General features: G+C 44.7%; 2 protein-coding genes across 2 annotated transcripts in view; both read right to left on the bottom strand.

The window, feature by feature from the left end:
- Positions 1 to 38,429: 38,429 nt before the first annotated feature.
- cfap107 (cilia and flagella associated protein 107) lies at positions 38,430 to 54,481 on the bottom strand. Its single transcript, XM_072245166.1, has 4 exons — positions 54,276 to 54,481; positions 51,031 to 51,141; positions 47,538 to 47,712; positions 38,430 to 38,844 (listed from the first exon to the last, which is right to left on the bottom strand). Exons 1-4 carry the CDS (start codon positions 54,414 to 54,416, stop codon positions 38,708 to 38,710), a joined length of 564 nt encoding a protein of 187 aa, XP_072101267.1. The 5' UTR covers positions 54,417 to 54,481; the 3' UTR covers positions 38,430 to 38,707.
- A 2,165-nt stretch (positions 54,482 to 56,646) lies between these two features.
- The window catches only part of aadacl4 (arylacetamide deacetylase-like 4), a 20,894-nt gene continuing 5,451 nt past the window's right edge, over positions 56,647 to 72,089 (bottom strand). The window contains exon 4 of the mRNA XM_072245363.1: positions 56,647 to 57,612. Coding sequence (XP_072101464.1) covers positions 56,829 to 57,612 — 784 coding nt within the window. The 3' untranslated portion in view covers positions 56,647 to 56,828. The remainder of the gene's footprint in view (positions 57,613 to 72,089) is intronic.

Genomic DNA, 72,089 nt, shown 5'->3' on the forward strand with positions numbered 1-72,089 from the left:
ATCATCAAAAATATACTATCCCTGCTGTGAAGCATGGTGGTGGCTGCATTGTGCTGTGGGGATGCTTCACTGCAGCAAGCCCTGGAAAGCTTGTGAAAGTAGAGGGTAAAATGAATGCAGCAAAATACAACAGGGAATTCCTGGAGGAAAACCTGATGCATTCCGCAAGAAAACTGTGACTTGGGAGAAAATTTGTTTTCCAGCAAGACAATGATCCCAAGCATAAAGCCAAAGCTACACAGGAATGGCTTTAAAGCAACGAAGTTAATCTCCTGGAGTGGCCGAGTCAAAGTCTGGACCTCAATGCAATTGAGGATTTGTGGCTGGACATGAAAAGGGCTGTTCACTCATGATCCCCATGCAATCTGACAGAGCTTGAGCAGTTTTGTAAGGAAGAATGTGGAAAAATTGCAGTGACCAGATATGCAAAGCTGAGAGAGACCTATCCACACAGACTCAAGGCTGTAATCACTGTCAAAGGTGCTTCTACTAAATACTGACTCGAAGGGGGTGAATACTTATACAATCAAGTATTTTGTGTCTTATATTTGTAATTAATTTAGATCACTTTGTAGAGATCTGTTTTCACTTTGATACGAAAATGTCTTTTCCTGTTGATCAGTGACAAAAAAGCCAAATTAAATGTGATTCAATGTTGTAAAAAATAAAACATGAAAACTTCTGGGGAGGGGTGGGTGTGACTGCTTTTTATAGGCACTATAGTTCTGATTTTCATTAGTCAAGAGCAGCTGACATATTAGATTAGATTAGATTCAACTTTATTGTCATTGTGCCGAGTACAGATACAAAGCCAATGAAATGCATTTAGCATCTGACCAGAAATGCAAAGAATAGTGTTATTTACAAAATAACTGCAAATAAGAAGTAAGTGCTACTGCACACAAATATAAAAGTACTGAGACAGTACAATACAGACACAATACTGCTTAGCGCTGTGATGAGAGGTTCAGCAGTGTCACAGCCTCAGGGAAGAAGCTCTTCCTGTGCCTGCTGGTGCGGGAGCGGAGGCTCCTGTAGCGCCTACTGGATGGGAGGAGAGTAAAAAGTCCATGGTTAGGATGAGATGCATCCTTGATAATGCTTTTCACCCTGCCAGGAAGCGTTTATGGTAGATGTTCTCAATGGTGGGCAATTGGGTGCCGATTGCTGGGCAATTTTTACCACACGCTGGAGTGCTTCGCGGTCCGATACGGGACAATTGCCGTACCACACAGTGGTAAAAGTCCGTCAGTATCCTGGGACAGAGGTGAGCTTTCTTCATGCTCCACAGGAAATAAAGGCGCTGTTGCACCTTTTTGATCAGGATGGAGGAGTTCAGGGACCAGGTGAAATCCTCGGAAATGTGGACACCAAGGAATTTGAAGCTTGATACACGCTCCACTACAGTTCCATTGATGTACATGGGGACGTGAGTGTGGCTCCTGGCATGCCTGAAGTCCACAATGATCTCCTTGGTCTTCTGGGTGTTGAGGGCCAGCTTGTTGTCGGCACACCACGCGGCCAGACAATCAACCGCTAAGTCCAGACACCAGGAGCTAAAGGCGGCCATGGGATCAAACTGCTGGAGAATGAATCTTGAGATTGTTTACTGTATTCATACTTTGATAATAAATGTACTTTCAAACTTTGAATCTCAGAAAGAATTATTCCAACTCTGTTGAAATACTGACCACACCTTCCCACTTGAATGCAACTTATCTACTTTACCTGATCCTTCTACAGCAATGCAGTCAATGCATCCATGGATTTTACCCACCAGCCTAAAGCCTTCAGAGCAAGTGTCAGATGAGGATTCCAAACCCTCAGAGGAAAACTCTTATTTTTTCCATTGGCACAGCATTAAAATTAACCATCTAGAAATTATCAGTACAATTAAAACAGAGCAGTAAGCACAATGCAATTTTAAGCAAAAATGTATTCCTACATATGTGTTAATCAATAAGCAAACCCTTTAACTTTCTAACTTTTAATTCCCTTGTGCATTCTTAAGTGGAGGTCTCAGCATTCTTTAGTGGCAGGGTGAACAGCCAGAAGTCATGGTCCATGTAGGTACCAATGACATGGGTAAGACAAGTGACGAGATTCTGCATTGGGAGTTCAGGGAGTCAGGTGCTAAGTTAAAGGGCAGGACCTCCAGGGTTGTGAATTCAGGATTGCTATCCATGCCACGTGCTTGTGAGGAGGCCACAACTAGGGAGATTATACAGTTTAATATGTGGCTAAGGAGTTGGTATTGGAGGGAGGGCATAGATTTTTGGATCATTGGGTTGTCTTCCAGGGAGGGTGGAACCCGTACAGAAGGGATGGCTTGCACTTGAACTGGAGGGGGAATAATATCCTGGTGGGAAGGTTTGTTAATGCTGCACAGTGGTGTTTAAAATGGAGTTGCAGGGGGATGGGAATCAGAGTGCCGGAACAAGTCGTGGAGAGGTTATGGAGGCAGTTGTTGGTGGGACCTCAGACAAAATTAGGAATCGAAAGGTTGAGCCTGGTGCGACTAGTGTCCTGAGGTGTCTCTGTTTCAATGCAAGAAACATCGTAGGAAAGGCGAATAATAGCGCTGAAGATGAGGTTAGCTGGTTTTCAAACAGAGGCATTGTGTAGTGAGGAGAGGCTGTTGATAGGGCAAAATTGCAGTCAACAGGATGAGATGCAATGTAAAGGCAGACAAAATGGAAAGGGGTGAGTACGGGACTGGAAGTGTTATACTTGAATGTGCGCAGTAGACGGAATAAGGTAGATGAACTAGCAGCACAGTTGCAGATTGGCAGGTATGATATTGTCGGCATCACTGAGTCATGGCTGAAAGAAGATTACAGCTGGGAGCTTAATGTATCAAAAGGACAGGCAGGAAGGCAGAGGGGGCGGCATTGCTCTGTTGGTAAAAAAAAATGAAAATCAGTTCATTAGAAATAGGTGCCACAGGGTCAGAAGTTGTTGAATCGTTGTGGATAGAGCTAAGGAGCTCCAAGGGTAAAAAGACCCTGGTGGGAGACGTATACAGACCCCCAAACAGTAGTAAGAATGTGATCGACAAATGACATTGAGAGATAGAAAACGCATGCCAAAAGGGCAATGTTATAATAGTGATGGGGGATTTCAATATGCAGGCTGATTGGGAAAATCAGGTTGGTGCTGGATTACAGGAGGGGGAATTTCTATAGTGCCTACAAGATGGCTTTTTTGGAGCAGCTTGTGGTTGATTAGAAAGCTTAAGGTAAAAGAACCCTTGGGGACAACTGATCATAATATGATCAAATTCACCTTGAAATTTGAGAAGAAGCTAAAGTCAGGTGTATCAGTATTACAGTGGAGTAAAGGGAATTAGAGAGGCATGAGAGAGGAGTTGGCCAGAACTGATTGGAAAAAAAAAAACACTGGCAGGGATGATGGCAGAGTAGCAATGGCTGGAATTTCTGGAAGCAATTCGGAAGGCACAGGATATATACATCACAATGAGGAAGAAGTATTCTAAAGGCAAGATAACACAACTGTGGCCAACAAGACAAGTCGAAGCCAACATAAAAGCCAAAGAGAGGGCATATAATAGAGCAAAATATGATGGGAAGTTAGAGGATTGGGAAGCTATTATAAACCAACAGAAGGCAACTTTAAAAAGTCATCAAGAGGGTAAGCTAGCCTATAACATTAAAGAAGATACCAAAAGTTTCTTCAGATACATAAAGTGTAAAAGGGAGTCAAGAGTGGATATGAGACCACTGGAAAATGATGCTGGAGGTGGGGGGGGACAATGAAATGGCAGGCAAACTGAATAAGTATTTTGCATCAGTCTTCACAGTGGAAGACATTAGCAGTATGATAGAAGTTCCAGGTGTCAGGGGGCATGAAGTGTGTGAGGTTACCATAACTAGAGAGAAGGTTCTTGGAAAACTGAAAGGTCGAATGGGAAATAAGTCACTTGGACCAGATGGTGTACACCTCAGAGTTCTGAAAGGGGTGGCTGAAGAAATTGTGGAGGCATTAGCAATGATCATTCAGGAATCACTAGATTCTGGAATGGTTCTGGAAAACTGAAACATTGAAAATGTCACTCCACTCTTCATGAAGGGAGAGAGGCAGAAGAAAGGAAACTATAGGCCAGTTAGTCTGACCTCAGTGGTTCGGAAGATGTTGGAGTCGATTGTTAAGGATGAGGTGTCAGGGCACTTGGAGACACTTGCAGTCAGCATGGTTTCCTCAAGGGAAAATCTTGCCTGACAAATCTGTTGGAATTCTTTGAAGAAATAACAAGTAGGATAGACAAAGGAGAATTGGTTGATGTTGTGCACTTAGATTTTCAGAAGGCCTTTGGCAAGGTGCCACACATGAGGTTGCTTAACAAACTATGAGTCCATGGTATTACAGGAAAGATTCTAGTGGGAATGAATAAAGCAACGGCTGATTGGCAAGAGGCAAGGAGAGGGAATAAAGGGAGCCTTCTTTGGCTGGCTGCTGGTGACTAAAGGTGTTCCACAGGGCTCTGTGTTGGAAATGATTATTTTTACATTACATGTCAATAATTTGGATGATGGAATTGAGGGCTTTCTTGCAAAGTTTGCAGACAATATGAAGATAGGTAGAGGAGCAGGTAGTCATGAAAAAGTAGAGAGGCTACAGAAGGACTTAGACAGATTAGGAGAATGGGCAAAGAAATGGCAGATGAAATGGCGGATGTTAACCACTGTAGTCACTTCGAAGCTGGAGTTTTGGAAGCAGCACTCTACCATGTGCTTTGCACAGGTAGAAGCTCAGTTTGCACTGCAAGAAATCACCGCACACAATACCAAAATTTTCCTATGTCATAGCATCACTAAATAGTTCCACTGCAGCCAGAGTTGTCAGTCGACTAGAAGATCCCGTCTGCAGGTGATAAATATGACACATTGAGAACTCACCTTCTGCAGACTTTTGGATGGTCTGAGTCTGAGTGTGCCAAGCAGTTGCTCTCCATGCCTGGCCTGGGAGACACTAGGTCTTCAGAACTAATGGACCACATGCTATCTCTCCTGGGCAATTGCCATCCTTGTTTTCTTTTTAAAGAGCTCTATGCAACAAATGTCTGATCAAGTTCACACAGCCCTCATTAATACACCCGTGAAGGACTTTTTCCTGTGCACCAAAGGACTGTTGGAAGATCTTAAGAACTGCCAGCTTGTGGACACAACGGATGTTGGGTCATTACACGGAACCCCCAGTAAGTTCCCCGTAATGACTCTGCCTAGTGCATGCACCACATGTGAATTCTCTCACCTTCTGGGTGAATTCCCAAACCTCACCAAGCCCACACTTTCCACTGCAGCAACAAAGCATGGGGTCAAGTACCAGATTTCGACAACTGGCTCACCGGTCCATGCCTGTTCACGTAGAGCGCAGTCAGAAAAGCTGGCTAGCACGAAGGCTGAGTCTGCCATCTTGAAAATACTTGCCATTTTACACAGGTCAAATAGCCCTTGGGCATCACCTCTCCACATGGTCCCTAAGCCAATCATGCAGCGATAACCACCAACTTAACAAGGCCAATACCCTCGATTATTACCAGGTCCCACATATTCAAGACTTTGACACTTAACCAGAAAGATCATTTTTTCTCACGTGTACGTAGTCAGGGGCTACCATCGGGTGCCTGTGTGTACTAAGGACATTCCCAAAACTACTGTTATAACCCCATTTGGTCTATTTGAGATCCTGCAAATGCCATTTGGGTTGAACAATGCAGCACAGATTTACCAGCGACTAATGAACTCCATGTTAAAAAAATTAGATTTTCTTTTTGCTTAACTGGAAGACATACTTGCCACCAGTGTATCCTAAACCAAACACTTATCCCATCTCTGCACACTTTTCTGTACCAGGTTCGGATATGGCCCAGGTGCGGAGTGAGAGACACTGAAGCAGGTCAGTAGTTCGCAGACCTTAATGCAAACAACATTAAAAGGAAAAGAAAACAATAAACACTCGGCCAAACAGAGCCATTGATTAAAACACTCATAGGGAAAACGAAGCCTACACGGCGGCTGAAAAGAACAACCAAGAATAAAACGAATACCGCTAGTTTTCAGAGTCAGTCGACTCGACAGTCCAATTTCTCGGCAAGGTGGAATGCAGATAATGAAGCGTTGCTGTATCCAAGTCTCGACAAACACTGCAACGGAATGAATGGAATTAAATACTAACACAATGAAATAATAATTAGCTGACACGTGCATATTCGCAAGCGCGATTGCTGTTATCTACTGTGCTGCTGAATCCGTGGTTGTGACACTTTTCAAGCACATAAGCCAACATGGGCTGATTATTAACCCCACTAAATGCCAATAGGAAGGGTAAACCTAAATGTATTTCTGTAGATCGCCTTAAATCGGCCCATCAGGACCTGGTTGGTTCCAGTAGCATACCCCCTGCATCATGACATGACCATGAGCATATCAGCACACCCCTGGATGAGCCAGAACCATTTGCCATGACTCCAACTGAGGCAATTAGGACCCGAGCCGGGCAGCTCATAAAGCTCCAGGCAGACTCACAACGCTGGTTTTGGTAAATTCTGGGAGGATCTGTGTTGAGCAATATAATGGGTAACAGATGACACATATTGTTTATAATAGAAACTCTTCTACATAATTTACAAAAACCATTGTTGAGTTGTTGTGTTCTCTTTAAGAGACGGCGCCTGACATAATGACATCAGTGTAAGGCGGTGGCTTTTGTTTTGTTCGTAATGGAAGGGCTGCGGCTTTTGTAAAGCACATAAAATGACTCTCGCATGTTTTATTCACAAAATCCTGCACATGCGGTTCATGGGCCGTGTGACCCAACGACATCAGCGCCAGTGGGAAAGGAGGGAGAAGTAGAAAGCAAACTGAGCAACTGAGAGAGAATTGTCTGCACAGGTGTGGTTGGCGAACCCTTGCATATATCAGGAGGGGCGGGAATGAGCAGGGTAATTTCTTAATACTACACCTGAGATGATAACAGCACTGGCAAGTCTCTCTGGTCTCAGTTCTGCTGGTGGAAAGTTCTGGGGCATCGCTGAAGGGCAGGATGACATATGCACGCTCATTACCAGCGACAGCTGTGTGATAAACCTTTTGTGTCAAGCACACCAAATTACTCACTCCATGAAAGCTGAGTGGAATTAAGGACAGACTGACTTTCATCCGACATCACAAACACCAAGGTCAGCGGAGCAAAGAAATTGCAGTGAACGTGCCCAGAGAGCATTAACCCCGTTATCACCTCACAGGAACTATATAAATGTTTTATAGTGTTACCCTGGTTCCCATGGGAGCTCAACCCCCTGACCAATGGTATAGAATGTGCTTCTGTAGACAATGGAGTTTTCTCATTTCTTCAGGACCTCCCTTCGGGTTTCATCCAATTTCTGGAAGGCACAGACACCTGAAAATCTCCCGATTTTACCTGAGTCAGCCTGATTTAAAGCAACGTGGTGCCGGAGCAATGGGGCAGATTGATTCTGAGAAAGTAACGAGGAAAATACCCAACGGTTATTGCTAGTGGACTTAACCGCCAGCCATGACCTGAGGCTCATAGCGCAGCAATCATTGTAAAACTATAGTTAAACAGAAATTGTACATGGCATTGGTGAGGCCAAATTTGGAGTATTGTGTAGTTTTGGTCACCGAATTATAGGAAAGATGTCAACAAAATAGAGAGAGTACAGAGAAGGTTTACTAGAATGTTACCCGGGTTTCATCACCTAAGTTACAGAGAAAGGTTGAACAAGTTGGGTCTTTATTCTTTGGAGCGTAGAAGATTGAGGGGGGACTTGATAGAGGTATTTAAAATTATGAGGGGGATAGATAGAGTTGATATGGATAGGCTTTTTCCATTGAGAGTGGGGGAGATTCAAACAAGAGGACATGAGTTGAGAGTTAAAAGGGCAAAAGTTTAGGGGTAACATGACGGGGAACTTCGTTACTCAGAGAGTGGTAGCTGTGTGGAACGAGCTTCCAGCAGAAATGGTTGAGGCAGGTTCAATGTTGTCACTTAAAGTTAAATTGGACAGCTATACAGACAGGAAAGGAATAGAGGGTTATGGGCTGAGTGCAGGTAGGTGGGACTAGGTGAGAGTAAGAGTTTGGCACTGACTAGAAGGGCTGGCCTGTTTCCGTGTTGTAATTGTTATATGGTTATATGGGGTCAATAGAAAGGGGAAAATATCAGAAAACTGTCCACCCCCACCACCACCACCCCCCAGGAGAAACAGGAGAGTCCAATGTTCAATCATCTTCCTACTTGGAAGGGTGGAACAGGTCTGGGCATGAGAGCCATCTACCCTCTCAGAGTAGATGGGTTAGTTAGAAGAGCAGGGAATTCTCCACAATTTCCTGACAGATATCAATCCCTTATTTTAAGGAGAGGCTATTATTAAATGCCACTTGCTTTGAATCAATGTGCACAATTTAGGGGCAACGTTTCCTGCATTACCACAGTGAGTGCATGTCATTTGCTGCAAAGCACTTTGAAACCTCAATCAATCACAGTTCCTCCTTCTTTCAGAAGAATAGGTGAGTGCACACCTGTAAGGAGTCTCTATAGGTCCTCCCGGTGGAATACGTGGGTTTTCCCTGGTGCTTCAATTTCTTCCCACAGCCCAGAGATGTCATTTTAAGTTGTCCTGTGATTAGGTTAAGGTTAATTGGATTTCTTGGGTGTTGCTGGTGTACTGTGGCTCGAAGGTCCAGAAGGATCTATCCTCTGTTGTGTCACTAAAACTTAAAAAAAATAAACAAATATGAAGCCCACAGCCTTCTAGTCTTTTCAAAGGTTAGTAACTGGGCTCACACAGTCAGTTTCAGAATTTCACAGCACAAGTGACTTGCTTTGGGAGCAGGGATAAGGAAACTGGGAATTACAGAAGAATCAAATGAAGAAAAAGCACAAAACCATATTTGCTCAAACCTGCAGGGCTGGAAAGGTGCACTTGTTTGTGGGATTTGCCTCCATGGAAATTGGAAACTTCCATCTAATCACTTTGAACAAGCGCAGGTACAACAGAAAAGCCATTAATATCATTATTGAAATTCTGCTCTTTGTCCTTTGATGTCCCAGAGGAACTATTTCCCCAAAACATCCCATCTACTTCAGTGATGCTTAGCAATTACGTTTTCTTTTGTCCATTAATTTGAGCTCATAATTTAAACAAGTGCATTGGGAAAAAAGAAGAACTGCAAACATTGAGTTCACAGCACATCAGTCAATAACTGAAAAGCTATATAGGGTCTCGGAGGTGAAAATAAGGTCAAACCTGCAACTAACGCACTCTACCAACACCTCCTGGTGAACAAGTCTCAGTGACACTCTAGGTCAGTGCAATCAATGAATTTCTTAAACAGGGAGACCAGCATTCTCTCCTTCTAAAGGGTCTCCCATTTATATTTGATTTCTGACTGACGCACAGTAAGCTAATCTACCTCAGATGGAGTTTCCTCAGTAAGTGAATCTAGCATTCACCAGTTGTGACAATAGAGTAAGGGCTTTGCTCTTAAGTCTGACTTTCCACAGAATATCAGTTAGGACACTGAGTTGCCCTTTCCAATTATCCCCAGCTCCGGACTGTAAACGGATGGAAATACAATATTCATCTGAGGACAATGCGTTGGTAGGCGATGGCCGTTCATGGGGGGGGGGACTCCTCCAGAGAAAGAGGGTTCCAAAAGAAAATAAAAGACTTGGATTATTTAAAAAACAATAGTTTGTCAACAGCAACTTGCACTCACTGTTAAAGTGACTGCATAGAAATGATTTTATAAAGATTTATTTCAAGAAAGAAAAGCAAAAGGCGAGGGAGAATCTACTGCCCTCACAGTGTATATCTACATAGCTATGCAGTGAGTTAAACGACTTCTTAAAAACCACATGAGATGGAAGCTTTCTTCAGAGTTTTTAATGTGATCTTGCTTATGAAACTGCAGAGAATTAATAAAATAACTATTAAAATCAATACAGAATTGTTGCATGCCTGAATATATTAATATTGTAAATTATTCTCACAATCAGTGTTAACCAAGGTAATACACATTTGCAATACTCCATCACTATGCCGTGTAAACAAGAGCAAATTCATGGCACAATGATATCTTAATAATGAGATACGGTACAATAAACATAATTCTTCCTTCAAAATATGTCTACTAAATGCTTACCAATATTAACGAAAACTTAAGACCTACAATATTGCTGTTTCAAGGGCAAATAAACAGAGGATGCAAATGAATGTCTTTCCACCGTGTATTTCAAATAGAATCAAAATTACCCTGTGCAGGAAATTATTTAAAGACAGCTTACGTACAGGAACTGATGTCCATACAAAATGAAATGTGCCTCTAGAACACTCACTGCCTGGCGTCCACAGGATGTTAAATTTAATTATTGAAGCTAAAAGTCAAATGATCACTTCATAAGTCAGTGGCAAAAGGATAGTCTCAGAGACTGGTCTTGAAAGCAGTCTTACTACATTGCCTTTAACCATTCTCACTTCGAAAATACCAGCCTTGATGGTGTTCCTGATGGGAATCAGCAAAAAATGTTGAATCAGTTAACCATAAGGAGAGGGTGAGCTGATTAGCTGGTGGCATGATCTGCCAGGCTGTGATCTGCAGGAACCTAGTTCCATTAGCTCTTCTGAGTTGATCGCCTGATACAAGGGATCGTATTATGTACACAAAGGAGATAGTGATGGACTTTAGAAAGACTAGGCCTGCACTGCTCCCTGTTACCATTGATGGTGAGGACATACAAGTACCTGGGGGTGCACTTGGATGACAGACTTGAGTGGGGCACTAACCCAGAGGCTGTGTACAAGGACCAGAGTCACCTCAACTTCCTGAACAGACTGAGGTCTTTTTCGAGTAGGCAGGCCTTCCCTTCACATGTTCTACCTCTCTATTGTCACCAGTACAATTTTCTATGCGGCGGTGTGCTGGATCAATGGCATCAACATGGGTGATGCCAACAGGCTCTATAACCTGATTCGAAAGGCTGAATCTGTTATAGGACAAACAAGAGGAAATCTGCAGATGCTGGAAGTCTGAGCAACACACACAAAATGCTGGAAGAACTCAGCAGGCCAGGCACCATTCATTGACTTTCTGTGTTGCAGGAGTCAAACTGGGCACACTGGAGGCTGCGGTAGAACAAAGGACCCTCTGGAAAATCCTGGCAATTCTGGACAATGTTTCTCACCTTCTGCATGCCACCTTGGCTGAACAGAGGAGCACTTTTAATAATAGACTGAGACAACTACGCTGCTCTATAGAGTGCTATATGAAGTCATTTTTACCCTCAATCATTAGGCATTATAGAGTCAGCCTATAGCCAGGGAAGTAATGCTCCCCTCCTGTTAGACTGTTTGAGGTATCTTATTTTTTATTCTTTCTTACTTCTCTTCTAATATTTGCATTATTTGTATATCTGTGCACTTGTAATGCTACTGTGACATTGTAATTCCTTTGGGATCAATAAAGTATCTATCTTTAAGCATAGAATCTCCTTGTTTCATTAAAAACATAAATGATTACACTCTCGCTGTTGGTAAAGAACTTGATATCATACATTTCTGAATCCAGCACTTTAGTTCGCATCTCGGCCATCTCAACTGCTAGAGCACCAGCACTGAGTTCAAGTCTTCTTAAGGTGCCATCTAGTTTGGGAGCAAGCTTTGCTTTGTCCAGAAAGATCCTAAAGGGAAGATCACCACTACTGCCACTGCTCATATTTTTCGTTGGGGAGTAGGACATCCCATCTGCAAGTATCTGAGGGCAACTCTCGTAACGTGAAGCTTTCATGGATACCAACTGGAGGGACAAATCCAAGAGGGCCAAATAGTCTGTTGACAGTCGACAGCACATCACGACACGTAAAGGGTATTTCAGTATCAGCAACCTGGAGGGTAAGGGTCTTGGTAACAAGGTTCCATACAAGGTCTAAAGTGCACTGCACAGGAGGGAGGTCCTGTCCAAGATCAAGATTCTTTAGACCTTCGGCCAGATCTTCAGAGGGAAACATTGCATAACTTCAACATTGTTGGATGTGATCTTCTACAGTCGGGGATTAGACTCCAGCAACTTGTCTTGCACTGATTTCAGCACAATAACTGCTTCTTCTACTAGTGAAAATAACTTAAGACAATCATCAACATAGAATTACCTTTCTATGTACCTCCTTGCCTCAGTCCTGAATTTGGGACAGTTACCAAATGGATGAACTCTCATGTGGTACTCTCATTGTCCAGTTGGTGGTCACAAATCTGCAAGAATCTGAGGTAGTCTTGATGATCCTGTCTCACTAGGAAGCAGTGAAACAGGCCAATGTCTGCCAACACTGCTGACATTGACTCGGTTTTGAAGCACATGAGGACCCCAAGCAGGCTGTTATTGAGGTCTGGACTTGGCAAGAGCACATTGTTCTTTGAAATGCACATTTAAATCAAAGACAATTTGTATTTGTGCAGGTTTCTCGGGGGAGGGGGGTGCGGTTGGACAAATTGGATCATTGTTGGGACCTGGTGGAGGAGCTAGCTCAACATGATTGATCCTGAAGAGTCTCTCCATAAACTCCATGTAATGATCTTTCATTTCTGGTTTCCTTCTCAATGTGTGACTGAGGGACCTGAGTCAACTAAGGAACTGTTCTCTGCCCTTTGGTCGGAGCTGTCGTGGAGAGCAGTAGGGAAGGGGAACTACCCAACTATTTGACTAACCAACACACACAAAATGCTGGAGGAACTCAACAGGGCAGGCAGAATTGATGAAAAAGGGTACAATCAATGTTTCGGGCTGAGACCCTTCAGCAGGACTGGAGAAAAAGAAGACGACTCATCTTTTGGACTCAACTTTGCTAAGCTTTTTGTTCATGATTCGAAGGAAGACCTCGCCTTTGATGGAAGGTGCCAGCTCATATTTGTCTTCCGAGTGACAGAAGAGCAGCTTGCTTTGCTCTGGTTGAGCTACGTCAGGATGCTTGGCTTACCTTTCTACAGTTATCCCTTTCATACAGATTCCAGTCTTACACATTCTTGGGCGCCTATTCCCCAGGACATTAGCCTTAAATGTGCTGACAGTGGGATGATGAGCACCAATGAAACAGACTTCACCCACTATGACCCAACCCAGGTCCCGTTGTTGGGGATAAGGAACATAGTGCCAACCATTGCTATGCTCATGTACCTTATGGTGTCTCTGCCAAGCATCAGGATAATCTCAACAGTAGAGACCAGTGAGGGAATCTTGTCAGTTGTGGCTTCAGATGTGAATGATCGCGTGCAGCATCAGGAGTTGGGATTTTGTCCTTGTTGTTGTACATGTTGTCACACTCGACAAGGTCTGGCAAGGGTAAATTGAGCCAACTTTCATTGACTCCACACAAATCCACTGGCTCTTCTTCTGACAACTTCTGATGTTCCCGAAAATGTCTTTAGAGTGTAAGGGGAAATGGGACTTTGAACACTGAATATGTCAAAGAATGTTGATTTTGCTGATGACACATTGCTCTGATCATCCAATACTGCAAATGCTCAGGGCGTCCTTTCAATTAGACATTGACTAGACATATCTTTGAGCAGGGTTTGCCTTGGGAGCCTTTCGCACTTACCTCTGGATGAGAAAGTAGCGACCGAACATCTGATGGATGCACACTTGGCTCCCCGCCGTGCTCGGCTGCGGGTGCGCTGGAGCGAGTAGTAGCCCAAGGTGCTGATCCTGAATGTGCTGGTCGCCGCTGCACTCAGTGCAGTGGACGATAGCTTTCCAGTCTTCTCCTTGGTGTGCTGCTGAAGCACAATATTTGAAACATATTGAGTGCTACTTTAGATTACGTCTCCAGTCTGCAAACAGCTTTCCTCTGAATCTTCTGCATTTCCTTAAGAGCTGTGGTTTCTTATGGACAAGGCATTATCCATGAGCTTTCTACTTAAGTTTTGTTAGCCATGATAGGGGCTCTGGGTTTCCATATTTTTGCTGAAGACCTCTCTTTGAATGGCGTGTTGACAGAAGTTGAGAGCAGAAAACTAGGGTCATTTTGCATTACAATGTGACGGCAGGTAAATTCCACGAAGAATGAAAATAGCAGATAGGGGGCATGATGTTATGTTTTATCCCTGAACCCTTCAATCATCCACTGTTCTTGCATATCATTTGGTAGTTTCTCCACTGTAGGGTTTATTCCTCTTGCTGTGTCCAAGAAACTTAGTCCTTGTCAGTAACCCTCATTTTTTGTGGCTTGCAGTTCCGACAACTGATCTGCAAGCTCCTGGAACTTCTGTGGTTCTTTGGAAAAATATCAAGTCTACTGAAGAGAGCTTTTTCAATTGCCTCTGGAGAGCATAACATTTGTAACTGCCACAGTACTGGAAACCCTCAGCTGGATTATGAATACGAACTGCTCTAACCCTTCCTGCATGTTGCAATGACTCCCCACTAAGCCACTTACAGAGAAGGACTAGCTCCTCACTAAGTGTGAGACTTAGAGACCTTCCATGGCATTGCGAAAGCTTGACTTGCAGGACAAATATCCGGCAGACTGATTGCAGAACACTTTTAGTCCTGCCGTGACCAGGTCTCGAGGAGCCAAATACCAAGCCAAATCCAATACACCTGTAGCTCCTGAATGAAAGCATTGTGGAGGCTGGTTTACCAAATGTGTGTGCTGGGATGGATGGAATCTCAGTCTGTCCCTGTCTGTGCAGATGGGATTGGCATCAGTAGCGACTCTTCACTGAGGTATTTGCTGTGATGGAACTGCAGAAGGGAACATTGTGAGTATTTGCTGCTGTAGGCCTTGACTGTCAATACCTAGACCTCATGAAGGGCGTGTTGGCTGTGTGGCGTGGACAGTCTCTCCTTGTAGAGTTCAACCTTTTTTATATAGCCAAAATACATTTGGACATATTCTTTAGTAAGATGCACTGGCTGATGGGATGACAAAACATGACTTATACCAGTTGTAAACTCACTACTGTCTAAATCAGCTGCTGCTTCATTCACCTTTGTTGAGGAAGCCTTAGCTTCAAGCTCCTCCTAATGTAGCCTCTTCATGTGCTCTCTCCATATCTACACGGGCTTTCTCCATTTGATCCTTAACTTTGTGTTTAGCATACACTGCCCTCATTCTTTCTGCTTCAGCTCTGGCTCAAATTCGTGCTGCAGCTATGCTAATTATGGTTTCGCTCGAGCATCCCGAAGACGCAATCGGTGAGCCACGTTCTGACCTGACTCCCAGGTCTCGGCAATCGAAGTTGCTCAGGTTGGAAGCTGGTTTCCAGCAACGGCAGCGGTGACGGAATTCATTCATACCTTCAAAAAAAAAAGACATGGACAAAAATAATTCCAAGGAGGAAAAGAGACACAGGAGGTGGTAATTGAAACAGAATAGGTCAGAAGATGGAAGAATGCTATTTGTTGCATGGAGCAGGTCTAGTCTGAAAACAGATGAATACATGGAAGAACATTTTCCAAGGCTTGTACAGTATGTTCCTATTGCAGAATCAAGAAATACTTATAGCACCCAAAACGTGCAATTACGTGGAAACATCACCGCAAAATGTCCCAAGGCATAAAATGCTATCTGACAATGGCCGATAGTACAAGGGCAGATGCCCAAAATCTTAATTAGAAAATAGGTTGTTCCTTCCAAAGAGGCTAAGAAGTTTAGGGGGAGAATTATTGCTCTCAAGGAACAGGCAACTGTTCCTTAAAAGTTGTCATGGGTGAAGCAACTAAAAGTGGGAGGCAGCAGAGGCGGGGAGCGAAGGAGGGCAGAGCTGGAGACTAAACAGCTGAGAGGATGCATGATAACTTAGATTGGGTGCACTTTGGTAGAAAGAACTAGATGGGCGAAATGGTTTTCTCCACTTTCTGAATGCCTCCTTCAGAAAGTCATGCAATGATAGTATATTCTGCAGATAAAGCCAGCTATTTTACACTAAAAAAACAACTGATTCGCAGAGCTGACACCAGTGTCACAGATTGTTTGATACAACATTGCATATAGTTCTTTTCAAGGTCAGACATTTAAATAGTGTCAGGACATAGGATGAGAAATGGCCCTTCCGATACTCTCCACACATTAACCTTCTCAAGGCAAGCCCATTTAACACCTCAATTCCAAAATATTTCTCTCCACACCCTCTATTTAAAACATTTCTCACCCTTTCAACATAGACGTAACATTAAACTTGGACTAAGAATTCAAAGTGCTCACTTCTCTCGCGGGGTTTGTTTATGTAGACACATCCCTTGAAACCCCAGATTACATTGGATCAACGTAAGAACTGCCATTAATACTATACTGGGTTTCTGCTTTGTCCTTTGATTTCCAGGAAGTATTTCCCCTACAAAAAAAATTCTCCCTCCTTCAGTGAAGCATGAAACCTCACTTTTTATTTTGTTTATTAACCCTTCAAAACTATTCCAGATTTTCTGAATGGTGATAAATGTCTCCCTTGTTTTCAGCACACCACTTTTCACAGTGATCCTGGTTTTTTAAAACCGGATCAACGAGCCTGCACTGAACAGGGGTGTCTCCCTCTGGAATGGGAGCCCATTTATCCCCCACTTACTTTCCTTTCCCTTCTCCTTCAAGATCATCCCACATCCCTACTCCCCTCCCTTCTTCACAATGGGAGCCCAACTTCCACCCTAACAACACACCCAAAATGCTGGAGGAACTCAGCAGGCCAGGCAGCATCTATGGGAAAGAGTACAGACCACATTTTGGGCCGAAAGCCAGATCTGTTCCGTTACTGTTAATGCAGATGACAATGAACAGACTGGGCTCACTTCCCTGGAGACAAAAGCAACACAGTCAACATGTTCTAAGCGACTTCCACACTAAATCCTGGGCAAGTCCAGGTGACTCAACAAGGTAAAAGCAGAAAGGGTCCAAGTTCTATCAGCTTCAGTGACCCTCAGTGAGAAAAGAACAATAAGAAGTCCACTTCTAGTCATCCTTTGACCCTGCTGCAAAATCCACATGTGCCAGTAGTGTTACACTTTAGTAGCAATGCTTATTGCTGTTGAATTCCACCCCCATCCCCAACAATCTCTACTTCCTCTCAGAATGGGAGTCCAATAGAGACTTCGCTCACTTCCACTTTCCCCTCAGAGTGGAACGTAGTATTTAATGTAAAAAAAACATCTCAAACACATATTCTCCAACCTTTATCTGGCAAGCCATGCAGCTGTCTGCTGGAAGTATCCAGGGTAGGAGTTATTCGGTTACAAACACACTCAGCGTTGACAGCCATGAATTGTTCAGGATCACACAATATGTCGAAGTGCTGAGTGGCTGGATCAGAGCTTTATTTAGTACAAGGCCTACCTGGCTCAGACAGGTGCACCTGTTCAGTGATGGTATCTCCTGTTGAAAGCTGGGTGATGGTTTTAATTCACCATAAAGAGAACACGCAGCAAAACTCGCCAGCTGAGAGCGGGTATTTATCACTACCAGCAAACTGTATCTCTAATTCCCTCAAAGCAAATTGTTCTTTGCTCATTAAATTGCATTTGTTGGCCAAGTGAGTTTGATACGGATAAAACTTGGGACTAATTGGATATCATTATCATTGGTTTAAAAAAAATCTCAGATGACTGTAAATCTGATGACCTAATGATTGAGCCAAATTATCTGTCGTTGGCACCAGCTGTGCTTGTGTCCTTTGCTGAGCTGATATCAATCCAACAAAAGCTTTAGGCAAATGAATGGAAAATTTGCCATCCAACTTTTAAACCTTTCATGGATCATTGTATTCTGATCTTGCTCTTTGCTCTAGGGATGGTTTGAGGAATATGTCGGGGAATAATGGGGTATGGGACTGTGTTTCCTTTTGGGTTATGTTGCCAGGGTTCTTCTCACCATTGCAGAATATAAATAAAAGGCAAATGGAGATATTTCAATAGGACCCACTTGAGGTGGCTGTCTATCTAGACTTACAGTAGGTGGAGGAAATTTGTCCGTGTAAAGTTGTAATTTGCTCAGATTCCTTTTCAGTTTAGATGAGTCTTAAAACAGGTCATTCTCGCAGTAGGTCAGATTTACTGTTGGAAGCTCATCAAACATTATTTTGTATATAGAGTATAGATTTATATGTTCACTCCTTATGGATCTCTGAACATAGAGCATTGAGGGGAATGAGCGGTTGACGTTTAGCTAGAAAAGATGTTAAAAATTCAATTGTGGATATAGACTTTCCACTCAGTAAATCAGAAGCTAAGGGGTTGGTGGGGCTAAGAATTAGGGGGTTATGGCAAGACCTGTGGGATAATGGGCATAAGCAAAGCCACCTTTACAGAATACATAAAGCTCTTAGGTTGATGGGAGAAGGGGGTAAAACGAGAAGGGAAGGGATTATTTTGATGTGACTTACCACTGGGCATACTATGCTTAATTATTCCTTATATCCTGTTGGAAAACATCATTCTGGGCTGTGTAGGTGTTGTCATCAATCTGAAACAGTTGAATATATACTAATACAGTGTGGAGCATTTAAGGTTGAAAGAAATCAAATGCAGGCCTCATTACAATCTTTGGGGTTGATAGATTTCATTTTAAAACTTTGTTAAGTTATGAGAGTGACTTTAATTTAAATCACAGTATCATCTTTCATTACTTAGTATAGGGCTTTTTGAGGTGATGTAGTATTCATTTGAAAAGAAAAATAATTAGGTTTTTTTTCCCCATTCTCTATACCACAATTGAGTCCAGTTGGTGACGGCAATGCACCTTTAGGTTGGACTGACAATCGCCGTTAAAAGTCAAAAGAAGAAGATGAAGCGTTCCTCTGGATTTTTGCACTGGAGGGGAGTGGCTTAATCATTATCTTACATCCAGGCTCTGAACTGGAGCTTAGGGATAAAGTAACTCATCCAGAAGGAAGACTAAAGAATGGGATTGAAGGTACACCAGGAACTCCACGTTTAAAGTGGGATTAGTGTAAGTAGATGGTCAGCATGGATTCCAAGTTGACTCTATGACAGTGAGTTGTTCTTTGATCTGTTAAATGGCAGAATCTATGATCAATTTACATTACCTTATTAGATCCAACTCTTTGAGAGTGAGAATCCGTGGCCATAGAGCTCATTTGACTTTATGCAGGCTTTAGTGAAAAATGTGGTGCAGGCCTACAGTTGCTCATAGGCCCGGACTCTAGTCACTGCTGGCTGTGTCAGGAAATGGTCCCCAAATAGCCCAGTATTAAATTGCATCTTCAGGTTGGAGACACAACAGACCTGCACAAGCCGGAGGCTGGGACAAGGAACAATTTCTAGAGGAACATCAGCAGATAGGACAGCATCAGTGGGGGGAAGGAATAGTCACTTTTTCAGTTTGAAAACCTGCATCAGGACTAAGAATTGAGAGAACTAAGAATCTCTGTCCTAATGTCGGGGTTTCACCCAAAACTTCCACAATTACTCCCTCCCTCCACAGATGCAGCTTGACCTCCTTACTTCCTACAATAGATTGTTAATTGCTCTTTGATTCTCCTGGAGTCCACCTTATAATAGTTGGCTTTGATGACTTTGCTGGAAATTTCCAGTGCTTCCATTGAAAGCCAGGCAACAACGTTGTCTTCCACACGCAGCCGTTTACTCTGAGGCACGTCCCCTTTTGGTAAAGGTGGAGGTTCACCGGCTGCATTTCCCTCAGCATGTCTAACCCTCTGCTGCACTCAGTGATCTATCGCTGAGTCCACTCTTGTTCAATGAGCGGGGCGCTTCAACCTCGATGAATATCCCTTTGGCGAACCTCACCTCAGGGAGTACAAATCAAACAGTGTGGCAACTGAGAAGTTAAGAACAACCTGAGACTCAGCCTGAGGTTTTCCTGTTCTGTTCAAATCAAACCGACAGAGGCAACTTTAGCTTAGCACATTCTTTCAACTTCATTTCCTTTTTGTCAAGATTTTCATCTCCTCCCCTCTTTGTCACTTTGTTCTGTGTACTCACTCTGCCTCTGCCACTATCAGAGTTTTCTTATTCCACCTCTTGTACTTTCTTATTCTGTCACGTCTTAAATTATCTCCCTCCCTCCGGCTAGAACAGAACTTAAGGCACCTCTGCTCATGTTGTCCTTCACCTTCCGTGTTTGGAAGGCGACCAAGTTAATTCCAGGGGCTCACTCGGGGAGTTACTTCCACTCATGTCATGTCTTTATTTTCTTTTGAGGTAAAAGGAGGCCATTCAGCCCATCAAGTTAATTCCATCTCTCAGACTATTCCTCTCGGTCCCACTCCCCCATTTATTTCCACGTAATATATTCTCTTTGATATGATTAGTAATTTCCCTGATCCTCCCGCCCACACCAGAGGTAAGTTACAGCAGCCAAATAATATCCCCAAGTCACGTGTCCTCTTCTTACTACTACCATCGGGCAGTAAGTATAGAAGCTTTAGGTCCCACACCACCAAGAACGGCTATTATCCAACAACCATCAGACTCCTGAACCAGCGTAGATAGCTCCAACTACCAGTACTCTGAACAGATTCTACAATCTACAGACTAGCCTTCAAGGGCTGCTTACAGGTCATGCTCTCAGTATTATTTTTGTTGGACAGTGCATGGTCACGCACTTTGGTAATAGAAATAAATGTGCAAACTATTTTCCAAGTGGGGAGAAAATCAGAAAATCTGAGATGCAAGGGGACTTGGGAGTCCTTGTGCAGAACACCCTAAAGCTTAACTTGCAGGTCGAGTCAGTGGTGAGGAAGGCAAATGCAATGTTAGCATTCATTTCAAGAGGTCGAGAATACAAGAGCAGCGATGTGATGCTGAGGCTTTATAAGGCACCAGTGAGGCCTCACCTTGAGAATTGTGAACAGTTTTGGGCCCCTCATCTTAGAAAAGATGTGCTGGCATTGGAGAGGGTCCAGAGGAGTTTCACAGAGATGATTCTAGGAATGAAAAGGTTATCATATGAGGAATGCTTGATGGCTCTGGGTCTGTACTCACTGGAATACAGAAGGATGAGGGGAGATCTCATTGAAACCTTTCGAATGTTGAAAGGCCTAGACAGAGTAGATGTGGAAAGGATGTTTCCCGTGGTGGGCGAGTCTAGGACAAAAGGGCAGAGCCACAGGATAGACGGGTGCCCTTTCAAAACATAGATGCGGAGAAATTTCTCCCCTGCCTTCACCCCATACCCTTTGATGCCCTGGCTAATCAAGAACCTATCTATCTCCGCCTTAAATACACCCAATGACTTCATAGTCATAGCCATAGTCATAGTCATAGTCAAACTTTATTTATCCTGGGAGAAATTGGTTTTCGTTACAGTTGCACCATAAATAATTAAATAGTAATAAAACCATAAATAGTTAAATAGTAATATGTAAATTATGCCAGGAAATAAGTCCAGGATCAGCCTATTGGCTCAGGGTGTCTGACCCTCCAAGGGAGCAGTTGTAAATTTTGATGGCCACAGGCAGGAATGACTTCCTGTGACGCTCTGTGTTGCATCTCGGTGGAATGAGTCTCTGGCTGAATGTACTCCTGTGCCCAACCAGTACATTATGTAGTGGATGGGAGACATTGTCCAAGATGGCATGCAACTTGGACAGCATCCTCTTTTCAGACACCACCGTCAGAGAGTCTAGTTCCATCCCCACAACATCACTGGCCTTACAAATGAGTTTGTTGATTCTGTTGGTGTCTGCTACCCTCAGCCTGCTGCCCCAGCACACAACAGCAAACATGATCTCACTGGCCACCACAGACTCGTAGAACATCCTCAGCATCGTCCGGCAGATGTTAAAGGACCTCAGTCTCCTCATGAAATAGAGTCGGCTCTGATCCTTCTTGTAGACAGCCTCAGTGTTCTTTGACCAGTCCAGTTTATTGTCAATTCGTATCCCCAGGTATTTGTAGTCCTCCACCATGACCACACTGACCCCCTGGATGGAAACAGGGGTCGCCAGTACCTTAGCTCTCCTCAGGTCTACCACCAGCTCCTTAGTCTTTTTCACATTAAGCTGCAGATAATTCTGATCACACCATGTGACAAAGTTTCCTACCGTAGCCCTGTAGTCAGCCTCATCTCCCTTGCTGATGCATCCAACTATGGAAGAGTCATCAGAAAACTTCTGAAGATGACAAGACTCTGTGCAGTAGTTGAAGTCCGAGGTATAAATGGTGAAGAGAAAGGGAGACAAGACAGTCCCCTGTGGAGATCCAGTGCTGCTGATCACTCTGTCAGACACACAGTGTTGCAAGCACACGTACTGTGGTCTGCCAGTCGGGTAATCAAGAATCCATGACACCAGGAAAGTATCCACCTGCATCGCTGTCAGCTTCTCCCCCAGCAGAGCAGGGTGGATGGTGTTGAACGCACTGGAGAAGTCAAAAAACATGACCCTCACAGTGCTCGCTGGCTTGTCCAGGTGGGCGTAGACATGGTTCAGCAGGTAGACGATGGCATCCTCAACTCCTAGTTGGGGCTGGTAGGCGAACTGGAGGGGATCTAAGTGTGGCCTGACCATAGGCCGGAGCAGCCGCTCGTGGCAACAGATTCCACATATTTACCACCCTCTGACTAAAATAATTTCTCCACATTTCAGTTCTAAATGGACGTCCTTCAATCCTGAAGTCATGCCCTCTTGTCCTAGAATCCCCTACTATGGGAAATAACTTTGCCATATCTAATCTTTTCAGGCCTTTTAACATTCAGAATGCTTCTATGAGATCCCCCCCCCTCAGTCTCCTGAACTCCAGGGAATACAGCCCAGGAGCTGCCATATGTTCCTTATATGGTAACCCTTTTATTCCTGGAATCTTCTCTGAACCCTCTCCAATGTCAGCATATCCTTTATAAAATAAGGAGCCCAAAACTGCACACAATACTCCAAGTGTGGTCTGACAAGTGCCTTATAGAGCCTCAACATCACATCCCTGCTCTTAAATTCTATGCCTCTAGAAATGAATGCCAACATCGCATTCGCCTTCTTCACTACTGACTCAACCTGGGGGTTAACCTTTACGGTATCTTGCACAAGGACTCCCAAGTCTCTTTGCACCTCCGCATTTTGAATTCTCTCCCCATCTAAATAATAGTCTGCCCGTTTACTTCTTCCACCAAAGTGCTTGACCATACATTTTCCAACGTTGTATTTCATTTGCCACTTCTTTGCCCTAAACTATCTAAGTCTCTCTGCAGGCTCTCTGTTTCCTCAACACTACTTGTTCCTCCACCTATCTTTGTATCTTCGGCAAATTTAGCCACAAATCCATTAATACCCGTAGTCCAAATCATTGACATACATCATAAAAAGCAGCGGTCCCAACACTGACCGCTGTGGAACTCCAATGGTAACCGGCAGCCAGCCAGAATAAGATCCTGGCTTTGGCTTATCTTGTCATGTGCCTCCAGGTACTCTGTAATCTCATCCCTAAAAATTGATCCCAATGACTTCCCAACCACCGACGTCAGGCTAACAGGTCTATAGTTTCCTTTCTGCTGCCTCCCATCCTTCTTAAATAACGAAGTAACATTTACAATTTTCCAGTCATCCAGTACAATGCCAGAATTTATCGATTCTTGAAAGATCATCGTTAATGCCTTCACAATCTCTCCAGCTACTTCCTTCAGAACCCAAGGATGCATTCCATTGGGTCCAGGAGACTTATCCACCCTCAGACCATTAAGCTTCCTGAGCACCTTCTCAGCCATAATTTTCTCTGCACATACTTCACTTCCCTGACACTCTTGAATGTCTGGTATACTGCAGACGTCTTCCACTGTAAAGACTGATGCAAAATACGCATTCAGTTCCACTGCCATCTCTGCATCTCTCATTACAATATCTCCAGCGTCATTTTCTATTGGTCCTATATCTACCCTCAACTCTCTTTTACCCTTTATATACTTAAAAAAAGCTTTTAGTATCTTTTTTGATATTAGTCGCCAATTTCCTTTCATAATTCATCTTTTCCTTCCTAATAACCTCAGTTTCCTGCTGAAAAATTTTAAAAGCTTCCCCATCCTCTATCTTCCCACTAGCTTTGGCTTCCTTATATGCCCTCTCTTTTGCTTTTACTTTGGCTCTGACTTTACTTGTCAGCCATAGTAATGTCCTTCTTCCCTTTGAAAATTTCTTCTTATTTGGAATATATCTGTCTTGCAGTTCCCTCATTTTTCGCAGAAACTCCAGCCATTGCTGCTCTGCTGTCCTTCATGCAGATGTCCCTTTCCAGTCAACTTTGGCCAGTTCCCCTCTCATGCCATTGTAATTTCCTTCATTCCACTGAAATACCGACACATTGGATTTTATATTTTCTCTTTCAAATTTCAATGTGAACTCAATCATATTGTGATCACTGTTCCCTAAGGGTTCCTTAACCTTAATCTCTCTTATCACCTCCGGATCATTGCACAACACCCAATCCAGCACAGCCAATCCTCTAGTGGGCTCAACAACAAGCCGATCTAAAAAGCCATCCTTCAGACATTCTACAAATTCTCTCTCGAGGTCCAGTACTGACCTGGTTTTCCCAATCCACTTTCATGTTAAGATCCCCAATGATTATCATGACATTGCCTTTCTGACATGCCTTTTCTATCTCCTACTGTAATTTGTAATCCACATCCTGGCTGCCGTTTGGAGGCCTGTATACAACTGCCAGTAGGGTCCTTTTACCCTTGCCATTTCTTAACTCAACCCGAGAGCCTCTACACCCTCCAATACTATGTCATCTCTTTCTAATGAACACCACCCCCTCTGCCTACTAGCCTATCTTTCTGATACACCGTATATCCTTGGATGTTCAGCTCCCAATGGTAGCTATCCTTTAGCCAAGATTCAGAGATGGCCACAACGTCATATTTGCCAATCTGTAGCTGAATTTCAGGATCCTCCATTTTATTCCTTATGCTGCTTGCAATCAAATATAATACTTTCAGTCCAGTATTTGTGGCTTTGTGTTTTAACTGCACCATACCTCTATTACCCTGTAACTCATGCCACGGGCTGTGATTCAGCCTCATCTCCTGCCTGTTCTTTCTATAATCTCTATTGCATGTTATCTTTGAATTATTACTGTTTTCCCCTTCACTCCAGTTCCCATCCCCCTGCCAAATTAGTTTAAACCCTCTCTAACAGCTCTATTAAACCAGCCTCCTAGGATATTAGACCCTTTTAGGTTCAGGTGTATCCCGTTCTTTTTGTACAGGTCATACCTCCCCCAGAAGAGGCCCCAAAGATCCAGGAATCTGAAGCCCTGCCCCCTACACCAGTCTCTCAGCCACACATTAATATGCCTGATCATGCTATTCTTGCACTCGCTAGCACGTGGCACAGGCAGCAATCCTGAGATTACTACCCTGAAGGTCCTGCTTTTCAGCTTCCTACCTAACTCCCTGAATTCTCTCTTCACGACCTCCTCCCTTTTTCTACTGATGTCATTGGTACCAACATGTACCAAGACTTCTGGCTGTTCACCCTCTCCCTTCAGAATACTCTGCACCAGATCTGAGACATCCCGTACCCTGGCACCTGGGAGGCAACACACCATGCAGGTATCTCTATCAGGCTGACAGAACCTCCTGTCTGTTCCCCGCATTATGGAATCCCCTATGACTACAGCATTCCTCATCTTCTTCTCTCCCTTCTGCACCACGGAACCAAGTTCAGTGCCAGAGACTCAATCGCCATGGTCGTCCCCTGTCAGGTCACCACCGGCCCCCCAACAGCTTCGAAAATGAGATAACGGTTAATGAAAGGGATGGCCACGGGGGTACTTTCTACTATCTGAGCTCTTCCCTTCACTTCCATGACCGTGACCCAGTTATCTGACTCCTGCAGCCTTGGGGTGACTAACTCCCGGTAGCTTCCTGTATCTCTTGTTCACTCTCCCTAAAAAGCTGTAGGTCATCAAGCCGCAGCTCCAGATCCCTAACACGGTCTCTCAGGAACTGCATCTCAGTGCACCTGGCGCAGATGTGGCCACCTGGGGGACTGGAAGATTCCCAGGATTCCCACATCCGACACCCAGAGCAAAACACTAACCCTACTGACATGCTCTCCATTCCTCAAAAGAATGGAAAGAAAAACCAAAAACGAAGTCCACCTACCCTCTTACCTCGCCGAAGCCTGACTGAGCCAAAGCCTGCCTCTTCTACTCTCGCCACTGGCCTACTCCCGACAATGGCCGCCCACCTATCCCCACTGTATTTGTATTTAGTTCATCGAGCTCAATTGCCGCCGCTGATAGGCCCCGCTCAATGGACTAACGCCCACGAAGCTCTCGTTTTAAATAACCGCCTCTGACCTGCGAGAAGCACTCCCTCGTCGAGCTCAGTTGCGGCCGCTGATAGTTTTTCATAAAATTGTATTGTATTTCTTTTCTGCCTGCAAGAAAATGAATCTCATGGTAACATATACATACTTGGATAATGGGTGTGCGTGGGTGGCCTGGATGTACCACCGGTCAAGAGCTTGGAGGTTGAAGCAGTACTAGGGGTGAGAGGGAGAGAAGGCCCAAGTATAAAAGTCAATACGTAATTTAATTGTCCTTCTGCTTCCTTTTATGACTTTACCTCTGTCTTTAACCTGCCTTCTCACCTCTGTTTCAGTTACTGCTTTCAACACAATCTCAACACAATCAATTCCTTTTTCTTTCTTTCACTACACTTCCTCCTTTCTCTCGTCTTTCTTTTATCTCTAACTTCTGATAAAAGAAACCTCCTGGCTCGGTGTTTTCTGCTTTAATTTATTTACCTGAAGGCTTCCCATTTTCAGTGGAAATCACCTTCTCCCCAACCACTGACACTCTCCAAGACAAACTGGTCCCTTACAATGCCCCAAAAGCAAGGGGGCTCCCAATAAGAAGTTCCAGGTCCAATTTTTCAAATGACAAAAAAACCCTCCATTTAGAGCCTCAACAGTCCTTCCAGGTGAGGCAACACTTCACCTGCGAGTCTGCTGGGGTTGTCTATTGTGTCTGGTGCTCCTGATCTGGCTCCTCTACATTGGTGAGACCTGTTGTAAATTGGGGAACGGCTTTGTCTAACACCTCTGTTCCATCTGCCAAAAGTAGAACTTCTCAGTGGCCAAACCTTTTAATTCTGATAATTCCGTTCCAATGTGTCAGTCCATGGCCTCCTCTTGTGTCAAGATGAGACCAGCCACAGGGTGAGGAGCAACACTTTATTGAACTTTTTACTGTTGGACTTCGGCCATATTCCACCGAGATACAACACTGGGCGGCACGGGAGGTCGTTCCTGCCTGTGGCCATCGAACTTGTAGCTCCTCCCATGGAGGGTCAGACACCCTGAGCCAATAGACTGGTCCTGGACTTATTTTCCATCTGGCATAGTTTGCATGTTGTTGTTTGATTGTTTGTGGTTTTTGTATTGCTATATTTACGCTCTATTCTTGGTTGGTGTGGCTGTAATGAAACCCAATTTCCCTCGGGATCAATAAAGTATATCTATCTATATTCTGTCTGGGTAGCCTCCAACCTGATGGCACAAATATAGATGAATATTGATTACCCCTTAGGTAAATAAATTCCCCCCCCCCTTCATTCCCTACTCTGACCTATTACCTCTTCTCACCTGCCTATTACCTCACCCCCCCCCCCGGTTCCCTCCTCCTTCCCTTTTTCCTGTAGTCCACTCTCTCCTCCTATCAGGTTCCTTCTTCTCCAGCCCTTGACCTTTCCCACCCAACTGGCTTCACCTATCACTTTCCAGCTAGCCAACTTCCTTTTTATTCTAGAGTCTTCCCCTTTCCTTCTCAGACCCGAAGAAGGGTCTCGGCCAGAGATGTCGACTGTCTATTCATTTCCATAGATGCTGCCTGACCTGCTGATCTCCACCAGCGTTTTGTGTGTGTTGCTTTGGATTTTCAGCATCTGCAGACTTTCTCACGTTTTACAAAAAAAAAAGTTACTTTTCTGCCTAGCTCATGAAAAAAAATCAAAGTTTCCATTGTGAGATCCTGAGTAAGATCTTTCATTCGATTACACTTTCAGGCAATTAAAATTGAATAGGTGCATAATTAGCTTCCTCTGGTGGGAGTATTTGTAATTACATAACAATGTTACAACAGTTTTTGCAATGTAGCCCAATGAATAATTGACATATCCGTCTCAGTTTCTTCACTCTATTGTTTTGATGAGGGTGTTAACCCACATATCGTAACATTAGTTAACACTTCGCTCATGCAGCTGAAGAGGCACTTTGTACACTGAGTAGGCATTAGATGATGAGCTTAAGCACGCCTTTAAAAGCTAGGGTTGCACAGAAGGAATGTGTTAATGTTTGATCTGCCACTTTGTGTGGTAACTTTGGTTAAAATTTGTTCACAGAACGTGCATGTCGCTAACAATGTCACTGTTGGTTGCCCCTGCTCTTCACTGTTAGTACTTATTGCCTCAGTACTGGTCAGAACGATTCAGAAGCAACACACATCAAAGTTGCTGGTGAACGCAGCAGGCCAGGCAGCATCTGTAGGAAGAGGTGCAGTCGACGTTTCAGGCCGAGGCCCTTCATCAGGATTTAGAAGCAAGCGTATTTGAGCTCATCTACATAAAACACTGTCGTAGGAAAACAACATCCATCATAAAAGATCCTTACCACCCTGGCCATGCTCTCTTCTTGCCACTGCCATCAGGTAGAAGGTACCAGAGCCTCAGGACTCGCACCACCAAGTTTCTACCCCACATCCAAAAGGGCTCTGGAACACTCACTGGCCACTGAGATGTTCCCACAACCAACGATCTCACTTTGAGGGCTCTTTATCTCATTATCTCATGTTCTCGTTATTTATTGCTATTTATCTATAGTTGCATTTGCAGTTTATTGTCTTCTGCACACTGGTTGATCTTTCATTGATCCTGTTATAGTTACTATTTGATAGATTTGCTGAGTATGCCCACAGGAAAATGAATTTCAGGATTGTATATAGTGACATATATTTACTTTGATAATAAAATTTACTTTGAACTTTGAACATGGAGTGACAGTTGATATGGGTGAGAGAAAATGCCAAATCAGAGACCCTTCAGAAAGCAAATATGAAAATCCTTCAGAGAACTCAGTGTGATTAATCTGTTGTTATGTGATTATTTAATGTTATTATCAACTGTCGAATTATTAATTAGTGTTATTATTAACAAAACATTCTGGTATAAGTATACAAACAATAACAATGGCTTCTTAGAATAATTGACATGTACATCTCATTATTCCCCCCCCATAGAAAATCAAGGGAACTTTAAATTGAAACATTTTATATTAGTTCATGTAGTTCTAGGTTTTGGTTCAGAGTGAGAATGACCTTCAGGCTCTTGAATAGAAGGAGATAAATACACTCACTTGCCCCATCATTGAAATGTTCCCACAACCAACGATCTCACTTTAAGGACTCTTTATCTCGTTATCTCATGTTCTCGTTATTTATTGCTATTTATTTATATTTGCATTTGAACAGTTTGTTGTCTTCTGCACTCTGGTTGATCTTTCAGTGGTCCTGTTATAGTTACTATACTATAGATTTTCTGAGTGTGCCCACAAGGAAATGAATCTCAGGGTTGTACGTCGTGACAAATACGTACTTCGAACTTTGAATGAGGATTTCTGATATCATTACATGAGCTGGTCCTTGTGGCTTAACTCTTGAATTGGCTTACCCACTTGGGTAACTGTAAATACAATACCAAACCATTATCACTTTCGGTCTAACATCCTGCCATCATCAAAGATGTACATTTAACAATGTATTTATCAGGGGCCGCTGCCCGAATAAATTCCTCGAAGCATTGTGTCTAACCATTTCCTTTATCACCCATGTTTTGGTTTATCTTGCCTACCATTTTAGCTTTTGATATTCTTCCCTGCTGCTCCAAAGTCTGATCATGTACAAAGACCAGTACAAGCCCTTCGGTCTTGACGTGCTGTCTCTTAATCTACTCTAAAATGAATCTAAACTTTTCCTTCAACATAGCCCACCATTTTTCTTTCATCATGTACCTATCACTCCAAAAAGAAAAGCCGTAGCCTACCAATCCTCATAAGACCTGCTCTCTAACCCTGACAGCATCCTGGGAAATCTCCTCTGCTCCCTCTCTAGAGCTCCCACTTCCTTCCTCTCTATGATGAGGACACCAGAACTCAACATAATACTCCAAGCGTCGTCTTACCAGAGTTTTATAGAGCTGCAACATTACCTCACAGCTCTTGAACTCAATCACCTGACTAATGAAGACCAATACACCATGCACCCTCTTAACCATCCAATCACCTTGCACAGCACTCTTGAGGGATCTATACTCATGGCCTCCTCCGTTCCTCCCCGCTGCTGAGAATCCTGTTATCAATCCTGTATTCTGCCCTCAAGTTCGACCTTTTAACGTGTATCACTTCACACTTTATTGAACTCCATCTGCCAATTCTCAGCTCGGCATCCCATCAATGTTGCCACCTACAACAACCTTCTACTCTGTCCACAACACCATCAACCTTTGGTCATCAGCAAGTGTCCTGATCCACCTTTCCACTTCCAAGTAATTTATAAAAATTACAGAACAGATCCTTGCGGAACACCACTGGTCTCCAATCTCCAGACAGAATACATTCCATCTACTACCACCTCTGTTCTGTAAGTAAGGCAATTCAGAATCCACGCAGGCGGACTTCCCTGGACCCCATGCCTCCTGTCTTTCTCAATCAGTCTACCATGAGGTACCTTGTCAACTGCCTTACTCAAATCAATGTGCACCACATCCACAGCTCTACCTTCAGCAAGTTGTTTTGTCACTTCCTCAAAGAATTTAATCAGGCTTGTGAGGCATATGCTGTCTATCCCTTATTAGACTATGTTTCTTCAAATGCTCTTAAATCCTGTCTCTAGATTCAAGGTTGTTTAATGTCATTTCCAGTAGACAAGTGCAAAGGAGAACAAAATCATTGTTTCTCCAGATCTGATGCAGCACCAACAAAAACAATGAGATAAAGAACACAATAATAAATATTTTTAAACATAATAAATATAAATAAGAAACAAGAGAAAACCTGCAGATCCTGGCCCTCAAGACTCTTCTCTAATAACTTGCTCACTACTGATATAAGACTAGTTTATAATTTCCAGGGTTACCTTATTCTTGAACAAAGGAATAACATTTGCCTGCCTCCAATCTTCTGGTGCTACTCTTGTTGCCGGTGAAGATGCAAAGACCATCACCAAAGGTACAGCAATAGCTGACCATAGTAACCTGGGATAGATCCCAATACTGCCTGGGGTCTATCTATCCTAATGTTTTTCAAAAGTTCAAATACATCACTCTTCTTAATATTGACATATTCCAGTATATCAGCCTGTCTTATGTTGTCGTCAAGGTCCCTCTCACTGAATATTAAAGCAAAGTATTCATTAAGGACATCCTCCCACACCAGGCACACTTCCTCTTCTATCCCTGAACAATCCTACCCACACTCCAGACATCCTCCTGTTCTTCAGGTATGTGTAGGACACCTTGGGGGTTTCCTTAATCCTACTACATTTGAAGATAAAGAGAGTTTTTCTTGGAGACCAGCTAATCATTTATCCTTCAATCAGCCATACTGAAATTATATTCCTGATTATTTGTTCCATTGCTTTGGATGAAAGTTCACTCTGCACAAATTGCCTATCTCATTTCCCACCTCACAACAGTGACAAACCTCCGAAGTACTTTATTGTCAAGTGTTTTGGCACACTCTGAAAGGCACTTCAAATTAATGTTTCTACTTTATTTTGAAGTTACAATCATCAATGCATCCAATAGCTCCCAAAGTCCATTGAAATTATACCACATTTTCCAAACTAATTCCAGGCTCCCTATTTTAATATTATGTTGGTAACCCTCTCTCATTGTCAGTGCTGATACTCACTGCTGCCCCGCACTGGTCGGGGAGCAAAAAATTTTTTTTTGCTTTCCTTCCCAGTGTTAGAAGAAAGCATTTTCCTTCTCAGGCACAATGAGGCCATTCAGCCAAGTTCTTTTCAGAGTTTTTTGAAATAATTTACGCAACAAGTTCAACCTTTAACACAGGGCCGACTCACTGCAGGTTGATTGCATATTGCTGAAATCATGTTGAGCATTTGTTTTCAGTTTCAGTCTGATTCTCATGGAAATATTACAGTAAATCTTGCCTTTTTGTAACTACGACATAAGATTTATGTAGAAATTAGATTCCATCTAAAGGTCACCACTTATGATATGATTTTCCTTTTTTTTTGCAGTGGATTCCCAAGCTTGACATCTGCATTGACCAATAACTAGATAACTTTGATGAACAGATATGTAAGAATTAACACTTAAGAACTCAGGGGGCTGAGCAGCATCGTTGGGGGATAGGAACTGGTGATGTCTTGGGTTGAAACCCTGCAGCAGGGTTGAGAGTGGAGAGGGGAGTGGGTCTGGCCAGTACAGAAGAGAGGGCGAGGGCTGAGACGGGACCCCAAGTGATTTGTGAGAATAATGCAAACCAGTATCTCACAGCCAGAATGGGAAAACAAAACAGAAAGCAAAGCACTTGTTTGTCAGTTTCTTAAGAGAAATGATGACAAATAATTTGTGTGGAGGTGAATGTACTATCTTTAAATTGGGAGAAATGTGTCATCCCTCCACTCATTCATCATCAATAACTCTATAGGTTAGCACGGTTTCAACATTCGGGTTCTTGGCCATCATTATTTCGCAGGATCCCAGACAGGAGAACTATTTCTCCTTCAGTAACACGAAGGCCTGGCAGAGGATGTACTTCTTGTGGTTGCTGATAAAACTCCATCTTCCCCGGTGCAATTCTACACTGCCATCATAGAGAGCATCCTCACATAGCCAATACTGTCTGATTTGGTGCAACATCCTCTTGCAATACACAGAATCTACAGCGAATCGTCAGGTCAAATTATTACGGCCCTTAGCTAGAGTCTACCATCACTGCAGGACTCGTTTGTATCCAGGACAAAGATGCAAGCAGAAAAAAATATATAATTGCAGGCACTACCTGCCCAGCTAACTACATTTGCCTAAAGCTCCCTCAGGATCGCACTGTAGGCTTATTAAACAAAAACAACGCACCATCTTAAAAGTTTCTTCCCCCAGGCAGTTAATCAGATCAACCATTCTAGTTAGCCATGGCCACCAACCCCTCTCAATCTATCACCCGTCACTACACACTGCCCTGTAAAGATGTTAAAACTCTTTTTATATTCTAAATGCATGATGGTATTTATGTATTAATGAACATTTTATTCCATATCTATACTTTAACCTTGAAGTTTATTTTATATAGTTCTTCTTTATAATTTATCAAATGTTGTTCTTTGCTGCGTATCACGCCAGTACACCGCAGCAAATTCCTAATACATGTAAATGTGAAGAAAGATATTTGATCTTTCCATTCGCATGTCACCTTTACTGACAGCTGAGCCTGGTTTGGGTCTTCCTCACACATTAACAACCGACAGCTGGCATACATCTTCACGACAGCAAAATATTCAGCACGCAATAATCATTCAGATTGTTTTGCTGGAAATGACTGAAGGTAAATTGTAAAGATAATGCTGAAGCTGGGTTTTAGCAAACTTCCAAAGGGCAGGGTAAAGATTGCTGAAGGATCTCCCATTTATGGTGGCTGAAAATAAAGGATTGTTATTGAACAATGGAGACACTCCTGGTTTTAAACGGGTCCAGCACTGGATGGTAATTGTTAGGGCATATTCTGGAGATATGGTCTATAGCAAATATTAATTTCAACAGCAACCATTCTTCAGACCTGATTGTGGATTGTAGATTGAATGTAAAATGCACCCAGAACCATGGTGTTCTTGGAGCTGCAGACTGGGGTCGATTGCAAACCAAAAGACAGCCTACTGACCTGAGATGTCTGCATGTGCATGAGTGCAGCCCAGAGACAGTGGTGATTCACATTCATTTTGGGTGTCTGGAGTGTTGGTACAAAGATGGAGGAGTTTGAAAACTGTATGTAATTCAAAGGAAGCACTGTAGATACATTGTAACTACAGAAGGATACATTGTAACATACAGAACTACGTTTCTATATGCTGTCAACTTTGATCTTTAGCATTTAGAAATGTCATGTACTATTTGGTCAGGGAGGCCTCTTCTTCCGAGATTATCTCCAGTATGACACCTGCTTGTTTTGCTGAATAAGGACGTCTATATCCACCAGCTTCAGCATCTCTCCGGTGACTGTGTTTACAGTCACAAAAGTAATCAGATGAGTGAACTGCAGCAGACGTAAAATCTTCCATTCATTGGCTCTGTCCTCCGACACTCCCTGAAAACCCACATGGCAGGTTTTTCCATGAGGACTGGTCACTGAATGGGACACCAAACATACCAATATTTCAGGCACTCTGCACCCCAGTGTCCCTTTCTCTCCTCTGATTCATCTAGGTTTATACACCTCCTTTTTTCCAACCACCCACAACCAGAAGTGTTCCCCCCCCCAAACTAGCTCCATCTGCCCATCATTCCTCCATGGTCCTGGTTCCACTTATCATTATCCAACCTCCACTCTCCCCTCCCTCCAACTGGAACACAGAACAGTACAGCGTAGTACAAATCCTTTGTCCCGCAACATTGTACTGACCTCTCAGCCTACTCCGACTTAACCTTTCCCTCACACTCAGCCCTCAGTTTCTCATTCATCCATCTGCTTATTTAAGAGTCTCTTAAATGCCCCTAATGTATCTGCCTCTGAGGCCGTTCCATGCACTCACCACTCTGTACAAAAACTATCTGGCTCCATCTGCCACCTTTTTATTCTCTCATCCACCTATCACCCACCAGCCATTTTCTCCCAACTCCACCACCTCTCACCCCTCCACCAGGTTCCACTCACCCCTCCTCGTCTGGTTCCACCCCTACTCACCCCTCTCTCTTACCTTCTCCCCTCGTCCTGATGTTGCCTAACCCTCTACCTCCACAGATGTTGCCTCACGTACTGAGTTAACATAGAACTTAGAACAGTGACGATACAGGAACAGGCCCTCTGGCCCATAATGTGCCAAAGTAATTAATAACACCCAATTAAACTAATCCCTTCAGCCTGCACAGGGTCCCTATCCCTCCACTTTCTGCATATTCATGTGCCTGTCCAAGAACCTCTCATTCCCTCCAGTAGTTTGTCTGTTGTCCATATTCGAGCATCCACAGTCTCTTGTATCTAAAAATCAAGAAGACATAACCCACTAAGCCTGCTCCACCATTCAATACCGTTTTGGCTGATATAACTGTGACCTCTGCTACACATCCGAGTTACCTCCAGTAACCTTTCACCCTCTTGCTTATCTAGACACTAGAGACTAGAATACTACAGCACAGTACAGGCCCTTTGGCCCTCGATGTTCTGCCGACCCATATATTCCTTTAAAAAAACCGTACTAAACCCACACTACCCCGTAACCCTCTATTTTCCTTTCATCCATGTGCCTGTCCAAGAGGCTCCTAAATACCCCTAATGTTTTAGCCTCCACCACCATCCCTGGCAAGTCACTCCAGGCACTCATAACCCTCTGTGTAAAAAACTTACCCCTGATGTCTCCCCCAAACTTCCCTCCCTTAACTTTGTACATATGCCCCCTGATGTTTGCTATTCACGCCCTGGGAAACAGGTACTGGCTATCCACCCTATCTATGCCTCTCATAATCTTGTAGACCTCCATCAAGTCCCCTCTCATCCTTCTATGCTCCAAAGAGAAAAGTCCCAACTCTGCTAACCTTGCCTCATAAGACTTGTTTTCCAATCCAGGCAACATCCTGGTAAATCTCCTCTGCACCTTCTCCATAGCTTCCACATCCTTCCTATAATGAAGTGAACAGAACAGAACACAATACTCTAAGTGTGGTCTCACCAGAGATTTGTAGAGTTGCAACACGACCTCTCTACTCTTGAACTCAATCCCCCTATTAATGAAGCCTAGCATCCCATAGGCCTTCTTAACTATCCTATCAACCTGACGAGTTGCCTCATGTGTTTTGTCAGCCACGGTTCCCTTTTCCTACCATTTTTTCCTTGTCTCAGTGGGACAAACCTATCCTGAACCCAGCACAAGTGGCCCCTAAACTTCCTCCACATTACTTCTGTGCTTTTACCCTTGAACATCTGTTCCCAATTTACTCTCGCTAGTTCCTGCCTCATCCCTTCATAATTAGCCCTTCCCCAATTAAGCACTTTCACATTTTGTCTGTTTTTATCCTTTTCCATAGCTATGCTGAAGCTAAGGGAGTTGTGGTCACTCTCACCAAAATGCTCCCCCAGCAAGAAGTCTGCCATCTGACCAGGTTCATTACCCAGAACTAGATCCAGTATGGCCTCTCCTCTCGTCGGCCTGTCCACATACTGTGTCAGGAGTCCTTCCTGAACACACCTGACAAATTCAGCCCCATCTATCCCCCTTGCAGTCAGGAGGTGCCAGTCAATATGAGGAAATTTGAAATCACCTGTAACTACAACCCTGTATTTCCTGCACCATTCTAAGATCTGCCTGCTTATCTGCTCCTCAGTGTCCTGAGCGCTATTTGGGGGCCTATAGACTACTCCCAGCACAGTGATTGATCCCTTCCTATTTCTGACTTCCACCCACACCGACTCAGTGGACACTCCCTCTGCAGCGTCCTCCCTTTCTATCGCCGTGATACTATCCCTGACCAGTAATGCTACTCCCCCCCCCTTTTCTATCTCCCATCCTATTCCTTTTAAAACACCTAAACCCCAGTACCTGCATCAGCCAATCCTGCCCTCCAGCCAAGTTTCAGTAATGGCCACAACATCATAGTTCCACCTACTGATCCATGTTCTAAATTCATCCCCTTTATTCCTAATACTCCTAGTGTTGAAATAGACACATTTCAACCCCTCTAACTGGCTACATGTATGTTTTGTCCCCTGCCTGTCCCTCCTCACCAACTCAGAACACACAGCATCATGCCCTTGTCCTTCTACCCTAATCTCTGACAAACTCGTTTAAACCCTCCCCAACAGCTCTAGCAAACCTGCCCGCCAGGATATTGGTCCCTTTCCAGTTCAGGTGCAGCCCGTCCTTTTTGTACAGGTCAGACCTTCCCCAGAAGAGATCCCAATGTTCCAGAAATCTGAATCCCTGCTCCCTGCACCAACTCTTCAGCCACGTATTCATCTGCCATAACTTCCTGTTCCTACCCTCTTTGTCTCGTGGCACAGGTTGCAATCCTGAGATTACCATCCTTGAGGTCCTGCTTTTTAACTTCTTTCCTAACTCCCTATATTCCTTCTTCAGGATCTCATCCCTACTCCTATCCACGTCATTGGTCCCCACGTGGACCACGATATCTGGCTGTTCACCCTCTCTCCTGAGAATACCGAGAACTTGATCCGAGATATCACGGACCCTGGCACCAGGGAGGCAACAGACCATCCAGGATTCTTGATCTCTCCCACAGATCCCCTTATCTGTCCCCCTAACTATAAATCCCCTATCGCTACTGCTCTGCTCTTTTCCCTCCTTCCTTTCTGAGCTGAGGGTCCAGTCTCGGTGCCAGAGACGCAACCACTGCAACTTGTCCCTGGTAGGTCATCCCCACCAACAGTATCCAAAACAGTATACTTATTGTTGATGGGAATGGCCACAGGGGTGCTCTGCTCTTCCTGTCTATTCCCCTTCCCTCTCCTGACAGTCACACAGTTACCTGTCCCCTGACTTTTAGGGGTGACTGTCTCCCTGAAACTCTGATCTATTACTGCCTCTGCCTCCCGAATGATCCGAAGTTCATCCAACCCCAGCTCCAGTTCCCTAACTCGGTTTGACCGGAGCTGCAGCTGGATGCACTTTTTGCAGGTGTAATCATCAGAGACAATTGTGCTGTCCCTGACTTCCCACATTCTACAATCGGAGCACTGGACTGCCCTATCTACTGCCTCCATTACCAACTCCAAAGTTAATTAAATTAATTAAAGAAACTTACCCGGCCTTACCTCTCTGGGAGCAAGCTCATCCTCAGCCTCTTCTCGCCAAAGCCTCAAAGCTCCACTCCTTCACTGGCCCACTCACTCACTGATCGCTCTGCTTGAGCTACCCCTCCTTTTATTTGTTTGAGCTTTTCAATTTTTGATTACCCAATCAAACTGCTTGGTCACCTGACCTCGACTGCCCAATCAGCTGCTTTCTGTCTTATCTCACCCTGTCTTAAAAATATATAATGACACTGTCTCCACTGCCCAAAAAACTCACAGTCCTCTGAGAGAAAATATTTTGTCCCAGCTCCATCTTAAAAGTGGCAACCCTCTTTTTTGAACACCACCACCAAAAGATAAATTTTCCTAAGGAAGGAAATATCTCACATCCACCCTCTCACACTCCCTCAGGAGTAGGCGGGTTTGTGAGCAGCAGGAGGGAAATGAAGGGGGGGGGGTGAGAAAGATTCCTATCACATCCCCTTCCAAATTCAGGGACAGAAATACGAAAACACACAGCACATGCCTTAAAAGGCAACATTTTTTCCCCCAAGATATATCTTGTTGATAGGCGTTCATGAATTTCCTTCACAAGGTCATTCTGTTATGGACAAGGTCCACCTAATACAACGTCTCCACGATTTTAGGTGTGGTTGTGTTATGGCTGAATTCAGTCATCGTTCCAAGCTGCTGAGGATAATTGGAGCAAGTCTTTGCAATGAGCATCATGATCGATTATTTATTCTGTGGAGGGTTAGAATGAGATCCGTAGGAGAGGTTGTAGATAGTCTGGTACATGGAGGAATGGTACTGCCTCCGTTTATTCAGTTTTGCTATCTTCTCTTCCAAGAGGCCGAAGTTAGTGGGTGGAGCTGGAAAAAAAACCCCACAAAATCAACCTCTGCTGCATTTATACAGGTTACATTTATATAGCACCTGTGATGCAATAAATGTCCCATGAGTGATTACAAAACAAAAACTGATAGCGAAAGCTGGAAGAAAATAGTGACTTGCAAGGCTTTATAAAGATTAGTTTTATGTCATGCGTAGATGGAAAACACCCAAATGCATCATTTTGCATCAACGGCCAACACAGTCCGAAGATCGCGCTGGGGCAGCCCCCGAGTGTCACCACGTTTCCAGCGCCAACATAGCCTTCCCACAATTTACTAATCCTAACCAGCATTAACTATACATCTTTGTAACATAGGAGGTAACTGAGGCACTCAGGTGGTCATGGAGGGAGAGTGAAATCAAACACCAGGCAGCGGCCACCGGCGCTGTAAAGTGATTGTGCCAACCACCACACTACCATGCTGGCCCGTGTGCAAGGACGGAGGGGGGAGCAGTTCGTGGAGGGAAATTCAGAACTTAGTGTCTAGACAGCAGAAGGCACGCCTGCCAGCAGAGCAGTGGAGAGGACTAGAAATGATGCCGGGGAAATGGCCAGTCCCACGTTTGACCTCAGTTCCGGGTTGAGCTCACTGATCTTAACTGCTTCATCAAAGGTTATGCCTGATGGACCCAGACAGCCATGCAGTGAGCTCTGCTGGAGGTAGCAAATCATGTCAGCTCTGGTACAACACACTACCCCAATGGTGGAGAGTATCAAATCTGAATCAGAATCAGGTTTATTGTCACTGACAGATGCTGTGGAAGTTACTGTTTTGCAGCAGAGTACAGTGCAGTTCACACAGGATTTATATAGGTTACAGTAAGAAATACATTTTTAAAAAGTGCAAAAAGAGAGCAAGACAGTAAGGTAGAGTTCATGGGTTCATGGTGGAGGGGGATGAAGCTGTTCCAGAAATGTCGAGCAGGCGTCTCACTCAATATTTTAGGAACTGCTTCTCCCCTTCTGTTACGGCTGACTGCTGAGTAAGCAAACGGGCAGGGCCCCAGGCAGATGATTATCCCCAGTGATTTGTACCTTGACAGAAGTGGCTGGGCTAGGCTGCCCTACGGTTTTGCTATTCTGCCATTTGCACGTCCCAATGTATCGTGTGTAGTAAAGAGATTATAGGTTTTAGATAAATGGGGTCAGCTGTTCCAATCTACTGATGTTTAAACCACTCACTAGGAAGCATATTCCCCTTGTATCCCATTCTCTCCAGCTATTCATTTAAAGATCTGCCCACACCAATGACTATCATATTGGCGACCTGCCTATTTAAAGTTGATAAGGCGTTCCAGTGTGCATCAGCGATGTAATAGTCTCAGCTGGAGAACAGGTATTGGAGGTACAGTAGATATACACAGACCATTTACTCCTGGGAAGTTCCGGGATCGTGCTACCTTCTCCAGCCCTGCGTAGAGAAACTCCCCCTTATTTCCCTGTACCTCATATATTCGTTCATTCTTTTTGCACTTACTGCTACTCTGAAAATGGTACATTTGTACTGACGTTTGCTTAGCGCATACACACATACACACGTACATATATTACCCCTTCCCTTGCCCTGCCAATCCTTTAAGAATTTTGCATATCATGTCATATTCCTCTAAGCTCAAGAGAATGCAGGACTCTCTCTGATTAACCTTTGACGTTACGTTAACCAGCTATCCTAGGTATCAATCTGGTTAACCTTCACTGCAATTCCCCTACCTTCAATATATCATTCCTTCATTAAAGGGACAACATCTGTATGTAATATTTCATATATCTCCACTCGTGCACTCAAATCCTTTGGCAACAGAGGTTATCTTAGAATTAGCCTTCCTAATCACTTGTTGAACCTGCATGTTAAAATTCAGTGATCACCAGCTCCCTCTGAACATTTGATGCCTCACCCTTTGCGAACATAATCTACTTTCCAGTCCTTCTAGCAAAGCGGAGGATCTCACATTTTTCTACGCGATATTCCCATGTGGCTTCTCTTTGCCCGCTTCCTGAGGTTGTGCCGATCCCCTGAAATCGCTGCATTCCTGCTCCCATACTGCCACCTGGCTTTTAATCTTACATGGAGGCTATCATTCTATGACTCCCAGCTACAAACTGTGCGGCTGCCAGATGAGTTTTCCTTTATCTTAATGTTGACTGCATTCCACTGTCGCCAGCACTCCCTCTGCTCGGTTTCCATAAAACCTAATCTCATTAGCCTCTGTGATATTAATACCAGAATAGATGTTTTAGAACATATCTTCCTTCCTTTTCTCCTATGGTCCATTCCCCTCTCCTATCAGGTTCCTTTCTCTCCAGCCCTTTACCTGTCTCACCTAACATGCTTCACTAAACACCTTCTAGCTATTGTCCTTCCCCTCCTCCCTCCGTTTTTTCTGCCATCTTCCCCCTTTCTTTCCAGCCCCGAAGAAGGGTCCTGGCCCGAAATGTTGACTGTTTATTCATTTCCATTGATGCTGCCTGACTTGCTGAGTTCCTCCATCGTTTTGTGTGGGTTGCTTTGGATTTCCAGCACCTGCAGAATTTGTTGTGTTTAGAACATATCTGGGTGCAAGGACGTGCTGCCTTCCTCGTCCTCTCCACCTGTGTGGTGTTCCTGAGCAGAGACGGGGTACTACTGGCGAGGGTTGGTGTTGAATTCTGCTGGCTTCTGCTGAGAAGTAAATGGGACGTTAGGCAGCGTGAAGTGCTGTTGCCAGTTCATACTGGCCAATGGCAGCAGTGCACTTCATTCACCTTGCTATCTTGTGGACTAAATCAAAGTCAAAATAAAAACTGCAGATACTAGAAATCTGAAATAAAAACAGAAAACGCTGGAGGCATTCAGCTGTCAGGCAGCATCTTTGGACAGAGAAACAAAGTTAATGTTTTAGGTCGAAGGCCCTTCAACAGAACTGGGAAAGAGAGAAACAAGTTGGGCAGAAAAACCCAAGTTACAAGTAGACTGTATGTAGTTGAGAGTCAATGAATGACATTCTCCATATAAAATTCAATGCCAGGTGGCAGTATGGGAGTAGGAATGCAGTGATTTCAGGGGATCGGCTCAAGCTCAGGGAACGGGCAATATAATGTGGAAAAATGTGAGGTAAGAAAACAGAAAGGCAGGTAGGTTTGTAAATGATGAGATTAAAGGTGCTGGTGTTCATAGGGAGCTGGGTATGAATTACTGAAAGTCTAGATGCAATTAGGAAGGCAAATATACTTCCATCCCCCATCAGGAAGGTCTCAAAGCTCTACGCTTCTTTTTGGATTCCAGACCTAATCAGTTCCCCTCTACCACCACTCTGCTCCGTCTAGCGGAATTAGTCCTTACTCTTAATAATTTCTCCTTTGGCTCCTCCTACTTCCTCCAAACTAAAGGTGTAGCTATGGGCACCCGTATGGGTCCTAGCTATGCCTGCCTTTTTGTTGGGTTTGTGGAACAATCTATGTTCCGTGCCTATTCTGGTATCTGTCCCCCACTTTTCCTTCGCTACATTGACGACTGCATTGGAGCTGCTTCCTGCACACATGCAGAGCTCGTTGACTTTATTAACTTTGCCTCCAACTTTCACCCTGCCCTCAAGTTTACCTGGTCCATTTCCGACACCTCCCTCCCCTTTCTAGATCTTTCTGTCTCTGCCTCCGGAGACAGCTTATCCACTGATGTCTACTATAAGCCTACTGACTCTCACAGCTATCTGGACTATTCCTCTTCTCACCCTGTCACTTGCAAAAACGCCATCCCCTTCTCGCAATTCCTCCGTCTCCACCGCATCTGCTCTCAGGATGAGGTTTTTCATTCTAGGACGAGGAAGATGTCTTCCTTTTTTAAAGAAAGGGGCTTCCCTTCCTCCACTATCAACTCTGCTCTTAAACACATCTCCCCCATTTCACGTACATCTGCTGTCACTCCATCCTCCCGCCACCCCACTAGGAATAGGGTTCCCCTGGTCCTCACCTACCACTCTGGGTCCAACATATTATTCTCCATAACTTCCGCCACCTCCAACGGGATCCCACCACTAAGCACATCTTTCCCTCCCACCCTCTCTCTGCATTCCGCAGGGATCGCTCCCTACGCGACTCCCTTGTCCATTCGTCCCTCCCATCCCTCCCCACTGATCTCCCTCCTGGCACTTATCCATGTAAGCAGAACAAGTGCTACACATGCCCTTACACTTCCTCCCTAACCACCATTCAGGGCCCCAAACGGTCCTTCCAGGTGAGGCAACACTTCACCTGTGAGTCGGCTGGGGTCATATACTGCATCCAGTGCTCCGGATGTGGCCTTTTATATATTGGCGGGACCCGACGCAGACTGGGAGACCGCTTTGCTGAACACCTACACTCTGTCCGCCAGAGAAAGCAGGATCTCCCAGTGGCCACACATTTTAATTCCACATCCCATTCCCATTCTGACATGTCTATCCACGGCCTCCTCTACTGTAAAGATGAAGCCACACTCAGGTTGGAGGAACAACACCTTATATTCCGTCTGGGTAGCCTCCAACCTGATGGCATGAACATCGACTTCTCTAACTTCTGCTAAGGCCCCACCTCCCCCTCATACCCCATCTGTTACCTTTTTTTTCCACACACATTTTTCCTCTCACTCTCCTTTTTCCCCCTCTGTCCCTCTGAATATACCCCTCGCCCATCCTCTGGGTCCCCCCCCTTGTCTTTCTTCCCAGACCTCCTGTCCCATGATCCTCTCATATCCCTTTTGCCAATCACCTGTCCAGCTCTTGGCTCCATCCCTCCCCCTCCTGTCTTCTCCTATCATTTTGGATCTCCCTCTCCCCCTCCAACTTTCAAATCCCTTACTCACTCTTCCTTCAGTTAGTCCTGATGAAGGGTCTCGGCCTGAAACGTCGACTGCACCTCTTCCTAGAGATGCTGCCTGGCCTGCTGCGTTCACCAGCAACTTTGATGTGTGTTGCTAGGAAGGCAAATGGTATTTTGACCTCTGTTGCAAGAAATTGTACATACAAGAATGGAGTTGTCCTGCTCCAATTATACGCGGTGCTGGTCAGACCACAACTGTACGATTGTGTACAGACCTAAGGAAAGATAAATTTGTGACAGAGGGAGTGCAGTGAAGCCTCACCAAATCTGATTCCTGTGATAGCGGAACAACCCTAAAATGAAGGTTAAGCAGACTAGATGTTTATTTTAAGATAGAACGCAGAATAGGTCCTTCGTGCCCTTCGAGCCACGCTGTCCAGCAATCCCATGATTTAACCTGAGCATAATCACAGGACAATTTACAATGACGACCAGCTGGCCTGTTGGAGGAAACCGGAGCACCTGGAGGAAACCCACACGGTCATGAGCAGAATGTACAAACTCCTTACAGACAGTGGCACCCAGGAAAGACAGACTCCAGTGTAGAGACGGTGGCGAGAGTTTAAGGCTGATTTATACTTGTGCATCAAATCGATGCTGTAGATACGGCGTAGCCGCGAACCCTACGCCCGCTTGGTAGCATCGCATTTTCTCCTATGCTGCAATAGCTTCCCATTGGGCGACTGAAGGGCAGGGAAGGAATTCTGGCTGCAATGCTTTCCTTAAAGCTTTACAGACCTCTGGAATTATGGAGGACATATTTTGCTTTTACGAAAAAAGACGCTCGCTTTTTACTCATTTACCCCAAGAAAGACTACCATGACCATGAAGCCTTGCACTGGCAGGTGTGTGCGCATGCATGACGTGCGAATACGTGATGTGCACATGTGTGTACATGCCCGAATTGCACGGCGACGCAGACACACCAACGCACAATTATAAATGCTCACAACGGCGTAGCCCACTTGCGTAGGCTACGGCGTAAGCTGGTACACACAAGTATAAATCAGCCTTTATGCATAATAATTCCAAAAGAACATCGGTAGCTCGGCCAAGCGACAGTTCGAGATGAAACATTCTCAAGAGTAGCATATCGCGGCTTACGCTAATCGGGCATCCGCTTAAATAATACAGGTAACACCGAATCACCGAGCCTGTCTCAATAAACTTACCAAGCTTAAGCAGAAAGCACCAGGAGACCGCATTACAAAGAGCAAGTCACTCAAGATGAACACAAGGAATTCTAAACAATTAACGACTCTCAATCAACCAGTTTGTTAGGAGTTTGAGGAGATTTGGTATGTCACCAAAGACACTCACAAATTTCTACAGATATACCATGGAGAGCATTGTAACTAGCCGCATCACCTTCTGGTAAGGGGGTGAGCAGGTGCTACTACACAGGTTCGAAGCAAGCTGCAGAGAGTTGTAAACTTAGTTCCATCATAGCCTCCATAGTATCCAAGACATCTTCAAGGAGTTGTGCATCAAAAGAGTAGCAACCATCATTAAGGACCCCCATCATCCAAGTCATGTCTTGTTCTCATTGCTACCATCAGGAAGGAGGTAGAGAAGCCTGAAGGCACATGCTCCACCATTCAGGAACAGCTTCTACACTTCTGTCATCTGATTTCTGAACCGACATTGAATCCATGAATACTATCTCACTACTAATTCCCAAATCCTAAGGACTTTCTACAGGGGCACAACTGAGAGCATCCTGCCTGGCTGCATCACTGCCTGGCATGGGAATTGCAGGGCTCTGCAGAGAATGGTGTGGACAGCCCAGCGTATCTGTAGGTGTAAACTTCCCACTATTCAGAACATTCACAATAACAGATGCGTAAAAAGGGCCCGAAGGATCATTGGGGACCTGAGTCACCCCGACCACAAACTGTTCCAGCTGCTACCATCCGGGAAATGGTACCGCAGCATAAAAGCCAGGACCAACAGGCTCTGGGACATCATCTTCCACCAGGCCATCAGACTGATTAATTCACACTGACACAATTGTATTTCTATGTTATATTGACTGTCTTGTTGCATATCTTACTGTACAATACCATTGATTACAAATTACTATAATTTGCACATTGCACATGCAGATGGAGACGTAATGCAAAGATTTTTACTCTTCGCGTATGTGAAAGATGTAAGAAATAAAGTCAATTCAATATTTCTTTTTCTTGCATTGCTTATTTAAATTAACTATTATATATATATATTTCCTGTAATTCACTGTTTTTTCTATATCATTGTGTATTGCATTGTACTGTTGCCGCATTAACAAACTTCACCCTCATATGCTGGTGGTGAAAAACCTGATTCCATTTCAGGTTCTAAACACCCGAGTCAAGCACTCTCCGGCGCCCCCCACAGGCTTAAGGTGTTCATTACACTAGCTCATGTTCCGAATTTTGAGGAATGTGAGCTGATCTGATTGAAACATAAGCAGATTGACAAAGTAGAAAGGTGGTAATACATCAGCATGGCTGGGGAATTGGCAAAGTAAGAGGAAACAGGATATATGGTTAATATTCTGATCGGCCATCAGTAAACAGTGAAATGATCAAAGGGACATTGATGGGCGTGAGAAAGGGAGTGAACTGCAGGGGTGCAGAGAACTAAGGAGAGGGAATGGCACATGGGATCCTGTTGCTCTTCGGAGAACTGGAGATGGAAGTGAGTTCCCTAGACATGCTTTGGGTATGTGATCTGTGCACAGTGGCACAGCGGTTAGCAAAACGCGACCCAGGTACAATTCCTGCCGTTGCCTTTAAGGAGTTTACACATTCTCCCCGTGACTGTGTGGGTTTCTTCTGGGTGCTCTGGTTTCCTCCCACGGTTGAAAGAATGTACCGGCTGGTAGGTTGATCGGGGGATTGCTGGGCAGCCTAGCTCAAAGAGCCTGAAGGACCTATTCCTTACATAATTTAGATTTAGATTAAAGTCTGTCACGAGCCTTGTGGCCCATCAGGTCGGCACTTATGCTGGTTTCCGTGGCGTGAAGCAACTAAGAGTACGAGACTCCCTCCCCACCCCCCCACCCCCGGATAGGACGCCAAGTCTATTGCAAGGTTAACCCCCAGCATTTTTGCCAGTACCCATTCACAGCTGGGTAGATTAGAGCATTGTGTGGTTAAGTGCCTTGCTTAAGGACACACACGCTGCCTCGGCTGAGGCTCGAACCCACGACCTTCAGATCGCTAGTCCAAAGCCCAAACCACTTGGGCACGCGCCACGCTATTCCTTACATAAACCCCACCTCTAATACCCATTCTCCAGCTCATCCATCACTCGCCTGCACTGAAGTATCCATGTCAAGGAAGTAAAAGCCCCATCAATGGCACATTTCATCCAAAGTGCCATTTATAGCAGCACCTTCCTAAATAAGCAGCCAGCCTCCAGAGTGCTCTGAAGTGATGGCCAATGGTGCGAGTGGACCTTTAAGACAGACTGCTGGAATGAATGGGACACAGGTAGATCGCACTTACCATGACAGGCTGAAGTATTGTGGAAAGTGGAACCACATGTTATCACCTGTCCTGGTTAAAGATTCAAAATAAGGATTGCTCAAGGAGTAATTTCACTCTGTGTGTCCTAATCACTTGATGTGCATCCTGACCCAAAATGTCAAGATAAATTTCTCAAATTGTCCATTCCTCAGAATTTTTTGTATGAGTTGCTCAAGAAAACCTTGATTTTCATTCCTCAGGTGCTAAAAAAGATAACATCATGCAATACAACTGCTAGGCAACTATCAACAAAAGAGGAAGGCGGGAAAAAACTTAGGAAAGCTATGGCCTGATTTATACATATACGTATTAAAATACATACCTATTAGTGGGCGATCTGTTTGTTCTGGGAGCCAACTCAACTTTCTCCTATCCCATTTACGAAGGGGAGGCAAACACGGGTTTGGACGTTTATTGATAACTTCATCGTAATGACTAACAAAATACCAAGAGTGTGGAATGTTGCGATGAGAAAATAATACTGAAAGAGGTACACCCTACAAAAAAGACAAATTATTAGGGTTGGCTTTTTGTTCAATGGCAGCTTAAAAAAGTATTAATCAGAAACTTAGGGCCTTGCTTCATAGTAACTGAGTACTTTAAATCCTGTCCTTGGGTTAGGGATTCCTGAGTTTTTAACTGATATTTTAATGATTCCAGGATTATATCCATTTTTATCAATAGTTCCATTAGTTTACTGAATTTGTTCCCCATTTGAAAGGAAAGGTACGTCGCATCCGGAGTTCCTCCCGTTAGCGGACGATTTCCCTCCGCGCCTCTCTGACGTAGAGGGGAATCGCGTACGAGGCAAGTTACAGCAGTGGTTTGCCATTGCCTTCTGCCAGGTGAGTTTCCAAAGAGATCACCAGCCCGTAACCCAGCACGGATGGAAAGCATGCTGGGAGCTGGCTGGATTCGAACTCGGAACCTTTTGTCCCGAAGTCCGGCACTGATGCCACTACGCTACCCCACCTAAGGACACAAAATCACTGAGGGAATGCAATGGGTCAGGTAGCAACTATGGAGCCAATGTTTTGGGTTGAGACAATCTCCTGGGGAAATAGCCAGTATAAAAAGTGAAGGGAAGTTGTGGAGCAAGACCTGGCAGGTGATAGGTGGATCTAAATGAGGGGAGTGATGGGCAGATGAGGGAGAGGAGAGTGGGAATGATATCAGAAGGTGGGAGTTGATTGGCGGAAGTGACAAAGGGATGAAGATGGAATCTGGTTAGAGAGGACAGTGGGAAATAAAGGGGAGGGAGGTGAGGAAGAGAGCCAGTGGGAGGAGTGAGTGGTTGACGGGCAATGGAGAGGATCAGAGAGCCTGACCGTTGGGTCCTCTTTGGTTGGTCACCAAGATCAACCAATGAGCAGCCAGAAGCACGAAAAAAATCTGCAGATGCTGGAAATCCAAGCAACACACACAAAGTGCTGGAGGAACTCAGCAGGCCAGGCAGCGTCTACAGAAAAGAGTACAGTCGACGTTTCGGGCCGAGACTCTTGGCAAGGGTTGACTGTACTGTTTTCCATAGGAGTTGCTTGGCCTGCTGAGTTCCTCCAGCACTTTGTGTGTGTTGCAATGAGCAGCCAGGCTTAGGTGGTTCTGCTGCCCGATCTTGCAGGCACCAGAATCCTGGAGCATGAGCAGACTGGCTGCTGATATCGGAACAGGTCACGGACGAGTAATACCCCGTGAGGCAGCCGGGGGGACAATCACACAATCTCAGGGGATAACGTTTGAGGTCGGTGGGTGCCAGCCTCTCATCTCCATCAAACTTGGCTGGGAAGGTTGGCATTCCGAACCCAGCCTTACTGCTAGCCCATCTTGCAACCAAATCTGCCAGGATAAATATCGCAGGTTTTCCTCTTTGTGACATATCATGACTGTGATTAACACTGGTCCTCTCCTCCAATAGTTCTGGCCAGTGAGTGGACCAGTAAATACCATGACCACAGATGCAGAGTCCTATGCCGGTCTGTAGAGTGCTGGGTGCCTTTAGAGCTGTAAGTCATGGAACCTCAGTGTTAGCAGTGGTATGGGATGGCATTCTACACTTAGCATCACCAGCTGGTAATCGCTTTGTGCAATGCTGATGTGTAGATGGATAAAGGTACCCCTGAAGGCTAAATGTTCCATTATTTTCCCTGTGTGTGCATTGCACCAACCAATTTTGACAAGATCTCAGGTACTTCAATTGCCCTCAGTGTCCTAGTCCAGAACAAAGTCCAGAGCTCCTGCTTCTAGTGCAGGGGTTCCCAATCTTTTTTATGCCGTGGACAAGGGGTAAGGGGTCTATGCACTCCAGGTTGGGTACCTCTGTTTTAGTAGCTACCAAGCCCACACTAGGGGAAGCTCAACCAATCACCCTGTGGGACTGCACTGTTTAACAAGAGGCAGTGGAGATCTGCCCAGGGAAAGCAGGTGTAGACGTTCTGGCCCCCAAAGGAACAGGGCAGGATCTACAAGATAACCTCACCTCTAATCCCAGCCCATTATCGTCAGTGGTAAAGGTTAACTTGCAGATTAAATCAGTAGTAAGCAAGGCAAGTGGAATGACAGCGTTCATTTGAAGAGGACTAGAATATGAAAGCAAGGATGTAATGTTGAGGCTTTATAAGGCATCAGTCAGACTGCATTTGGGGTATTGTGAGCTTTTCCGGGCCCCATGTCTAAGAAAGGACGAGCTGGCATTGGAGAGGTTCCAGAGGATGTTCATGAGAATTATCCAGGGAATGAAAGGGTTAATTTAAACATAGAACATAGAATAGTACAGCACAGTACAGGCCCTTCGGCCCACAATGTTGTGCCGACCCTTAAACACTGCCTCCCATATAACCCCCCACCTTAAATTCCTCCATATACCTGTCTAGTAGTCTCTTAAACTTCATGAGTGTATCTGTCTCCACCACTGACTCAGGCAGTGCATTCCACGCACTAACCACTCTCTGAGTAAAAAACCTTCCTCTAATATCCCCCTTGAACTTCCCACCCCTTATCTTAAAGCCATGTCCTCTTGTATTGAGCAGTGGTGCCCTGGGGAAGAGGCGCTGGCTGTCCACTCTATCTATTCCTCTTAATATCTTGTATACCTCTATCTTGTCTCCAATTTGAAGAGCATTTGATGGCTCTGGGCCTGTACTCATGAATGAGGAAGGGATCTCGTTGAAACCAAACCAATATTGAAGAGTCAACATGGGGAGGGTGTTTCCAATAGTGAAAATGTCACAGCCTCAGAACAGAAGGTCATCCATCAGAAAAGGGACGAGGAAAACTTCTTCAGAAGGTGGTTAATCTGTGCAATCATCGCTATAATTGGCTGTGAAGGCCAAGTCATTGGGCATTTTTAAAGCTGATGATTAATAAGGACGTCAAAGGTCACAGGGAGAAGGGAGGAGAATGGGCTTGAGTGGGGGAGGGGTTGCGTTTCTTGTGCTTACTGATTTCCCACAAGAAAATGAATCTCAGGGTTGTATATGGTGACACATATGTACTCTGATAATAAATTTACTTTGATCTCTGAACTTTGAAATCAGCCATGATCAAATGGCAGAGCAGACTCAATGGGCTGAATGGCCTAATTCTGCTCCTATGTTTTATGGTCTTATGGTACCATGCACCAACCTTTCAGCATGAGGTGAAAGCAAAGGGTTTGTTCCTCGGGCGTAACAAGGATAAAACAGATTCCCTACCTACAGGTTCTCAAAACCAACAAGACCCACATCTCCAGGAACTATTCTGTAATATGTACATTTATCAGGGATCAGAAAAGGCAGCATCATTCCTCCCAACAGAACTGACACTCCTGCCTTTCTTACCTTCTGTTTTTGCTCTATCAAAACCTTCTCTTTGAAGTCCGGTAAGACAAACGGGTATGGCTTGTAGTCGGCTTGGTATGTGCTGATCCCACAGCATGCCTTCTTGATGAACTACAAAGAAAATGCACTTGGGATTTTCATTAGAAGGAAACAATGTGGAGATGCTGCCTACTTAACTCATCCTTCATCCAGCACAACAGATCCATTCCCCCCCACCCCCACGGGATGTACCACATCAATTTGCTGCAGTTTCCCTGATATCACCTCCAGTGCGCCTGACTTCCCCCCAGGATACACCATCAGCTCCAACTGCCACCGAGTGACACGCCATCCTGAGCTGGGCTTTTAATAATTCCTTTAATATCTCAGGGTGAAAATCCTGGAATTTCATTAAACAGCCCTGAGGGAGCACCTTCACCACAAGGACTGCAGCTCACCACTAGCTACCCTCTCAAGGGCAACTTGGGGTGGGCAATGTACGTCAGTGTTGCCAATGGTGCCCAGTTGCTGAGAAAAAAATAATTATTATTTTTAAGTGTGTCCAACTGCACTTGTTCATATCTGCGGGGAGAGCACAATAGAATCAAGCCAAAGTGCCAGTACATATTCAGAATCAAAATCAGACTTATTATCCCTGGCATATGTCCTGAAATTTATTGTTTTGCAGCAGCAGTGCAGTGCAATATGTAATAAACAGTATAAATTATAGTAAGTATATATAAAAATTAAATAAGTAGTGCAAAAAGAGAGGGTAAAATAATGAGGTAGCATTCATTGTCCATTCAGAATTCTGATGGTGGGAGGGAAAAAGCTGTTCCTGAAACGTTGAGTGTGTGTCTTCAGGCTCCTGAACTTGAAACTATTCACCCTTTCCACTGCTGGTCCCTTGATGACGAACTGGAGTGTGTTCCTCGAACTTTCCCTTCCTGAAGTCCAATATCAATTGTTTGGTCATACTGACATTGAGTGTGAAGTTATTAATGTGACACCACTCAACCAGCTGATCTATCTCACTCCTGTATGCCCTCTTTGTCACCCTCTGAAAATCTGCCAGTAGATGTATCCTCAGATGGCGTTTGTGCCCAACAGTCGTGGGTGTAGAGAGAGTCAAGCACTGGGCTAAGCACTGTTGAGGCGTGCCAGTTAGATCATCAGCCAGTTATTTCCGATCCGCACTGACTGTGGTCTCCCAATGAGGAAGTCAAGGAATAAACTTAGAAAATTCTGCAGATGCTGGAAATCCAGAGCAACACACACAAAATGCTGGAGGAACTCAGGTGGTCAGGCAGCATCTATAGAGTCAATGTTTCGGGCTGAGACCCTTCTTCAGGACTAGAAAGGTGGGGCAAAGATGCCAGAATGAAAAGGCAGGGAGAGGGGAAGGAGGATGGCTAGAAGGTGTCAGGTGAACCCAGCCAGGCAGGAGAGAAAGGAATCTGACAGGATAGGACCTGCTGAGTTCCTCCAGGATTTTGTGTTAATCAACGATCCAGTTGCAGGAGGAGGTACAGGGATGCAGGTTTTGGAGTTTGTTGATTAGAACTGAGGGTATGATGGTGCTGAACGCTGAGCTGTAATCAATAAACAGCAGCCTGACATAGGTATTGCTATTGTTCAGGTGACCCATGGCAGAGAGGAGAGCCAGTGAGATTGCATACACTGTAGACTTATTGTGGTGAAAGGCAAATTGCAGTGGGTTCTTGCTAAGGCAAGAGTTGATTCTAGCCATGGACAACCGAGCAAAGCATTTCATCACAGTAGATGTGACTGCCGCTGGGTGATAGTCATTGAGGCAGCTCACTCTGTTCTTCTTGGACACTGGTATGCTCGTCACCCATCTGAAGCAGGTGTCCTCTGACATTCCCGCCAGCTGGTTGGCACAGGTTTTCAAACCTCACAGGGTACACCATCAGGGCCCAATACTCTGCGTCAGCCTCTGAGACAAAAATCTCAGGGTCACTAGATGCCGCAGGGATTCACACAGGCATAGTTTTATTCTCCCTTTCAAAGTGTGCATAAAAGGTGTTCATCTCATCTGAGAGGGAAGCATGACAGCCATTCATGTTAGGTTTTGTATTGTAGACAGTAATGGCCTGCCCAGTGGTGTCTGACCTTTTCACACCCACTCGCTGGCCTGATGCATGGGCTGTTTGTATTTCAGTAATGTTCAAATGCATAATTACACCACTTGCTGATAAACAGAGTGGAATACCATCCAGCTTGTCAGAAGAGGTGATATAGATGAGGTTCTCCTGACAAGAGTCAACTTGCTCACATTGGACCCTTGTTACCCACTACATACCTGACTGGGCTCCCAGCAGGTGGCCACAAGATGTCCAATCCAAATTGTATTTTATTGATGCATGGTGACACCCAACATTTCTCAAGCTCAATTGCCTTTGGGAAGGGGACGGTAAACCTGGGGAAGGAGCTTGTGGGGTGGGCAGTTCCAGGATATAAACCCAGCAATGATGAAGCATTGGTGATATATTTTTGGGATGGGATAGGGGATGGTGGCATTCCCATGTATCAACTACCATTGTCCATCTCGGCCAGCCTGGGATTCCCAATTTTTTTATGCCTTGGACCCCAGGTTAGGAACCCCTAATCTAGACACTGAAGCATTTGGAGATTGGGGAGAGACCTGTATTTGCAGATGGCACACACTCCCATTGAGGATGAAACAGTGGTCCATGGAGGAACTGTCTCTCATGCAACACACAAAAAAACCCTGCAGGAACTCAGCAAGCCAGGCAGCCTCTAGGGACAGATCATCAGGACTGGTAAGGAAGGGGCACGGTCGTCCGAACGCCCCCCCCCCCACCCTCATCGTCTCTATGGACTCACTTTTGTTCAGAATGCTGTTGCTTGCTCTTATTGTTTACACGGGTGTGTGTGTGTGTGTGTGTGTGTGTTTGTGTGTGTTTTTTTAATCTCTGCAGATTCGGTGTCGGTCTCTTTTAATGGGTTCTTTTGGGTTTCTTGTTTTGTTTGCTGGTAAGCAGACGAACCTCAAGGTTGTATTAATTCATACATAACTTTGATTATGGATGTGCTATGAACTTTGAACCATGTACCTTTCAAGTACGGGTAACGGAATAAGTGGGTAAATTAAATAGAACAGGACTAAAGAGAAAATAAGTTTTGTTCCCTGACCGTTGCATTAGTTGATATAAGTCCCAGTCCCTGCTGTCAATGTTTCACGGTAAAGACTGATTCCGGTCCATGTGACTCCATGCGCTTACCTTTAACCTTTCCTCCGCCCAGTTGCCGACCAGCACCTTGTTCTGGTAGCGCTGTTGAATTCTCCAGCTGGGCGTTGTTGGCAAAGGGTCGGGGGCAAATCGGTCCTCGAGTGTTCGAGGGCAGGTCGCCGGGGCCGCCATGTCCGGCGCTGTGTGTCTAACTCGCACGCACGTGTTTCCCTGTCAGAGTTGCTCGCAATGTATCATTTTCACCCACTTTGTTTACTGTTTCCATGGAAACTAGCTTGAGTAACACTTCACAAACAGCAAATACTGACCGCCTAACTCAAGCATCATCTCCGTGGTCTGCCGTTCTACCCTATTTTAGTCCTCGATCTAGTTTGGGAATGATTTCCAACTGATATCGTATTAAGCGCTCTGGAATTCTAAAGCCGGGAAGCCCGAGAGGACAAGGCTCGGCAGCTGGGAAGTGACCGCAAACTTGGGGTTGGGGCTCTCTTCCTCGTAGCTGAAGTTACCGAGGATGCGTGGGGATAAATTCCTCGTTCTGGAGGTAAGATTGCACCGGTCTCGCCTCTGTTCCCTATCCAGGGGGAGATATTACGACTGCCTCCTTTCTATTCCGGAGCTGAGATTGTAACAACCCTCCGACAATTCCTTGTCTCTGCTTCTCGTTCAACGGACCTCTCTGCTGGAGAAATGGGACAGGTGAATCCCATCTTTACTGAGCCTCTTGGGAGACGGCATCTCCTCTGCCGACTGCCCAGTCTCAGTTTGGAAGCCTTGATCGTGGGTATATCAACATCAAGTAGTCCATCCCTTCTTCCTGGGCAGTGTGGCCTCTCTTTTCCCACCATTCTGATTTCAATCATTAAGATTAAATATTAACTGCAATTTTTACACGTATATGAAAACATGCCGTGAAATGTGTCGTTTGTGTCAACAGCCGATATTCGAATACCTGATGGGGGTGGGGAGGGAGCCCGCAGATGTCGCCATATTCCGGCGTCAATTTATCATGCTTATCAATTTATCTTCACTAATCCATGGAGTGCGGGAGGAAACAGGAGCACCCGGGCGAAACCCACACGGTCACGGGGAGACAGCGCGGTAATTGAACCCCCTCCTCCATTCTCTGGCGCTGTAAAGCTAATATGCCCAGTAACGGCCAATTTACAAATCCAGATTTTAGGCATCCGTTAGTCTTGCGAGACCATGGATCTGCGCCTGGAAAGTCTTCACTCTCCAGGGTGCAGGTCTGGCCAAGGTTGTATGGAAGACCGGCAGTTGCCCATGCTGCAAATCTCCCCTCTCCACGACACCGATGTTGTCCAAGGGCTGATACAGCTTGGCACCGGTGTCGTCGCAGGGCACTGTGTGGTTAAGTGCCTTTCTCTAGGACACAACACGGTGCCTCGGCTGGGGCTCGAACTCACGACCTTCAGTCGCTAGTCGAATGCCCTAACCACTTGGCCACGTGCCCACCCGAATCCATTGAGTCCTTTCATTATCTGAGGGAGGCTTTCAGCAACTTCGTTAAGTCGAGGGGTTCTTTCTGTATCTTAATATGTATTTTGACCAACTGGATAATGTCCCAGATCTGCTGGATCCTGTAGTGTGCTTCTTCAATTTCCCGTCTAAAATCAAGCTTTATTGCCCTCCTTATTGTCGCCTCTAAGTCTGAGATTGACAGAGGAGGACTAATCAGCAAGCAACATGAGGTAGATAAACCTGGGTCATGTCTGACATACCCAGATGAAATTTTGAGTTGGTCACCAATTGGGCAGAAGTAATGTCTGCAGCTGGTTTCTATATAAATGTATTTACAGAGATATTTAATTAGGGTCCAACCAAGAAAGCAGCAGTGGATACAGTGGTAGGTCACCTTGGGTTGTTAATTGACAGGAAGCAGAGCATGGGAACAGTGGGCTATTGAGGTGTAATGCTCCCAGCCTTATAGTAAGGCAAGTTGACTACCTAAAGCAACACACACAAAAGGTTGGAGAAACTCAGCAGGTCAGGCAGCATCTACGGAAATGAATAGACAGTCGACATTTGGGGCCAAAACCCTTCTTCTGTGCTGAAAAGGAAGGGGGAAGATGTCAGAGTAAAAAGATGGCGGGCGGGACAGGGAAGGAGGATGGCTAGGAGGTGATAGGTGAAGTCAGATGGGTGGGAAAGATAAAGGGCTGGAGAGGGAGGAATCTGATAGGAGAGGAGAGTGGACCATAGAAAGAAGGAGGGGAACCAGGGTAGGCAAAAAGAGGTAAGAGGCCAGAGTGGGAAGTAGAAGAAGAGGGGAGGAGGAGGGATTATTTTTACAAGCAGAAATCGATATTCATGCCATCAGGTTGGAGGCTGGAGTTCAGTAACTACCCCATTATGTGTATCGACCCACAAAATCCAGCAATTTGACCAAGCACACATCTTTATGTTTCTGGCTAATGAAGTCTTTGCACGGAGATCATTACAACTATCACAGTACATGTACCAGAGGTTGACTCTGAAAAAATACATCACGCATTAATTTTACACTACATATATAGCTATACAAAGGAAAAAGATTTAAGAATACATTTTACTGAAGATGCATTATATGTCCTTGAGGAAGGCGATAATGTTATCAACAGCTCGTTTTCCAGATGGGAACGTCAGGTAGCCATTATCAAAGAAGCTGACTATCCCGTGGAAACCATCTGGAACATGGTACCAGATGACAGGAACACCATTATCTTCCAGCCTCTTTTTGAACAGCAGTCCATCGTCCCGAAGCACATCAAACTCACACGTCAGAATGTATGCTGGTGGCAACTTCTTGATGGCAGCGTCACTGGCGAGAAGAGGGGAGAAGGTTGGCTCCAAGCTGGGTTGAATAAGGTTAAAAACATCTTCCTCATGTGGTAGCAGAGGGCTGGGACTGTAACCTCTGGCTTTAAAATTGTCGGGGATCAGATCTGCACTTATCCAACTCCTGTACTTGGTTTTGAGCTGCACAGACAGATGCTGGCCCTTCAACACTTCCTCCGCCACTGACAAGTCCCCATTCAGGTAGTGCAGGTAGAAGAAGATCATACGTGTTCGGAACAGGAGTGGCACCGACTGATTTTGCTGGTAGGAGGGGAGGCTGAAGTCGACCATTTGGAGGGCAGGGTAGATCATGACCTGGGCTCGGAGGCGTGGCAGCCCTGCGGTCCCCTCCATCTCAGTGACTCTCAGGCAAATGGCTGCTGTTAGGTTGCCGCCAGCACTGTCCCCGCTCACAACGATCCTGGAGTCGTCCACGCTGTAGTCTGCTGCATTCTTCATGAAGTGCAGTGTGGCCTTTAGGCAGTCTTCAAACTGGGTGGGGTACCTGTGCTCGGGTGCAAGACGGTACCTGGGACAAAGCAGCAGGAAAGGATTAAATCATTGGCATGTGCAAAATCCATTGAGGGCCCATAGGAATATTGAGACTGAGAGAGACAAAGGCTCCGTCATTTGGGGGGGGGGGGGTAAAGGCAATTAGATTCCTTGACTGGTCTGACTGTAGCCTCCATCAGAGAAAACCACCTGAGTCCATAAGGAACGGTGGTCTTCAAGGGGAAAAGGAACTGCACCTTGCAAAGTGACAAAGTAAAAAGTAAAAAGTTCTTAATATGTCAGTGCAAAGTAGTTTTACAATGCCGGAAGAACTTAATACAGATGATTTGTGAGGAGAAATTGATCATAAAATAACCATATTGGAATGTGATTCATTGTGTTAGGGTTGGAGCGAGTGTACCTCAGATCTCTGCAAATAACTACAGTTTCTTATTTTATTAATCCAGAAACGTAGCACTGAAGAAATTAGTGGGAATGAAAGCCAATAAAATCCCCAAGCCATGATGGCATGGTTTTGAAAGGGGGTGTCTGTGGACGACATGTGACACTTGCTGGGTTTTTTTAAAGGGCTGCCCAAAACCTCATACAAGGTTAGTATTAATTTCAATCCCTTTGTGGAATCAATCACCAGCACCAAATAACGATTTCCTTATACTTTGGTAATGAGAGACTGCTGAGCTGATAGACGGCCTTCATTTTGTGCAGCCAGTCCTCCCTTTCCACATTAACTGTGGAACTCTCTTCCACAATACACCCTCTTTAAAAAGGGTATCCCCTTTTGCCTATCACCTGTCCAGCTCTTGGCTCCATCCCTCCCCCTCCTGTCTTCTCCTATCATTTTGGATCTCCCCCTCCCCCTCCAACTTTCAAATCCCTTACTCACTCTTCCTTCAGTTAGTCCTGACAAAGGGTCTCGGCCTGAAACGTCGACTGCACCTCCTCCTATGGATGCTGCCTGGCCTGCTGCGTTCACCAGCAACTTTGATGTGTGTTACACCCTCTTTATGTTGTATTCTACCCTCTGGACATTCACAGGTTCCTCATCGTGTTCACAACATCCTGTGTGTTAACCGTTTTGGCTGTTTCTCTCTCTCTGCCCACTATTTCCTAACTGCTCCCACCATGAAATAAGTGCTTTTGCCCAGCAGCCAAGAGAAAAGAATGTTTCCACATACTTCTTGTTCAAGAGAATATTTCCACAAAGCTCACATTTCCTCTTAGCAACACCTGCCTTACTGGTGTTCAAAGCTCAAAGAAAGTTTATGATCAAGATACATATATGTCACTATATACTATCGTGAGATTTATTTCCCTGTGGACATTCACAAAGGGAAAAAGAAATGCAATGGAATCAATGAAAAACTACACACAAAAACCAATATGCAAAAGAAAACTGTGCAAATACAAATAATAATAAATAGATAAATATTGAGAACATGAGTTGTAGAGTCCTTGAAAGTGAGTCCATAGGTGGTGGAATCAGTTCAGTGGCGAAATGAGTCAAGTGGTCCACACCGGTTCAGCAGCCTGATGGTTGAAGGGTGATAACTGTTCCTAAGCCTGGAGGTGTGGGACCTACGGCTCCTGTAGCTCCTTATTCTGTGTGCCACAGTTCCCAGGAAGACATTGGATTGCCTAGTGGGAGGGAGAGTTCAAAAGAAGCAAACTGGGGCAGTCAGAACATTCTGGCACCACAGTTCCCGAGGAGATGTTGGATTGTGTATAGTTAGGCACTTGGCAAGGGCCAATAAAAAGAAATTAGGTTTAAAGAGAGTGGCCATTGTGTGAGTGGGCCAACGTTAGAGTGGGGAGTTCCGGCTTTGGCAAGGAGTAGCAGATCCTTTCACTTAATTTTTTCTTTCTTTCTCATTGAACAGTTAGAGCAGTGGGGATGCCAGGCAAGATAATGGAATGGTCCTCTTGCAGGATTTGGGAAGGCAGGGAGACCTCCAGTGTCCCCGGCGACTACACCTGCAGCAAGTACGTCCAGCTGCGGCTCCTTTCAGATCATGTTAAGGAATTAGAGCTGGAACTGGATGAACTCCAGATCATTCAGGAGGCGGAGGGGTTGATCGACGAGAGATACGGGAAGGTAGTTACCCCAAGGTACAGTGCACAGGTAATTGGATGACGGTCAGGAAGGGGAAAGGGGTTAGGCAGCCAGTGCAGGGTACCCCTGTGGCTACTCCCCACAGCAACTGGTAAACTGCTTTGGATACTTTTAAGCAGGATGACCTCACAGAAGAAAGCCATAGCCGTCAGGTCACTGACACTGTCCGGCTCTGTGGCTCAGAAGGGAAGGGGGTGAAAAGGTGAGCTGTGGTGATTGGATATTCATTGGAGTGGGGAACAGACAGGAGGTTCTGTGGATAAGCATAAGATTCAAAGATGGCATGTTGCCTGCCAGGTACAAGGGTCAGGGACATCGCGGATTGTCTCCACTGCATACTTAAATGTCCGGATGATCAGCCAGACGTTATAGTCCACATTGGTACGAATGACAAGAGGTAGGAAGAGGGGAAGTGAGTTCAGGGAGGTAGATGCTAAGTTAAAGGACAGGACCTCCAGGATGGTGATTTCAGAAATGCAACCCATGCCACGTGCTAGTGAGGCCAGAGAGAAGATCATGCAGTTTAACATGTGGCCAAGGAGATGGTGCAGGAGGGAGGGTTTCATTGGGCTCCCTTCCAGGGAAAGTGGAACCTGTACAGAAGGGATGGTTTGCACTTGAACTGGAGGGGGTCTAATATCTTTGCAAGGAAGGTTTGCTAGTGGTGCAACAGTGGTGGTGGGGAGGTGGAAGGAGTTAAACTAAAGTTGTGGGGGATGGGAATCAATCGCCAGAGAAGATCATCACAAACAAGAGAAAATCTGCAGATGCTGGAAATTGAGCAACACAGACAAAATGCTGGAGGCAGCATCGATGGAAAAGAGTGCAGTCGACGTTTCAGGCAAAGACCCTTCATCAGGACTGGGGGAAAAAGATGAGGAGTCGGAGTAAGAAGGCGGGGCGAGGGCAAGAAACACAAGGTGATTTTTGAAATCGAGGGGGGAGTGAGTGGTGAAGTAAAGAGCTGGGAAGTTGATTGGTGAAGGAGATGCAGGGCTGGAGAAGGGGGAATCTGATAGGAGAGGACAGAAGGCCATGGAAGAAAGAAAAGGGGGAGGAGCACCAGAGGGGGGCGATGGCAGGCAAGGAGATAAGGTGAGAGAGAGAAGCGAGAATGGAGAAGGGGGGGCATTACCGGAAGTTCGAGAAGTCGATGTTCATGCCATCAGGTTGGAGGCTACCCAGATGGAATATAAGGTGTTGCTCCTCCAACATGAGTGTGGCCTCATCGTGGCAGTAGAGGAGGTCACTGGGAGATCCCGCTTTTTCTGGTAGATGGAGCATGGGGGTTCAGTGAAGCGGTCTCCCAATCTACATCGGGTCTCACCGATATACAGGAGGCCACACCGGGAGCACCGGATACAGTAGATGACCCCAACCGACTCACAGGTGAAGTATCGCCTCACCTGGAAGGACTGTTTGGGGCCCTGAATGGTAGTGAGGGAGGAGGTGTAGCACTTGTTCTGCTTGCAAGGGTAAGAACCAGGAAGGAGATCAGTGGGGAGGGACGAATGGACAATGGAGTCGCGTAGGGAGTGATCCCTGCGGAAAGCAGAAAGTGGGGATGAGGGAAAGATGTGTTTGGTTGGAGATAGCAGAAGTTACAGAGAATTATGTACATCCAGTGGAGGCTGGTGGGGTGATAGGTGTGAAAAAGAACTGGTGAAGGGAGGGATGCTCCTTTCTTTGAAGGAGGACATCTCCTTTGTTATGGAATGAAAAGCGTCATCCTGAGAGCAGATGTGGCAGACACTGAGGAATTGAGAGAAGGGGATGGCATTTTACATGTAATGTGGTGGATTAGGGTTTAGTCCAGGCAGCTCTGAGGTTCAGTGGTTTAATAACAGATATCAGTAGATAAGCTGTCTCCAGAGACAGAGAGATCGAGAAAGAGGAGGGAGTTGTCAGAAATAGACCAGGTAAATTTGAGGGCAGGGTGGAAGCTGGAGGCGAAGTTGATGAAGTCGTCAATGTAGCAGGGAAAAAGCTGGGGAATGACACCAGTGTAGGCTTGGAACATAGACTGTTCCACGTAGCCGACAAGAAGGCAGGCATAGCTGGGACCCATGCGAGTACCCATGGCTACACCTTTTGTTTGAAGGAAGTGGGAGGAGCCAAAGGAGAAACGATTAAGAGTGAGGACTAGCTCTGCCAGACGGAGGAGAGTGGTGTTGGAGGGGACCCGGCTGCGTCTGGTGTCCAGAAAAACATGGAGAGCTTTGAGGCCTTCCTGGTGGGGGATGGAGGTGTATAGAGACAGGACATCCATACTGAAAATAAGATGCTCAGGGCCAGGAAACTTGAAATCATTGAAAAGATCAACAGCATGTGAAGTGTCACAGATGTAGATAGTGAAGCAATGAACAGGGTGGAGTGGGGGATAAAACTGAGCTGAGATATGGAGATATAAGTTCAGTGGGACAGGAACAAGCATAAACAATGGTTCTACCTGGGCAGGCAGATTTGTGGATCTTGGGTAGTGGAAATGGGAGGAAGGTGCGGGGGTGAGGGAACTATGAGGTTGCTGGCAGTGGATGGGAGATCCCCAGAGTTAATAAGGCCAGTGATGGTGTGGGAGACAATGCCCTGGTGCCCCTGAGTGGGATCCTGTTCGAGGGGTAAGTAAGAGAAAGTGTCTGACAGCTGTCACTGGGCCTCAGCAAGGTAGAGGTCAGTCCGCCAGACTATTGCAGCTGCCACCCCCAGCCGTTCTGCGGGTTTGATGGTGAGATTAGGAGTGGTGCGGGGAGCGACCGAAAGGAGTCAGGTTGGAATTGGAGAGAGGTGTGGTGAAGTCGAGACGGTTGACATCCCGTCGACAGTTATCAATGAAAAGATCCAGAACAGGTAGAAGAGCAGGGCGGGGTGTCCAGGAAGAATAGGAGGGCTGAAGACGGGAGAAGGGGATCATCGGTGCGGGGTGGAGAGTCCTTGCCAAAGAAGGGGTGGCAGAAGAAGAGCTCGATGTCACGGCTGGTGCGGACGTGGAACGCACAGATAAAGATGTTGTTAAACCTAATGTGTCTGTACACTACTACATCAATTAAATAAAAGCACGAACGCAGGAGATGACTTTAACTGGACTATTCACAGTGCAGCAAGAGAAGACAATGCACATGCACAAACAACAGATTTCTAAGGGGACGGGTGGGGGGAGTCATTGCTCAAAAGGAAAAAGATCCATACATACAAAGTCAGAAATAGAAAGGCTGAGCGTGATTGGAGTAATGTTCTGAGCTGTGGATATTTCAATGCAAGGAGTATTGTAGGAAAGCTTAATGAGCTTAGGACAGGGGTCGGTGTGTGGAATCATGATATTGTAGCCATTAGTGAGACTTGGTGGCAGGAGGGACAGGACTGGCAGCTCAGTGCTCCAGGGTGCCTTTGTTTAAGATGTGATAAAGCGGGCACGATTACAGGGGGAGGAATGCCATTACTAGTTGGGGAAAATGTCACAGCAGTGCTCAGACCGGAGAGCTCACTTACTGTGACTATATGTGTGGAACTGAGAAAGAAGCAAGGGATGACCAAGTTAATGGGATCATATTTTAGAACGTCTAACATTGTGTGGGATTTTGAGGATCATATTTGGAGAGAGATCACAGACTGTTGCAAGAAACATAAGGTTGTGATAGTAGATGATTTTAACTCTCTACATATAGACTGGGACAGGACTCCCATACTTGTCAAAACTGTTCAGCAAAGTTTCTCATTCGGTATATAGTCCCAACTAGAGGGGGTGCGATACCCGATCTATTAGGGAATGAGACTGGAAAGGTGACAGAAGTACAGTGTCACTTTGCATCTAGCGATCATAATGCCATTAGTTTCAAGCTAATTTTGCAGAAGAATAGGTATGGTCCTCAGGTTAAGATTTTATGCTGGAGAAAGGCCAATTTTGATGGAATCAGAAAGGATCTGGCAAGTGTGTATTGGGAACAGGTTTTCTGGCAACAACGCGCTTGGTTATGAAGGAGCAGATGGGTTACTTAAGGAGTTTAAGAAATGTAAGAGAACACTTAAGATAATCAGGAGAGCTAAAAGAAAGCATGAGGTTGCTCAAGCAGACAAGGTGAAGGAGAATCCCAAGAGCTTCTACAGATATTTTAAGAGCAAAAAAGATAGCAACAAACAAAACTGGTTCTTTGAGTGGTCATCTATGTGTGGAGCCAAAAGAGATGGGGGAGCTTTGAATAGATTTTTTGCATCTGTATTTACTCAGGAGATGAACATAGAGCCTATAAAAACGAAGCAAAGTAGCAGTGAGGTCATGATTGTGTACCGATTACAGAGAAGAAAGTTTTTGCTGTCTTGAGGTAAATTAGGGTGGATAAATCCCCAGAGCCTGACAAGGTGTTCACTCAGACCCTGCGGGTGGCAAGTGCTGAAATTACAGGGGCCATAGCAGAGATTTTTAAAACGTCCTTTGCCACAGGTGAAGTGCCAGAGGATTGGAGGGTAACTAATGGTGTCCTGTTGTTCAAAAAAGGCTCTGAGATTAAGCCATGAGATTACAGTCCAGTGAGCCTGATATGAGTAGTGGGTAAGTTATTGGAAGGTATTCTAAGGGACTAGATATATGAGTACTTGGATAGATAGGGACTGATTAGGAAGTCATGGTATTTTGCGTGGTAGGTCATGTCTAACCAATCTTACAGAATTTTTTGAAGACGTTACCAGGAAAGTTGATGAAGGCAAGGCAGTGGATGTTGTCTACATGGACATTAGCAAGGCCTTTGAAAAGGTCCTACATGGGAGATTGGTCAAGAAGGTTCAATTGCTTGACATTCGAGATGCGGTAGTAAATTGGATTAGACATTGGTTTCGCAGGAGAAGCCGCAGATTGGTAGTAAATGGTTGCCTCTCTGACTGGAGGCCTGTGACTAGTGTTGTGCTGCAGTGACTGGTGCTGAGTTTGTTGTTGTTTGTCATCTATATCAATAATCTACCTGATAATGTGGTTAACTGGATCAGCAAATTTGCAGATGACATCAAGATTGCTGGTGTAGTGGACCGTGAGGAAGACTATGAAAACTCGCATTGGAATCTGGACCAACTGGAAAAATGGGCTGAAAAATAGCAGATGAAATTTGATGCAGACAAGTGTGAGGTGTTGCACTTTGGGAGGACAAACCAGGGTAAGATTTGCACTATGGATGGTAGGGCACTAAAGTGGAACAGAGGGATCTGGGAGTATAAATTCTTAATTCCTTGAAAGTGGCGTCACAGGTAGATAAGTTCATAAAAAAATGTTTTGGCACATTAGCCACAAATCAAAGTATTGAGTACAAGAGTTGGGCTATTATGTTGATGTTGTATAAGACTGTGGTGAGGCCAAATTTGGAATACCATGTGCAATTTTATTCACCTACCTACCTATCTACAGGAATTAATGTCAATAAGATTAAAAGAATGCAAGTAAAAAAAAAATATAAGGATGGTGCCAGGACTTGAGAACCTGAGTTATACAGAAAGGTTGCATAGATTTGGATTTCATTCCCCAGGGTATGGAAGAATGAGAGGAGATTTGTTAGAGGTATACAAAATTATAGGGGTATAGTTAGGGTAAATGCAAGTAGGCTTTATTCACTGAGGTTGTGTGAGACTAAAGCTAGAGGTCATGGATTAAAGGTGAAAGGTGAAATGTTGAAGGGGAACATGAGGATGAATTTCTTCACTCTGAGAGTGTGGATCGAACTGCCAGTGGAAGTGGTAGACCCAGGTTCGATTTCACCATTTAAGAGAAATTTGGATAAGTATGGAGGGCTACGGTCCAGGTGCAGGTCAACGGGGCTAGGCAGACAAATAGGTTAGCATGGATTAGATGAGCTGAAGGGCCTGTCTCTGTCCTGTAGTGTTCTATCACTCGATGTCTCTATGACATCTTCCCGACAGTAGCAGCAAGAAGAGAGCCTATTCTGGATGGTGGGGGTCCTTGATGATGGTTGCTGCTTTCTTGTGGTAATGCTCCTTGTAGATGTGTTACAGAGAGTTTCTTATATAAACACTTAGAGCATAGAACACAGAACATAGAACAGTATAGCACAGGAACAGGCCCGTGTGCTGAACCAATTAAATTAATCAAATTGCTAACTAATCTAATCTCTTCTGCCTACACAACATCCATATCCTTCCATTTTCTTCATATCCATGTGTCCATCTGAACATCGCGTAAGAGTCTCTTGTGTTCCCAGACATCCCACCTCTCCCGGAAGTTCCGGGAGTCTCCCGCATATTAATAGTGCCTCCCTGATGCCTGCAAATTATATACAATATCAGGGAAATCAATTTTTTTGAGAGCGAGCGAGAGAAAGTAAGAGAGAGCACGCACAAGAGAGAGCGAGCGAGAAAGCAAGCGAGTGCACGAGCGAGAGAGAGACAGAGAGAGCGCGAGCGAGACTGCGCCATGGCAGAGTGTTCCAAAAAAAAAATAAAACGTACGTCACCCCAGACTACACTAAAGTGTACCCCTGCCTAACAGGGGTCAAAATAATGACAGTGTTGCTCGCTGCACTGTTTGCAACAGTGACTTTTCTATTGCCCGTGGTGGGTTAAGACTGTAAAAGACATGTTGAGGTGAGTTTAACAGGTGTCATTCGTTCATTAGCATAGCTAACATTATTTAAACTAGCTGGCCAGCTGCTAAGGAGCTACTCTATTGCAGACATCCCACCTCTCCTGGAAGTTTCCCGCAAATTGAGGATGCTACCTCCCTGAAATGAGTTTTTGCAGGGTGGGATGTCTGTGTTCCTGCCCCTACCTCCACCTCAGGCAGTGCATTCTAGGCACCCACTACTCTGTGTAAAAAAAACTTGCCCCTCATATCTCCTTTGAAATTACCCCCTCTCTCCTTAAATGCATGCCCACATCCTTTGCATGCAAGCAAGTGATCTCTCCTTTATCCTTGAGTAGTCCTACCTTATGTCTAGTTATCCTGTTGCTCTTGATGTATGTATAAAATGCCTTGGGATTCTCCTTCATCCTACCTAACAAGGGCTTTTCATGACCCCTCCTGGCTTTTCTAATTCTTTTCTTGAGCTCTTTTTTGGCTTCTTTATAACCCTCAAGGGAAGGATTTGGTCAATATAACTTTGTTAATCACATTTGCTCATCGCTGTCCCAACAGAGGCAGGGATGGGAACAATAGGTTCAACATTTGTAAAGTTTATGTGCCATTTCCTTTCGGGACAGAGACGGATTATTCAACACGCAAACACAAGGAATTCTGCAGGTGCTGGAAATTCAAGCAACACACATCAAAGTTGCTGGTGAACGCAGCAGGCCAGGCAGCATCTCTAGGAAGAGGTACAGTCGACGTTTCAGGTCGAGACCCTTGGATTATTCAACAATCTGGTTGGAAATGGTGAAACAGAAATAAAAGCTCTGGGGCATTGAAAGGATGGCAAAAACTTTTGAACCTGGAGAAAGTGCAAAGAGATTATAAGGATCAACCGAGATGCAAATGAGTCATCGGCACTTCTATAGTGACATGCTAAGTGGACTGGCATCTCTGTGCAGGAGAAATTAGTCAGTGAAGTGGGGTTGTGAGTGGGTTGTTTGTGAAAGTAGTCATTTTGCAGAGTGATGTTGAAACCACTTCGGCAGCAGGCAAACTCATCTGGAAGGAAGTGGGCTGGTTCACGTGGGGTGGCGGTGAAATGAGAGAGCTGATAGAGTGCATTATTCTTTCATCAAATACCTCTTCCTTGACAGCCAGAATTAGATTACATTTCTGGTTGTTCCCTGTCTTCTCCCTCCCTGTTTTCATAAATACTGGTGTTATATTTGCCACCTATCGGAACCAATGGAAGACTGGAAGAAGATACCCAGTGTATCCACCATATCATGAGCCATTCTCTTTCAAAACCTTTGCAGGCAGGTATCAAGTCCCAGAAAACTTAATGGCTTTCAACTTTATTTATTTCTCCAGCACTCTTTCAACTAATGCACATTTCTTTCGACCCATTCATTCTAGACCTGCCTCTCCCCATTATTTTCAGGACGATTTCTGTCAATTTTTCCACGAAAATATTTGTTTAAATTTGCTACCATTTCCTTTTTCCCAATATAACCTCTCTTGTTGCATCCTGTGAGGGGCCCACATTAATCTTCGATTATCTTTTCTCTTTACATTTTGTGCTTCTTGTTAAGTTACTTCCAAAGTTATATTTGACATGTCCTTATCAGTGGCTTCATGCTTCTTTGCTGAACTATTAAATGTTTCCAAACCTTCGATTTTCTGGATTTTGGTGTCATTGCAAGCCTTTGCCTTTGATCCAATATTCCTTTAACTTCTATTTATAGCCAGATATATTGATATCTCCTGATATACACAGTAATATCAGGATATTTTACATATATATGATTAATTAATTAATCTATCTCTGTCAATTCTATTTCTATCTTCTTTACAGTTTTTACCTTTTGTCTCCTGCCTTTACGTTATCCCATCTAAGTACTGCTGATCTATCTTCTCTCTTCCATCTCGATCTTCTGGTTAATTCTCTATTCTGATTTTTCATGTCTCAGTGTGCCCTGTTGCACCCCTGCATGATTACTTTGATCCCCTGTTTTGTTATGCGCACTCTAAGAGGAAGAAAAAAGTTTCATTCAATATTTAGAGGATTTGTTCATACATTATTGTTAGCCATCTTTTAAGATAACTGGTCCTTTGCTCCCCTGCTATCAAAGCCCTCTCATATTTTAATTCTTTTGCTTTACAAAGTTGCTCGTGAAAAAGCTGTTTATGTATTTTATCTGCCTTCCTTATATTATCTTTAATCTTTCGTACCCTTCCCTTTGGGTTACTAAACTCAACCCAGTTTTTGTTGGAACTGCTCCAAGTTTCTTGTTGTCATTGATAGAAATATAAAGGGTGTACTGTGAATACATACAGTATATGTACACAGTCAGACTTGGTCAGACCATACTTGGAGTATTATCAGCAGTTTTGGGCCTCTTATCTAAAAAAGGAACGTGCTGGCATTGGAAAGGGTCCAGAAGAAGTTCTCTAGAATATTCCTAGGAATGAAGGAGTTAACATAGGAGGAGCATCGAAGGTTCTTGACCTGTACTCGCTGGAGTTTAGAAGAATGGTGGGGGCATCTCATTCAAACCTGTCGAATACTGCAAGGCCCAGATAGAATAGACAAGGAGAGGATGTTTCCTACAGTGGGATAGTCTGGGACCAGACAGCACAGCCTCAGAATAGAAGGCCATCCCTTTAGGACAGAGATGAGAGGAATTTCTTTAGCCATAAGACAGAGAATCTGTGGAATTCATTGCCACAAATGGCTGTGGAGGCCATGTCATTGGGTATATTTAAAGTGGAGCTTGATAGGCTCTTGATTAGTCAGGGCGTCAAACGTTACAAGGAGAAGGCAGCAGAATGGGGTTGAGAAGGATAATAAATCAACCATGATCGAATGCTGGAGCAGACTTGATGGACCGAATGGCCTCGTTCTGCTCCCATGTCTAATGGTATTTTGGTCTTAAAGGCCCTGAAGATGAGCTTTTTGCAGCAGCAAGGTCCATTGTAACACAGTTCATCACTTGTCCTCTCTATCTGTATGCTTCCATGTCAATTGCTCAGGGCTCAGGCAATAGGCCAGAAGTCCTATATTTTAATTTAGAGTCAAGCCTCTGTTGCCCAGTCAGTAGAATCTCTTCCCCGTTCCTCTTTATGTCACTTATTCCGATGTGGAGCAACCTGGTTATTCCCTCCCTTTTCAATTTCCTCTCGAGTTGCCATGAGATGGTCTTTACTCAGGCACCAGGTACGACACACACCGTTTGGCATTCTCACGCATGGATGCTGAGAACTCTACCCATTCCCCCAGTTACAGAATATGCAGTAGGCCAGAATATACACATGAAAGGATGTAGGAAGAGAGGGAAGATGATAGACAAATAACAACCACAAAGAACAAAGGCTTTGACTATCTTGTTGTCCGTACTGTAATCCTTCTCCTTATCTCTACAGGAAGCACATACACCAGGCTCATTGTATTCATTGCATCACATAGGCAATCATCTCCTTCAGCGCCCACAGCTTCCGCCTGAGAGAAGGCTTGTCCATTTTCTGCAACCAGAAGCTGTTGTCAATCGTAAAGGGGCAGGATGTGCAAGAATGCATGTGTTAGCTAAAATCCGGTTTCTACAGACCGGAGTCAGAACATGTAGGAATGGAAGGAGGAGACTGCAACCACTGAGATGTAGAGTAGTTAGTTAGTAACAGAGATAAGGGATAATGTGCATCTTGAAAAGAAATGTCGGTGCAATAAATATTGAGGCAAAGGTTCTGCCTGAAGCAGGGAGCTCAGCTAAAGCCTGGAATGGAGCTCTCTGAGGCTCCTGGGCCTCAGTGGATATGGACAAATCCATGCAGTGACCAAGTGGATGTACTAATGCCTGTGCTAAATAAAAATGTGGTAACCCAGATCGAACAGTAGACCAAACCTTACCCTGTTAATGATGATAATTTAACGGGGACATCTTTGAGATAAACTCTCTCAACTCAAAGGCCACATAGTGGCTGACAAACCTTGAATGTAAGTTATATATGTTACTCAAGTAATCCAGAGATACCAACAGCACACATCAGTAAAGAGACACATCTTGTCCTTTAGGAACATATTAGCAAAAACTCTTCACTGGGTTGCCGCTGTAAACAGGTGCATTCTGCAGGAAATCCAACCTAAGAGGTGTAGTAGACATATTAACGTGAGGAGCATGAGAGGGATCTTTGCAGGATAAGCCCAATTGTGGCAGTACTCTTGAGACAGCATTTAAACCCCTAATCCATGGGCTTGAATTGCTACCTCGAGGTTAGTGGCACAACCTCAGTTCAACATTAATTAATTGGCAGTCTCATTACAGGTTAGGACTGTATTCTTTAGAATGTAGAAGATTGAGAGGAGATTTGATAGAGGTATACAAAATTATTACTGGTATAGATAGGGCAAATGCAGGTAGGCTTTTTCCACTGAGATCGGGTGGAACTACAACCAGAGGTCATGGGTTAAGGGTGAAAAGTGAAAGGTTTAAGGGGAAACCTCTTCAGTCAGAGGGTCGTGACAATGTGCAAGTGCAAATAGTGCATGTGAACTCAATTTCAATGTTTTGTTTAAGAGAAGTTTGGATAGGTACATGGATAGTAGGGATATGGAGGGCTATGGTCCCAGTGCAGGTCAATGAGAGAAGGCAGTTTAAATGGTTTTAGCATGGACTAGATGGGCCAAAGGGCCTGCTTCAGTGCTATACTTCTCTATGACTTGAGTCCATGCTTAGTAAGTAATACCTGTGTAATGTTGTGTTGTAAAATAGCATTTACCATTAATATATCTTAACTGTGTGGAAAAATAAAATCAACCTCAATAAACTGGGAAGGATATCAGATGAATTATCGTCAGGTGTAAAATACCACAGATCAAACCAGATGCAATGCCACAAAATACTGCCAAGAACAGAAGACATACAATGTGTTGGAATAAGAGTAATGTTGAAAGACAGAGAGTAGAGACTCGCTTTAGTGGACAAGTAAAACAACGTACGAGCAATTGGATAGTAGTGAGCACATTACAGGAAGGGAGGCAAAAACGTTGAGCAGATGGAGAGACGGGAGCGCAATCCAGCAGACAAAATAGGATACGTGTGGTTGAACAGAGTTCTGTAGTCCATGCGGAAAGGGAGGAATTGTAGCACGAAGGAACTATAAGACCATCCCACTATACTTCGAAGGAAATCGTTGGCTGATGCCGGCAATTGGTTTCATCTCACCACCACTCCTCCCATTGCACCTCCCAAACCTATTTTCTGTACCACACACACAGATGAACAAGGCTGTAGAGATTGAGATACCCGCGTCGCCAAGTTCAGCTTCAAAACATCTAATCTCTTAATGCTCTTTTGTGGTCGCTGGATCGAATTCCTAGAACTCTTCAGCTGATAGTGTGAATATCTGCAGCGGAAGGACTCGAGTGGTTGGAAAAGCATCCTGCCAAGGACAGTCAGGGAGGTACAATAAGTGATAGACCTGCCAGCAATTGAATTGTATTAACAAATGGAGCGAGCCACAAGTCTCAGCAGTATTACAGTTACCAGGGCTCCGATTTGCTCTTATAGTGAGGCACCAATAACTACAGCTGCTAAGGAGCTTCAAGCTCCAAGGTGAAAGGCCAAGACTTAGATGAGTGAGGGTTATGAATGGGTGGTGTTCAGCAGGGTGGGGAACACAGGAATGTTGCAGGATACACATTTGCTGATGGCCCTGAAGAGTGAGAGGCCTTACCCTCCTTCCAGAATGACGATCAGCCTAGGTGGCGATTGCACCAGTTAAACAGTTCCTCCGCCCTCAGGCAAAGGATAATCAAAATGATCATCAT

This window comes from Mobula birostris, chromosome 27, assembly GCF_030028105.1.
Source record: "Mobula birostris isolate sMobBir1 chromosome 27, sMobBir1.hap1, whole genome shotgun sequence".
Taxonomy (NCBI): Eukaryota; Metazoa; Chordata; class Chondrichthyes; order Myliobatiformes; family Myliobatidae; genus Mobula; species Mobula birostris.

Coding starts and splice junctions, on each gene's coding strand:
- cfap107 (XM_072245166.1), bottom strand. CDS start 54,416: ATGGCGGCCCCGGCGACCTGCCCTCGAACACTCGAGGACCGATTTGCC. Junction 51,142..54,275: donor GGGCGGAGGAAAGGTTAAAG/GTAAGCGCATGG, acceptor TTTTCTTTGTAG/TTCATCAAGAAGGCATGCTG. Junction 47,713..51,030: donor TGATAGAGCAAAAACAGAAG/GTAAGAAAGGCA, acceptor TCTTTTTTGTAG/GGTGTACCTCTTTCAGTATT.